This window comes from Pocillopora verrucosa, chromosome 12, assembly GCF_036669915.1.
Source record: "Pocillopora verrucosa isolate sample1 chromosome 12, ASM3666991v2, whole genome shotgun sequence".
NCBI classification, from domain to species: domain Eukaryota; kingdom Metazoa; phylum Cnidaria; class Anthozoa; order Scleractinia; family Pocilloporidae; genus Pocillopora; species Pocillopora verrucosa.
The window spans coordinates 1457557-1512341 of record NC_089323.1 but is presented as its reverse complement, the minus strand read 5'-3'; the positions used below and the strand labels follow the sequence as shown (position 1 = coordinate 1512341).

The 54785-nt window shown below is 37.8% G+C and overlaps 5 protein-coding genes and 1 pseudogene across 5 annotated transcripts; 5 read left to right on the top strand and 1 right to left on the bottom strand.

Annotated features, from left to right (window-relative positions):
* Window positions 1-809: 809 nt before the first annotated feature.
* On the bottom strand, window positions 810-21384 carry LOC131772077 (tetratricopeptide repeat protein 28-like; annotated as a pseudogene).
* A 2611-nt stretch (window positions 21385-23995) lies between these two features.
* LOC136277363 (melanocyte-stimulating hormone receptor-like) lies at window positions 23996-24922 on the top strand. Its single transcript, XM_066159393.1, has one exon. It carries the CDS (start codon window positions 23996-23998, stop codon window positions 24920-24922), a length of 927 nt encoding a protein of 308 aa, XP_066015490.1.
* Window positions 24923-29050: 4128 nt separating this feature from the next.
* On the top strand, window positions 29051-30411 carry LOC131783067 (melanocyte-stimulating hormone receptor-like). Its single transcript, XM_059099816.2, has one exon. The coding sequence runs from the start codon at window positions 29265-29267 to the stop codon at window positions 30207-30209; it is 945 nt and encodes a 314-aa protein (XP_058955799.2). The 5' UTR covers window positions 29051-29264; the 3' UTR covers window positions 30210-30411.
* A 7246-nt stretch (window positions 30412-37657) lies between these two features.
* Window positions 37658-38590, top strand: LOC136277241 (melanocortin receptor 4-like). Its single transcript, XM_066158988.1, has one exon. It carries the CDS (start codon window positions 37658-37660, stop codon window positions 38588-38590), a length of 933 nt encoding a protein of 310 aa, XP_066015085.1.
* Window positions 38591-48092: 9502 nt separating this feature from the next.
* On the top strand, window positions 48093-49641 carry LOC136277452 (adrenocorticotropic hormone receptor-like). The gene has a single exon (XM_066159568.1). The coding sequence runs from the start codon at window positions 48277-48279 to the stop codon at window positions 49201-49203; it is 927 nt and encodes a 308-aa protein (XP_066015665.1). The 5' UTR covers window positions 48093-48276; the 3' UTR covers window positions 49204-49641.
* Window positions 49642-52414: 2773 nt separating this feature from the next.
* LOC131786474 (adrenocorticotropic hormone receptor-like) lies at window positions 52415-54074 on the top strand. The gene has a single exon (XM_066159292.1). It carries the CDS (start codon window positions 52563-52565, stop codon window positions 53490-53492), a length of 930 nt encoding a protein of 309 aa, XP_066015389.1. The 5' UTR covers window positions 52415-52562; the 3' UTR covers window positions 53493-54074.
* Window positions 54075-54785: the final 711 nt, after the last annotated feature.

Genomic DNA, 54785 nt, shown 5'->3' with positions numbered 1-54785 from the left:
GAAGAAGCCTTAATTTGGACATTGAAGGACTCGTTTCCAACAAAATGCTACTGTGATGAGAGGACCGAGGAGAGCAAACACTGGCAAGTGAGACTTAAAATTGAGACCCCCAGTGGACTGGGAATGAGTCGAAAGGAAAACTAAGATTTTACTAGACATGATGCTAAGAGGACATCATCCTAAAGTGAACAAAATGAACATAATAACAACTTCTCTGGGGAAGTAAGGAGGTATATGAGTTGTAAGAGACCTGACGTTGTGCGAGGGTTGAGACGAATGAAAACTGAAACAGACAAGGAGATAGTCGCGTCTAATGAAGCGCGTAGAAGAATAAAGTTGAGGGCGATGAAAGAAGTGCGCGTAAAAATGGGAATAAAGGAAAAGTACGATGAAAAAAAGGGAAGGAACAAAAGGAAGGAGAAAAAAGAGATGCACAAATGTGAAAAGGTGCAAAAAGGTAAAAAGGGCGCACACAGGTAACAGTATGAACACGTCCGTCGGCATTCAAAATCGTGTGACAATATGGAGAACGGTAGACAGTGAAAGAGACACAATCGAAGAGTCGACGAGCGTTTGTTAAGTGGGTGGGGGCTTGAAACATGGAATGTCAGTACACTGTCAGCTGCAAAGATTATCAACTTGGCGCGCGCGGGTCAAAACAAGCATTGAAGTCCCCGTAGGATCTGTTCTCCCTGCATCTCACGCGAATCCTTAGAATATGGAGACAGACAATGAAAACAAACGCAGTTTTTGTATTTTATGCACTCTATTTCTCTTACACAAAAAAGTTAAAAAAAGTACATTACAAACTGCATTAAATTGCTCAAGGCATTAAGTAAAGTACGCGCTAAACGGAGACACTACAATGAACCCATTTATTCCCAAGATTGATCATAACTTAAATTCTCCTCGCAAAATTAATGCACCGACAAACATGGTGTCAATAAGAATTAGAGAAAATCTAAACTTGCGGATTATTTTTCACTAGAAACGTCATGTTTCATCGAATTCTCAGAATGAAGCAACAAAGAAACACATTCTTATCAGTTGGGAGAATTTTTCTTCACAACTTGGGAGTTAATGAGTTAATGAATAAAAACTAAGGTAAATGAACAAACAGCCTCAACTTTAAATACAAATAGCATCAAAACAATTCACACCAAATACACTGACATTATAAAAAGAATGTTTAGTCCAAATTGTCCCAGCTTGTTTTTAAAATCCTACGTTACATCATATTCAACCATGTGCAAGGTTAACTATTACATTTTATACCAGCATATACCAATGGTAGTTATGAAAATCTGTCAAAAATTAACATTGATTTGACAAAAATTTCTTTTAAAACAGCTGTGATACAGTATACCTTAAACTTTTGACCACATAACGGGTTCTAATTACACAGCGTGCTCTGAATACCTAAGTATAAATTCTTAAATCTAAGAAAGATATCATCAGACATCTCCAAATTATACTAAGGTAAATTTAAAGCCATGAAAAAAATTTGAACAGCAAACTTAAAAAAAATGCAAGTTTTATCCTCAAGCCCTGAACCTTTTTAACTACGGCCTAGATTTACATTTATTCATGAACATTTCCACCAAAATAATTTCCATTGAGGACTAAATGGCTTACTTCAAGTGTTTCCCTAATTTATCGGCGTAAATATTTTCCTAATGAAAACAACAAATTCCATGTCACCTACATTAAAAGTCACAGCAATGGAAACTTTAGTTAAAGTAAACTCTGCTTCGCTATTTCCTTGTTTAGATTACATGGACAATTTGTCTCTGTCGTCGTTCTCTAAAACAAACTGATGAGTGTTTGATAAAACGGACTAAACTTGATCAAACTCGTTTGATTGAAAGCAGGCTGTTGTAGCCAGCTCTTTGACTTGTTGTAGGCCCTTTTCCTGAGAAATTTCAATTTTTGTTTCAACAGTTGTAAGAGTCACATTAGGAAAGTCAAGCGGGCGGAAAACAATTGTAGGCCGGCCCCACGGGACTAGAAGCTGGCCACACCCCTGAGAGTAGGTCTAATGTCTCTAACATATGGTCAGTAAATTCAACAACATCATCTCTGATGATTACTTCTTCAAATTAAGCTTAGAATGGCAATCTTGGCACTGATGGAATTAGATTGCATTAAAATGGATTGAAAAAAAATTGAAAATGATAATCAATTTTTTTGTAAAGATAATTGCAAATTGCAACAAAGTAATTTATGACGTAGAAAAACCATTAAGATCAATTCACATATGGCTGCGAAGTTTGCAAATCACATTTTTGAAATTAAAATTTCGCCACCTTTTGCAAATGACAAACTGTTTCTTTGCTTATCAAAAGCTTAGAGTATCAACGTAATTAAAACCCGGTACACAAGCTCCTGGTTGTGTACAAGAAAAAAACCTTTAAATTATTTTACACATAACTGATTGCAATAAAAGAATAGATCTGAGTGTCATTTTGGCGAAACAAAAACCTCGTAGTCGTCTTCAACAACTTCAGGCATTAACAGCAGAAGCCTTGTTGCATCTTGTTCTCTTCGCAAGCATCTAAATTTGTAAAGGTAAAAAAATAGCAATTCCACTGAACAAAATATACTGAAATAGTCTGTTTTATTTCTTCACCAAAGTAAAGTCACACATCTCAAGTTCCATTTAACAAAAAAGTGAAAAGTAATGAAAAATAGCTAAAAAGCGCCAAAATGGAGAAGCATTTAAACCTTCCAAGTTCCTGCGTAATTCATTTTGAGATGAAATAAAAAAGTTTTCATTTATGTGATTTCATATTCAAATTTTCTCTTTCCTTTGCCTTGAAGTCAAGAGTGACGTCATCTCCAATCAGCAAAAAGGGCGCCCAGTGTTTGATGTCGCAGAACTTGTCTGATTCTCTGAGGCTTTTCATGGCCAGGTTCAGTGACTCGCTTGCTGGTTAACCGCCTGCAAGTTGTTGATAAAAGTATTTCATGAACTCAAGAGTAGCCTCGTCATCAATCGCCCATAGGGACACCACAATAGACCGAGCACCAGCCCCCATAAAAGCGCGCGCAATGCCAACCACACCTTCAGCCTTGATCTCGCCCCGGCCGCTGTGGCAGCAACTAAGCACAACAAGTTTGGCCCGAAGTTGAGCATTCAACACATCTCCAATTGTTAAAATGTAATCCTCCTCCGTTGGCACAGTAGATATTCGGTGTGGGTCAGGTGTAAGAGCAATTTCGCCAGTTTCCATACATCCGTGTGCCGCAAAGTGAACTAGGGAAACGGAACTGAGTCTTCTCAACACCTCACGTTTCGTGGCCTGACTGCCAGTGATTGGCGTGATATTCAGAATTTTTCCGATCATTTCTACTTCTTTTTTAGCATACTCAAGCTGCTCGAAGACTTTCTTTCCCTCGCTGTTAGTAACCTCGGATACCCACGGATCTCCTACAAGTAACGCACCACTGCTTTTGTGATAATCATCTGGGCAATCGGCAATGAGCCTAAGACTTGCTAACGATGGAGCAACTCGGATTGTGAACGATTCACACAGGTATTTAGAATTACCATCCTTCAATGCAGCGTAAGGAGCGATCCACAGGGGTCCATCAGGAATAATGAGTAGCTCATCCCCTTCAATCAAGTTTGCCACCGGCTTCATAACGATATCATACAAAGTGCTCAAGCATCCGTCTTGTTGGATGTGAGGTTGAGGCTTGGCTTCTTTGGTTTTCTCATCCACTTTCGAACGACCCTCCCTCAAAGCATCTAAAGATCGATTCTCGCATCTCACATTAGAACGAACACCAAGTTGTGTATAGACACCGAGCATGAAAGCCTCAAAGGACAGGCTAGATCCACTATTCTCTGAAACAAAACCTTTGAGTTTACTTTGTCTTAACTGAACTTGTTTTCCTTCGGACACAACCCAAAGATTGACGTTAGCTTTGTCCACTGCCTGAAAGACAGTGTTTGATGGAACGTTTTTAAAACTGCGCAATCTTCATCTTCTCCCTTGTGGTGACTTGTTCCACAACAAAAACTGGATTCCATGAGGTCGGTCAGAGCTTGAGCTCGTCCTTTCTCAGCAACAAATAAGGCTTCATCTACATTACCTTGTTCTACGAGAACTCTCCACAAACCCGTATACGCCACTTGATGCTGATTTCGAAAATTAACTTTCCACTCATCTTTAGATATTAGAAGTACTCTCAAGGAATTGAATAAGTTTATGCTAGCTTGGTAATGTTCAACGGCTTTTGGCAGTCCACCTTGCAACTCAAAAACCCATCCTAATGAATAGTAGGCCGTTGCCTCCATGGATTTGTCTCCTACTTCTTTAGCTACTATAAGATGTAAGTTGTGGTACTCTATGGCTTTTTTTAAATCACCCAGACTGTCATAAGCATTGCCAAGATTGCCATAAGCAACACCCTCCCCATGCTTGTCTCCTACTTCTTTAGCTATTTGAAGATGTAGGTTGAGGTACTCTATGGCTTTTTTTAAATCACCCAGACTGTCATAAGCATTGCCAAGATTGCCATAAGCAACACCCTCCCCATGCTTGTCTCCTACTTCTTTAGCTATTTTAAGATGTAGGTTGTGGTACTCTATGGCTTTGTTTAAATCACCCAGACGGTGATAAGCATTGCCAAGATTGCCATAAGCGTTACCCTCCCTATGCTTGTCTCCTACTTCTTTAGCTATTTTAAGATGTAGGTTGTGGTACTCTATGGCTTTTTTGAAATCACCCAGACTAAAAAAAGCATTGCCAAGATTGCCATAAGCGTTACCCTCCCCATGCTTGTCTCCTACTTCTTTAGCTATTTTAAGATGTAGGTTGTGGTACTCTATGGCTTTTTTGAAATAACCCAGAATGTGATAAGCATTGCCAAGATTGCCATAAGCAACACCCTCCCCATGCTTGTCTCCTACTTCTTTAGCTTTTTTAAGATGTAGGTTGTGGTACTCTATGGCTTTTTTGAAATCACCCAGATGGTCATAAGCATTGCCAAGATTGCCATAAGCGTTACCCTCCCCATGCTTGTCTCCTACTTCTTTAGCTATTTTAAGATGCAGGTTGTGGTACTCTATGGCTTTTTTGAAATAACCCAGAATGTGATAAGCATTGCCAAGATTGCCATAAGCAACACCCTCCCCATGCTTGTCTCCTACTTCTTTAGCTTTTTTAAGATGTAGGTTGTGGTACTCTATGGCTTTTTTGAAATCACCCAGACGGTGATAAGCATTGCCAAGATTGCCATAAGCAACACCCTCCCCATGCTTGTCTCCTACTTCTTTTGCTATTTTAAGATGTTGGTTGAGGTACTGTATGGCTTTTTTGAAACCGCCCAGACGGTTATTAGCATTGCCAAGATTGCCATAAGCGTTACCCTCCCCATGCTTGTCTCCTACTTCTTTAGCTATTTTAAGATGTAGGTTGTGGTACTCTATGGCGTTTTTGAAATAACCCAGAATGTGATAAGCATTGCCAAGATTGCCATAAGCAACACCCTCCCCATGCTTGTCTCCTACCTCTTTAGCTATTTTAAGATGTAGGTTGAGGTACTCTATGGCTTTTTTTAAATCACCCAGACGGTGATAAGCATTGCCAAGATTGCCATAAGCAACACCCTCCCCATACTTGTCTCCTACTTCTTTAGCTATTTTAAGATGTAGGTTGAGGTACTGTATGGCTTTTTTGAAATCACCCAGACGGTTATTAGCATTGCCAAGATTGCCATAAGCGTTACCCTCCCCATGCTTGTCTCCTACTTCTTTAGCTATTTTAAGATGAAGGTTGTAGTACTCTATGGCTTTTTTGAAATCACCCAGACTAGAATAAGCATTGCCAAGATTGCCATAAGTGCTACCCTCCCCATGCTTGTCTCCTACTTCTTTAGCTATTTTAAGATGTAGGTTGTAGTACTCTCTGGCTTTTTTGAAATCACTCAGACGGTGATAAGCATTGCCAAGATTGCCATAAGCGTTACCCTCCCCATACTTGTCTCCTACTTCTTTAGCTATTTTAAGATGTAGGTTGTGGTACTCTATGGCTTTTTTTAAATCACCCAGACTAAAATAAGCATTGCCAAGATTGCCATAAGCAACACCCTCCCCATGCTTGTCTCCTACTTCTTTAGCTATTTTAAGATGTAGGTTGTTGTACTCTATGGCGTTTTTGAAATCACCCAGACGGTGACAAGCATTGCCAAGATTGCCATAAGCCTTGCGCTCTCCATGCTTGTCTCCTACTTCTTTAGCTATTTTAAGATGTAGGTTGTTGTACTCTATTGCTTTTTCTCCCCGATTATAGAGATCTATGACTTTCTTGACATCACCTGAACTTGCACTACCGTGCTCATGACTAATAGGATCTTTTTCCTCCATGGATTTATCTCTCACTTCACTTACAGACTGAAGTCTTAATGACAAGAAGATCCTATTGTTTTTGTCAATCTTTTTTATGTTAAGGGTTAAAAATGTGGAAAAAACAAAAAAGATTATGTTTCTGATCATATTGATATGTAATAGTCCATTTTAACATTTGCGTGCTTGGTTCCCAAACCTCTGAACAAGAGCGATGATTAAGGGTGACCTTGCTATGATAAAAACATTGCTGCCTTTTAAATGCAAGCTACTTTGTTATTATCGTTTCTTGATACTGGTCTCTATCACAACAAGGTCACCTTCAGCCTCACTCCAAATCAAAGGCTTGGCAACTAAGTACACAACTATAAAATGGCCCATTAGGAGGGCTTTGCATGAAAGGTAGAGGATTTATCAACATTCAGTCTTAAAGTCAGTTATGAAGTAGATCTACGCTTCAAAAAATGTTTTTGCAGCCTCAAAATTTAACGTGCAATATCTAGATTTAATCCCTAGTTTCCAAAAACTGAGCAGCACTATCTCAATTTTAAATTAATATAGCTTTAACATCGGACAAATGTTTTACAGCAGTGGAAGAAATGAGTCTATAACACAAATACATGTCTTTAAAATTGTTATTTGTCCATAGGAAAGCACAACGAAAGTTTCCGAGTCTCTAAGTAGTGGCAAAAGGTCGAAGGCAAGAAAATCTGCATAAGTAATGTAAACATTACCGAGCTTTTTGTTTTGGCTTATTTTAGAGAGATCATCTACTCAAGTACTATGTATAAACTGGATAAAATTTAGTCTTCTAACCCTTTAACTCCCGTGAGTGACCAAAAGAGAATTTCTCCTTACAATAGCAATACAATATCAATCAGATAAGTGTTGAGAGTAAAAAAAAATATACCAATTTAAAAATAGTTAGTTGATGCAATACTGAATTCTCTGTACTGACATTACAAGAATTGTATGGTTGACTGTAAGGATAATTACAAATTTGGTCTGGGAAATTAAAGGGTTATTTAAACTAATGTACCAGTTATTGGCATGGATAGTAGAACTAAGTCCAATTGGCTAAAAGGAGCAATTTCATTAATAAGTCCTGAGGTAATAACTTCTCCTATGTTTTTAATCACACACACTTAAAGTATATGAGCTGACAAGTTCCCATCATAATTAATACCCTTCTTTGTATTTTCTCCCTTGAAAGTATATGAGCTGGAAACTTTTTTCCATTATACCCACGGTTAGAAATGAAAGATTCCTTCAAAAGATACAGCTAGTCCCTTATCACACCAAGTGATTGCTTCTTCAAATCTCTTCAATTCAATACAAGCAGCGGCTCCTGTAGGCAACAACACAAAGAAGCATACTATTACTGTGGCTCAATTCTGAGAAAAGAACCTGAAACCATTGAAATCATCACAGACCAGAAGAAAAAAAAAAAGGCAAAACAAAACAATACAAAAAACTAAACGGAAAAGAATAAACAGGCCCTAGTAGGTTTCAGTTAGATTTATTTAGCTTTACAGACAACTGAAACTTCTAAGAACACTTAAATTAGGATCAACACAAAAACACTAAAATTTAGGTAAGTCCTGATCCTTCTTTTTAAAACAGCTAGATAGTGACTTAAGAGCGCGTCCACGAGAGCACCGGGTAGTCGCGCTACATGCCATCTCACCGATTTCAATGAAACTTTGTCAGTTTAAAGGGTCTACCCCAAAACTAAAAAAAAACAGACTGGTTTCTGTTTTGGTTTTTTTCCGGGTGGAGATAGACCACCCCCCGGTTTTTCTTTGTTTTCACCAAGGAAATCGCTTCAAATAGGTAAAATGTATGAAGCTTTCACTGCGATGGTATTTAACCGATTACTTTGAGGATTTGCACACATATTTTTACATCCTTAGTTAATGGCCGCCGCGAGTATCAGTCAGTTTGATTGACGGCTTGTTAATCAACAGAGGCAAACATACGACTTTGGTTTTAGACTTTTCGATTCATCTAAATATTTTACAACTTTGAGGTCAAATATTTCCCGTTGCCAGAAAGCTATAACACTTATCTTAATTACCCTTTATAACCCATCATTTCATCTCTGAAAATCATCAAAAAAATCTTTGGGCACTACCCTATTTTTGTCTTGGATGCCTTTTAAAATCTGTGACTGTGACAACTTTCTCTCAACTTCACCTGTCACGCAATTCTTGCTCTAGGCGGTCACTTGACGAAATAAACCTACATTTTTTAGCTCTTTATACAAGATGATTGGTCAAGAAAGGTGAAAAATGTGAAAAACTTTCGAGATTTTTTGTAGGAATGGAAAATTTCACGTTTAGAGAGATGCATGTTGACGGAAGATCAATGGGAAAATCGTAGCGTTTCTTTTTTCAGTCGTTTATTACTTTGAAGATTTGCTAAAATCAGGACATAGGGCTCTTGTACAGAACAAAACATCCATTAGCCTATACTTTGATCGTCTATTATCATTATCGCACAGTTTTCAATAAGGAAACTGTAACAGGAGAGGAGATTTTAAAGTTACATTTCGCCTGCTTGTTGACGTACAAGTTCCCGAGTGTAACAACTTCGGCTTTTCCATACCGCGAATGAAAATGTTTTTTTCCACTTTCCACCATCAAGAAATTCTACGTATAGGAATAGTATTTGTAGGGTCACTGCGTGACCTTTTATGAGAAGTAAAAATTGTTAATCTTTTTTTTTCAAGAAGACAATTCCAGAAAGTTCCTAATCCTTCTGTTATCTTATTTTCCTGTTTTTCGACTGCAAATATCATCTGCATTTGCTATTATTTTCGCTGATTGTCATGGCCTTTCCTGCGTGCACGTGCGAGCTAGTTCATATACAGGACTCTTTCGAGTTTCTTTGGCTGGTGTCAGGCTTATGTGTGTAGGTCTGGTTCAAAATATACCTGCACGCTGCAACACGGGTTCCTATGTTTTCTCCTTTTTCTTTATTGGTATTTTCATTCTCTTGCTTGCATTATCACACATTTATGTTTTTTTTAAGCACGTTCCCTCAGTGTGCGTTTCCTCACACTCGCCACGTTTATTCTTTGGAAAATTTTTTTTTACTGGAGGGCGATGTCGCTTAGCTTGGCGTGTCTTGACTCTGGCCGACGAGAATTATCGAGGTGAACTCCATGAAATTCTAGTCAAATGTTTTAAAAACTTTGTCTACCCTTGATTTGCACGCAGAAAAAAAAAGGCAAATCCCGAACGGTATTTCAAAACACTTTATTCATTAGTCAATTTATGAACTGTTTCATAGCAGCCCGAGGAAAAAGAAAAATTGAAACAACCGGCGTATCGGTCAAATGAATTCCAATTTTTTCAACAAGGAGTTGGTAAGTTCATTTTTCCTGGTAAATTTAAGTGGAGGTCATTTTTTTGTGACAGCCGATCAAGTATAGACATCTCTGAAACGTCTCTGAAACTCTTTTTAAAAAGAGCGTACACTTTCGGTAATATTTTCCTCCTTCTAGCAAGAGCGCAACAGACATTGTTAATCCTATGTAGTGTAGGTGTATCAGTTGTATAACGTCTTCATAGTGATGCCATGTAAGAAATCGAGAGTCTAAAAAGCCCTCAATTCAATCTAACACTCGAATTGATAAAGTCAAGATGGTGCAGTTGTCTTGTTCATTTGCAACTAACTGTACAACAAAATGTTACTTTTCTCGCGCTTGCCAGGGACGGCAACAGCTCATACCTCTAAATTCGTGGGTATACAGCTTAAAAAAGAAAAAAACATTTGAGAGACGTCGATGTATCCCAAACATGCGTTTCGTCCGAGATGGAGCTTATTCTAGCGCGTATTGGCTTATTTGGAGATTACGAAGGCAGCGATTTCACGATGTACCTCAAATTTTGTGCACAATTTGGTGTGAGACTCAGACCTTCGGGTTCGTAAATTCCAGTTTCCTCCTCATAAAAATCGGAGACATAAAGTGAGAGAGAGATGAATCTGCAGATGGCAGAAGAAATCAAAGCTGGTGGCGAGTCTTTCTGGTGGCGGCAAGGTGACTGTAAACCTAAATAGAACGCGTACTGTAGCTGCTATCTTAGAGTCGACAATGAATAAGGAAGAAGGGCAAGAAGAGCGCTTATCTGAACATCAGTTTTCCTAACTGGTGATTTGTGACTGAGATGAACTTTATATCATATTATTGCTAGGGATATGCAGGTACTGTAGAGGCGCTCACATAGATAGAGGTGGGCGATCCTTCCTCTGACTAAAGAACTGCGACAAGTTTATAGCGCAGACCAACTGGCACAGTTTGAAGCACCTCAGGGTCTCACTAGGCTCATCACATTAGAAACCTTCAGCAAACTAGTCGTAGAAGCGGGTGGTTATCAGCAACGTGCACAGATTTCTGAACGCAGGTCATCGCGAGAACTATACCCAATCCGTCATAGACGGAACAAGAAAGCGAGATACTCTTGCTAAAAGAAGGATGTATCAAGACGTTTCAGTCATTGGCTGCCATCCAAATGTACCCTGACAAAGACAAACACAGGGAAGCCGACAAAAAAATTCCGCCTAGAATAAGATCAAGAGGAAATGGACTAAGACCGGCTTGCCATTCCATAGGGGACAGCTACGTTCGAGGACGGAGCTCAGGTAAAAATTCTGACGAACAATCCCTAACTAGCCAAGAGGACTTTGGATGGGCTCTTTGGAAAACACAAAAAACAGCCACCTTTTCTCAGAAAGCAGGGAATTATCTCCTAGACGTGTGCTGGGCAAGGGAGGAAACTAGTAAGGCAACCGCCTCTAATGTGATTTCCCAAATATCGAGAGAGTTTAAGAGACGACACCAGCCAGAAATGTTGTCAAAGACTGACCGGTTGATACAGCAGCAAATCGCTCGATACTTCAGCCGGTTATCTGCCGTAACAAAAATTGGTTTATTGATAAGGTACCCCTCTGTAAATATGAATAAGGACGGAGAGGCCGATGCCAATGATCTAGCTTCCGAATTCGAAACTGACCGAACAAGGCAGAAGATAAGGAGGGACCTTGCAAAATTTAGACGAAGACTGCAGGAGAGGGTACAGCTGCTATTAAGCTAAAAAAAAAAAGACGTTCGAATCTCACTTTTCTTTCATATTTATTGTCTTTGCTCACGAAAACAACTGGCTATGTCTTGGGATTTCATCAAGGGAAACTTGCAGGAAGGCTACTCGTCAAATTACTGCTGGCTCATTCTTACTTAAAAATTTTACAAGTCGCAATTAAACGCCGGCAACACTCGATCTAGAGAGATGTAGATTTATATGTAGTGATAGAATGCTTGAAAAAATATGCAGATATTTTACGATCGAAACAGGTAAATAATCATAGAGATCTGCAGATTATTCTGAAATTGTTATCTAGCAGATAGCATGAACAACGCGCTTATATAATTCCTACGGAGAGTCTTTGGGTCACACAACAGATGTTAGCATAGCGGAGTTCTGTATGTAAATGTCCGATGGCGGTAAGTGACAACGTCAACACTATTTTAATTTTATTTTCGGGATAGAAGCACAGTTTTTAGTCCGATAGAACAATTTATATTTGCTCTCGAGCGAGAGCGCAGAATTTCTCGTCTGTAAAAGCCAAAGTTGTAGCACACTGGAACATGTAATAATATCAGCCAACACGCAGCACTTTAAAATCTCCTAAAATGAGCAGTGATGATGATAAACAATCAAATTATAGACTAATGAATGTTTTGTGCAGTACAAAAGCCATATCTGCTGATTTTAGCAAATCTTCAAAGTAATAAACGACCGAAGAAAGAAACGCTGCGATTTTCCCATTGATTTTTCGTCTACATGTATCTCGAAAGTTTTTCACAATTTTCACCTTTCTTGACCAATCCTCTTGTATAAAAAGAGCTAAAAAATGTAGGTTTATTTTGTCATAGAGCAAGAATTGCGTGACAGGTGAAGTTGAGAGAAACTTGTCACAGTCTCAGATTTTAAAAGGCATCCAAGACAAAAATACGGTAGTGCCCAAAGATTTTTTTGATGATTTTCAGAGATGAAATGATGGGTTATAAAGGGGAATTAAGATTAGTGTTGTAGCTTTCTGGCAACGGGAGATATTTGACCTCAAAGTTGTAAAATATTTAGATGAATCGAAGAGTCTAAAAACCAAAGTCGTATGTTTGCCTCTGTTGATTGACAAGCCGTCAATCAAACTGACTGATACTCGCGGCGGCCATTAACTAAGGATGTAAAAATATGTGTGCAAATCCTCAAAGTAATCGGTTAAATACCATCGCAGTGAAAGCTTCATACATTTTACCTATTTGAAGCGATTTCCTTGGTGAAAACCAAGAAAAACCGGGGGGGGGTGGTCTATCTCCCACCGGAAAAAAAACCAAAACAGAAACCAGTTTGTCGTTTTGAGTTTTGTGGTGGACCCTTTAAACTGGCAAAGTTTCATTGAAATCGGTGAGATGGCATGTAGCACGACCGCCCGGTGCTCTCGTGGACACGCTCTTAACATATCCGACACCTCTGACTCATTTGGCTTAAGGAACTAAAATATTCATGCTGAAATTTTGCTTTGCATTCCGCATTGAGTTCCTCACCCCGTTCAAAATAATATTCTCATCATGATTAATGGAAAGTAATGGCGTAGCAGTCAAGAGCTGGATTCAAATGTACATCAGGGTGGTCTCGACCTCTTAATTAAAGTCCATTGAGACAAGATTGAACTCTATTTAACCTCATTTAACCTTAGAGTGTTGAGTTCTTTTTCTATTATTATTATTATAGTATATCTAACCTCTCACAATTGCCTTGAAGAAAGTTGGATTTAACTCAATGGCTGCTTCTGCATCACTTAGTGAATCCTGGTGATTTCCTGTTATTGAAATAAATATCTCTGATTAGCCATACATGTTGCAAACCAACTACCATTACCATAATTTTGAGAAAAACTTGCGATGCTCGTTGATATCTGGGGTAAGAGATTACTTCTTTGTATATTTGAGAGGCCAAGATAAATTGTAAATTTTTCCGGGCATGCATTCAAAATTATTATCTTTTTCAGAAAACTACTACTGACAACTCAATAGCTTCAAAATAGAAAAAAATGCATATTAAAGCTCTCATCATCTTACCAAGTTTAGAATGTGCAATAGCCCTGTTGTTGTGCAGTTTGGCCTTCAGTTCTTTCTCGTTGCAGTTCATTTTAATTCCTTTGGTGTAAAAATGAATAGCATTGATGAAATCTCCTTTCTTGAAGGCCTCATCACCCTCATTTCTATAAACATCAGCTGTGGCTGCAAAGAAAAAATAAAATAATTCGAAAAAAAATTTAAAAATAGGTGTCAAAGTCTGTGGTCGTAGTTAGTAATTATTAGTGTATAATCAGAGCTCCAAGATCTGGAGATTTAAAATCTGCAGATTTTCAATAGTTATGATGATGCCAATGATGTAGGTGACAACATGGGTAAGAATAACAATGAGAATTAAGCATCACTCAACTTGAGGCAAACCCCTGGGCATTTAAATTTTTGGAGATAGGTTTCCTAAAATTCCTATTCCCTGGGCAAAATTAATAAAATATTCAAATGCCCCACACAATTTTATGAAAAAGGCAAAATAATTAGCAATTTGACTTTCAACTAGTTGATCAAGCTTTAAAAACTAATTGACCAAGCTTTAAAACCTAGATCTTGAAGCCTTATTTCTTCTGAGCCATTTGTTAGTGAAAGTACAGTATCTATCTTAAACACCTCCATATTCAATGATAATTAACACTTGTACTCTACTGGAAATTAAATGTGACAGTTTTTATTCAAATTCCCTAACGCCAGTCAGGCAGGGTTAAACCCCCCCTCCCCCACCCTCTTTGGCTTGGATGAAGATCAAATACCTGTGGGTTGCTCGAGGAGAAGGGAGGGAATGTTGAAGGTTTCAAAGTGATTGTGTTTCATTAAAATAGAAAGATGATGGTGATGATGATGATGGTACCTATGATGCAAACTTACACAATGGATGTTATATGATGATCAAATAAAGTCTTAACTTATTATAACTTTGTTTTGAACTGTTAGAAAAGAAAATAGCAAAAGTTTCTGTGTCATAGATCTTCCCAATGAACAGCATATTGTAATCATAGAAGAGAGTCATGATTGGCCAAATATCCTTTAAGGTGGTCATACACTGTATATATCCTTTTCCACATCTGCTTGCATTCTTGAAACTGATCCTGATCGAATAGAAATTGTCCTAACAATTACTGAAGCCGAAGTTGAACCTAGCTCACCTCGTAAAGTGTCCTCGTCAAAATCTGGTGCATTTTCTTTGTCAGGTAAGTCTTCATTTTCACATGGAACTTTAATTGAACTTCTTCTTGTAGCCATAGCAACTGTAAGAAGACTGATGCTTTGTACAAAGTTGTTCTTTTAAGTCATCCTAGTCTGAAAAAAAGGTGATTGAAAATGGTTATAAACATCAGCTCAACATATTACCCAGTTGCAAAATAAATATTTTTTCCCTTCTGAGAATGGGAGGGGTACATAGACACAAAATCAGAGGCCAATTAAGAGCTAATGTCAACATGCATCAGACAAACGGCGGCAAGTCGCCCGAATTCGTTTTCTCTCCTACTTTCATATTTTGTAGCCCAATATGTCCTAATAATTGTGGTGTAGTTTTTTTGTGAAAATACATTTTAGTTTTTGAGAAATGATTTTTTTCGTTGGACCGCTCAAATATGCAAATTTTCACTCTGAATATTGCCCGAGTTGTGTCACCTCATGTAACGAATTTACTTGACCTCCGGTATTTCTGTCGGCATAATCCTTTGTTTTATCAACTAAACTTAATCCCCTGACGTTATTGAGGATGGCAAAGAAATATTTATTTTTTGGTAACTATTTTTGTCCGACATACTTTTTCTATGTTGAAAAGTAGCATCAAAACAAAGACAGTTTTAACAACGACCGATATGACAAAATCTACTGAGCTTCTAGCTTTTAAAAGAAAAAAGGATGGTTATAAAGTTACTGTAAAAATTTTCTTGTGCAATTGTGTTGTTCTATTGTGAGACGAACTCAAAGTCCGGCAAAATTTACTTGCTAGCGACTATGAAATATACATGGTGTGCCTACATGTCGCCACCTTTTATTGACATATCGAGGCATAAATCACTACAATTTGTAAAAAAATATAACGCAACACTCTTACCTAGTTTATTTATGATTTTATAAGACCAATAACTGTTTCGGTCATTATATTACGCTTGGGTATTACTTTTTGCCGGGAGCTCAGCTTTTGCGTTGTGTTTTTCCCCTATCCCAGTTATATTAGAAGCTAGTCACGCAATAATTGATACCAACACAAATGAATATTTACCCTGTATGAAGATTTTTGTTTATGTTGAATTGACAATATTACAGTATGTTACTTTTGTGGTCACTAATCGTTGTTTCAGTGGCAGCGTAGCAGTTCAAAGCGGGTTGTTGCTTCAACGCGATGAAATTTATAGTGTTCTGGCAGGGAAAAAAGCATGATGCTCTGGGAATAAAAACTCTTTGGGGCCTTTTACATGATATCGGGATGAGTTTTGTTCAAGAACGAGTTCATCCCGGTTGTCGCATGATACCAGAGTAAAATTATTCGAAACGAGTCATTTGTGAATGAGTTTATTGAGGTTTTCATTCCAGAACGAAACACTTGTTCTGGACGACCTTTTGTACCTGTGTAAAGTAAACGCGGTACGACACTCATATCTGTATGAATCCTCTTTAGGAGCGAGGGAAGCATAGAAAAAGGACGTAAATACTTGTTTTTACTACTCGTTTTTATAATTTAAATTATCTTGCATGTAAACGCGGCATGAAATTCATTTCATTCCGGAATGAAACCCATTTTGGAATAATGTAAAAGATACCTTATTAACGGACCATTAGATTTTTGATGCGGGGAAGGGGGAGGGAGGGGGGTCTTTTGCCAATTGCACGATTTGTCTTCTTCCATTGAGCCCGTGCTCGATTTTTTCGGGGGTTATTGCCCAACACCCCAACACTCCCCCCCCCCTCCCCGCCCGCATCAAAAATCTAATGGTCCTTCCCTAAGATGCTATCAGGTCCTACAACTTTTCCTGTGATGAAAGAATTTGGATATATAAGTTTTACTCGCGTTGTTGTTGATGTTTTTTTTTTACATTACCGAGCGAATTTCAAGTGATAATTTCAGGAAGTAAGAAGCAACAACAAAAGGATTCTTATCAAAGCGAGGTGCCATTTTCAGTCATACCTGGTCGGACACCTTGAAAACAAAGTATGACACGCAAGCAGTTTACTGCAAATTTGACATGAAAATAATTCTGATGCCTCTTTGAAAAGCGAAAAAGGCTTGAACAGTAGACATCGCGAGATCTTTGGCTATGTTATAAAAGAATACTTTATGCACTAGAAGTGCACATATCGAGTTCCGGATGCACTTGAAAAGTCTGTTTAACAAATGCAGACGTACAGTTATTTTAATCCCTACCAAATTATGTCAAGACGAACAAAACGAAAAAAAGTACAGTCGTCCTGCCTCAAAGCAGGACAGATTTTGTCAGCATAAAAATCTGACAGATCAGAACCCAAAGTTTTTATAGGTAAATAACCACTTTACGTAAATTTTACGAGGTGAGACTGACAGCTCGTAGTTGGCAAATCGCATCTTTTGCTTTTAGGTGCTGACAGGGTTGGTGGGGGAGGTGGGGGAGGAGGAGATCAGAAATGGGTGAGGATGCTTGTCGTACCTTTCAGGGGTCAAAATCAGTGATCTGGTACCTTTTATGGTGTCTCCAACTTTAGTGGACTGCCAGTGACCTAGCTGGTACCTTTTAAGATGTTTTTCGCTCAATAAAGTACCTGACATAAGCATTTAATGAGCACTAGGACGATTTTAATGATCTGACTTGAGCCTCTAGAGCACATCGATAAAGAAGTTCTTATTTTTATGGATTTTCAATTTTTTTTAGTTTAAATTGGTACTTTATAGGGGTAGATATCTGTTGTTGCCACTCCCACACGGATAAGACTCAGGTACCTTTTATAATTTTATAGGGGTCGTTTTCAAAATTCCGGCGCGCATCCTCGCCCTCTTATCCCCGGGGGTGCTGATACGTGCAGCACACTTGAAATTTAGCAAAGGCAAATTTTGATGTGATTTTCGGTGAATAGAAAAAAATTTTTTCAGCGTCTTGTAGCTACTGCGGAAGGGCCCTTTACCACTGTGTGCTTAATTACGCGTCCCGCCAGATTGCGGAAAGCCTACAAAGTGCTCAGACATTAGTATAGAAAACTCCGTCTTTGTCTGGATTTTTGAAAATTTCAAGATTTACAAAAGACAGGCCTAATTGACTGCGATAAATTGGGCAAAATATCATCATCTGTATGTTGCAAGTTCGTATAATTCGTAACAGAAGCAATTGAAATTATTTAAACCAGAGGCTGTAGTAGGTAGTTAGGTAAAGTCTGTATTTAAGCAGTGGCCCATCCAGGCCCTGAGCTTATAATCCTGGATTCCTCACATGAAGCGACTTGGTATTACTACTCCTCCCTAGACATGATGACAGTCCACCCCATGGTTACTCCCCCTCCCCCCTCCCTCTTCCCTCCTGTCATTTCATCAGGTTCCCCTGACTAATTTCTGGTACCCATTTATACTCCTGGTTGGAGAGGGGTACTATGAGAGTAAATCATTTTGCACAAAAACAAGACACATGACCTGGCCAGGTTACCAATACAGATCTCTTGACCCTGACTCCACCTCACTAATCATAAGGCCACCATGTCTCCATAAGAGGGGAGAGTTTATGGTAAATCCTTTCTCATAAGAAACAACTTTTGCAAAACCAAAATAAAATTCTCTTAGCTGATTTTTAAATAGGGATTACTGGTCAAAACTTACAAAATGTGTAAGTTTTTATTCAATTTTCTCCAGTTGAACCGACATCCATATTTGTGCAGCTGGCTGTTAGTTCAACTGTACACTTATGACAGGAAGAACAATGAAATATATACACTAACACATGCTGATGTATGTTGATATGGATTTCAATTTGGTACAGGTGCTGATGTTTGTGGTTTACCAGTATATGTATATTAAACTAATTGTTTTTGCAATCATTTCATGTTTACTCTGTTTTTTGCACAGAATTGATTTGTCTTTGATGCTAACTTTAACTATCCTGATAATCCAGACTAGTTGTTTATCAAATATCATAAAATCCTTGCTGGCTGTCTTCACGTACAAAAAATTTCAAGAAATGTAGAGGCACAAGGAAATCAATTGTTCTGGAATTCAAAATAGCCTTAGATACATGTACAGTGTAGATCACATTTTCGAAAGCCAGCACTAACTTCTTACTAACCATTTGAGCACGAGTCTTTACTAGGGAATATTGGCCCAAGGTTACGGCAGTATAGAAATGTCATAGTGCCAATATTTCTCAGTACAGCTCACGAAAGCAAGGTGATACTCATGCATTAATGTCACTTGCACTAAACTAGTTTATTGGGAATTTTCTGGCTTCCAAGTAAAAACATAGGCATGCGTAGCATGCAAGATTTATTTTTTTTGACCGGATGGGATGAGATGGGACACTTTGTGTACCTAATGTTTTTATTTTTGTAACAGAAAAAGAGCATAACTTTATAAAAGATCGAAAATATTGCATTACTTCACCTTAAGAGAAAGAGAGAAAAAAGGTAATTTAGCTTAACTCACACAGGTATCTTTTGGTCTATTTTCTCTATTGTCTAAATAGTTCTAAGCAAAAATAAAATGGATCGGTGCCACGCTTACTGTTTTCTCCTTCGCAGCAGTTGTTTGGTCTCGTCACACAACGCCATCTATTCCCCGACGGAGAGAGAGCGCGTAGCGTGATGAGACCAAATAATAGTTGCGAAAGAGACCACGCTTACTGCCGTTCCTCTACCAGAGAGAAAATCAAAATTATTCGTCTACAGTTAGATGCCTGAAAATATAATTCCATGTCATTCTACTACGAAAATCAAACTGAAACTCTGTTGTATCTCCAATAGACTCTAATCAAAGATATATTGCGATCTCGACCAATGAAGATACATTTCAGAAGAGAAAAGGATAATATTTGAGAGAGGGCTCTTTGATTGGTTGTTGCCTATCCGGCCTTTGCCCAATCTGTGTGAAATACTTTATAAAATGCAGGTTGTTTACAAGGAATAAACATGCGATTGGATTAAGTTCAAGGTAGTTAAAAGCCGAGTTTATTCGTAGAAAAAGTCAAAACGCGGGAGAATTGCGTTAAATGTTCACTATCGGTAGCAGTTAGTCTGAATTTTTTCCAGTGGGGTTGGATATTGCGATTAGAATACGTGATTAAATGCAGATTGTTTACAAGGAAAAGACACGTGATGGATTGAAGTTTAATTTGGCAAAATGGAATTTAATCGGCGAAATAAAATTTGTAATCAGCAGACTAGGTCAGGGAAGCAAAATAAAAAGAAATATACGTATTCCAAAAATCTGCACACCCCCTCCCCTACTGCCTCCTTCTACTTGCTTTTCTGGTGGTAATTTCGTTTCTAAGTATTAATTCACTCTATTTGAGACAACAAGGTAGTTTTCCATTACCAGAAATCCTAGATATCGATCATACTTGACCTCTCCAGGCCTTGGCCAAGAAACAATTATAAAGAAATGTGTGGGATAAAAAGAAAATGTTCAAAATCTCCAAGGATCTTTCATTTTCTTGTCAAGATCCTCAGGGGTCTTTTATTTTATTTCCAAGATCTTTAATTTTCTTGCCAAGATCTTTACGGATCTTCAAAATTTTCCTGCCAAGATCGTTCAGGATCAATATCTTTCTGTCATTTCAAACTAAACTAATAGATAAATATTCGCCACCCAGAATGCCTTTAATGAAAATCACCAACGGGTAGCACCCATGATTTTATGTGGAACGAGCAAATGCAATTAGGCAATCTCATTTCAAATTTCGTTAAATTTCCGACTCGAGTTATGACGAACAAGAACGAGGAGCATGTGGTTCACTCGTTAATTTATGTAGGACAAAAAAAAAAGAGCAAAGAAGACGATCATTTATTCCAAAATCTATGTGTGAGCTGGATTTCAGCTTATTTTCATTTTCTACAGGTGTGCTGATAATTATTCAGTTACGCTATGTTCTTAATATAACCTACATTTTTTCAAAAGAAGTCAAATGATGTGTTAAAGAATTCGTATTTTGATTTGTCGCCTTAAATTTTTCTCTGACTGAAAATATCTGCCAAGTTTTGTATCATTTAATAAGCAAGGAACGTTTTACATCTTCCCCTTGAAACGTGTGTTTGTGACAACTGCTTCCTCTTTCAATTTCTATAATGCGAACAGGATGTAACACGTAGACGGTAGTTTATAATCAAAATAAAAAGGAAAAAGGCTTCAGATTATCTCGTAACACTCAGTTTTCTCGGTTCTCACTAAATATTCTTCTAAAAAAATCTAGTAAGCAGGGACACAGCACTTTAGATCGATAACATTTTCATAACTTGCTCTTGTCTGCGATCATATGGCATAGTGTGTTGTTGCCGGCTCACTTTGCTGAAAGACCTATATGAAACCAAGACCCCACGCCTCATACCGGATTGCCTATATTTTACATTTAATAAGTTTTTCTTTGTTAATACAAACTGGCAATGTTATTGATGGAACACTGCGAGTGGGTGAGACAAAAATCCACTTGGTCTAATTAATTATTTCAGAGCTTACCTTAAAACGACGTTTCGTCAGCGATGGAGCGTTGAATTCGTCCTTAAGAACCTGTTAAATTTGTAAAATTTTGCAAGACCGAAGTTATTTGGATGAGTTCTTCAGAAGGTGACTTATAACACGAACGGTGTCGAGAGGGTACTCTTTTCCTAGTGGTCTCACGACGTAGGAATATTTGATTTTTTTCCTCTGAAATTTAGCTCGGGATAACCTAGAAGCAATGCTTCGAGCTGGGAATGGCGAGCGTTAGAAATTTCTCGCTGCCACCGAAATGATGCAAATGACTCACTTTTTGTTTCACGACCGTAATGATGTTTTTACCATTGCGTGACATTCTCAGGAAAACCAAAAGTTGATGACGCATTGTGAACGTTCCCGAGGAAATGAGTCATAAATAGTGAATAATACACGGGCGCGCGTAGATGCAAATTTGGTTGATGGAATACAATTCAAGTGCGTGAAAAATTGCCTAATGTTCACGTAGTGCAATGATTGGGTATATTCTAATGGACTTTGGACGTTGTTTTTATGGTACGTGATGGAACGTGAGTTGTTAGGCGTGTTCGTTGCGCGTAAAGGAGCCGTAAAAACACGTTTGACTTAAAAATAATACAAAAAATGAAATGCGAAACTTTCATGTCCCGATAAATCTCGACCTTAATCAACGAGGCTCTTGCGAAGACCACAAACCACCACGCTTATCAAATGAGCCCAAGATTTCTGGTTAATGTTATTCTTTGTACACAGCCCCCTGATCCATGACATCATCTATAAGAACATAGGTATACGTAGCATGGGTAGGTTGAGATGGGACACTTTGTGTACCTAATGTTTTCATTTTTGTAACAGAAAAAGAGCATGACCTTCAAACGGAGGAAAATATCGCGTTACTTCACCTTGTCTGAACTCACACCACAGGCAGCTCAAACTCCAGCTGCGAGATGATCATCTTGCGAAATAAGATTCATGGTGATTTTTGCGGATTTTTTCGGATTTTCTTTATCTGGCGGTGGCATATCTGAAAATTTTTATGAGTTGTGCCGTATTTTGACTTTACCCACAGACTCGTCAAATTCAAACAAGGAGTGAAAGTACTAGGCAATACTACAAACCACTGAATAGTCTAGTAGGTTATTTATGATCCAACTGCTTTTTATTCGCCATGTCTTTCTGCTCATTTCTCATAAGGCGGGAAAAGCAAAATGGATAGAGAAGCGCAGCGTGCGTAGCCGACCGGTTAAACAGGTTTTTTTACAGTATAAAATAACCAACTGTATACATGTGTTATATACATACATTCGCATTATTTGAACTCTACCTTGTGGAGTTGGATTTAAAAAACCAAATTATCTCGTTGTACCCCTCATCGACGCGGCACCACAATTTCCTTACAAACTAAACCCAGTTATTCATAAGTTGTTGATTACAATGCCTGCAGCTGGTGCGAGGCCAAAGGCAACCAAAATATACTTAATAGACTTGGAGAAGAAATCTCCCAAAAACTCAGCATACTTCGTATACACATACTCTAATATTACTAAAATACTTCTCGAGCGCTTCACATGACTCTCACTTCCATACGATCTGATTAGTTATACTTTATTTTTATTATTTTTACATTTTTTTATTATTTTACGTTTTTCCAGTCTATCGAGTTCATGTTCCATTCAAAGCCGTTTTCTTCTTGAACAGGTCCATAGGTTCCAACGGTCGATCAGCTGAAAAAGGATTCTTTTTCGACTTGTGAAAAAATGGTATCACAGATGTCTCTCTATTTGCCTCTTACTGCTATTTCATACAAGAGGCTCGTAACAGGTTCCGGAAAAAAGAAATCAACTCTTTGGCACAACAGACAATTTGCTTACGCACTTTGAATGAGCAAACGCTGATGAGGAAGTCTTTATGTGTTTATGGAAGGAAGTTTCACTCATCGTCGCTCGACGTGTGCTGTTTAAACGAAATATTATGCCCCATCTTTTGGAGGTGGATTACATCGAAGATTTCCTTTTTTATCAGCAGTGCATATGTGAAATGAAATTGACTGCAAACGGTTCTTACAGAGTCCCCTTGTTGTCATGAGCTTTTGAACGACAGTGGTGTCGAGAAACTAAATCATTTTTGCCCCTGATTTTATGTTAGAAGTCCACAGTCAGCATTCAAGTTGTCTCCAACTGATTGACGTTTCGCCTTCCCATTCAAATTTGGTTTCCAGAAGCTGATCATAATTTAAACAACACTTACTCATTTATGCGGCTATCAACGTCACTCTTCCTTAGTAAGGCTGGTTTTTGAAAAAAAAAGCACAATACTTTATTTTGATTTTACCTCTTAGCGCAAAGTCATTCAAAGATTGAACCTGACAAGTTGAATATACATGTGGTGTACTTGTAACGCTTAACACTGTTAGGCGACAAACATCCTGCCTCTCCTATTTAACAAAGATAATTTGAAGGAAAAGTCGCTGTAAAAAAAACTATTTCATCTTTGGAGGGAACTTCTAGAGTTTATCGATGGAATAACGTGACAGAATTACCCGTTACAAAGAAGTTTACAAAGAGTTATATTTAATGTGACTCTTGTGAAGAAATTGACAGCTCTTGCTCGTCTGAGTAACGAAGGATTGTCCATCGCGCCATAAAATATTAACATTCGTGGATGTTTTGTTCTTATCGCGTTTTGATAAATCATAGCTGAGGCAAAAGTGAGGCTTTAAGAAAAATGGTTCACCATTTTTTTGGACACAAATGACTGTATTTCCAAACATTTCAAACGACTACACGCGACTGAAAAAGTTTTCATATGGTTATAAAGTTTAAGTGATCAACGCTGCGCAGGTGCTCTCAGTGCGGCAGCAAATTCAATGGGAGATGAAACGCAAGTGAACACATTTGAAGAACTTGTATGTTCCTCATCTTTGGCTGGAGAATTTGAACAATACTCATTCTGTCTGTCAGCAATCATCATTTTCTTTTCCCTGACAGCATTTCTTGGGAATTCTCTGATCTTCGTTGCACTTCACAAGGTGTCTTCCCTCCATCCGCCGTCCAAACTCTTGTACCGTTGTCTGGCAACAAGTGATCTGTTAGTTGGTCTTGTAAGCCAGCCTCTCACTGCTACTCTTTGGATGTCGGTTGTTTTCGAAGAGTGGAGACTTTGTCGATTCGCATGGGTAGCAGCCTCCATTTCAGGGTATGGATTATCTCTTATGTCTTTGTTGACAATGGCAGCCATGAGCGTGGACAGACTTCTCGCCCTGTTTTTGGGGCTGAGATACAAACAAATTGTAACTTTGAAGCGCACATATATCATTGTCGCTACTGTTTGTATTATAACCTTTGTCGCTACTCTATGCAACGTGTTAGATTCTCGTATAGCGCCTTGGTTTGGTCGAATTGTCATCTCATGTTGCCTATTAATCTCGATTGCTTCATATGCTAAGATTTTCTGTGCTCTTCGCCGTCATCACGCTCAGATACAAAGTCATGTTCAACAACAGCCGAGCCAACCAAATGCATTGAACATGGCGCGATACAGAAAGGCAGTGTGCAGTGCACTGTGGGTGCAGTTGGTGTTACTTGCTTGTTATGTGCCAGTGATTTTAGTGGGAATTGTGATGGCTCATATAAAAGGAAATTCATCACATTTAGTCGTCGCTCTTGGAATAGCGAGTACCCTGGTTTATTTTAACTCGACTTTAAATCCGTTTCTTTACTGCTGGAAGATTAGTGAAGTAAGAAGAGCAGTTAAGAAGACAATCAGACAAGCGCTTTGCTGTCCACGAGGTTAGATCTTCCATTATACTCTTTTTTAGTTGTTTCAAGCGAGTAAGTAACGTGACGATGCTATTAGATAACGCCACCTGCCGGATAAATCATTGAATAGGAAGAAGTAAGAAGCTTAATGAAGTTGCTGTACAAAGCTTTTTAGATATTCTCACCATAGATCAACATGGCTCATTTTGCGCATGATAAAGCAAAATCATGGAATCTACACGTTAACGATATCGTACGAATTTGAGAATGGTATTCATCTTAATTGAGGGAGGCGTTTGACTACAGTCGGCTTGATACAAAAAAAATTCCTTATCTTATTAACAACCAATGATTTCAATCGCGGCTTCTGTGGATAAACTTTATTTCCAAGTGTACGCACAGCTAAAGGACAGAGAGTCGTATCACTAACGGCAATACTTGTAAGTTTCATGCGACGGCAGTTATTTTGAATACAACAACCTATGATTTGATCGACATAAAAAATGCCGTCCACGCAAAGTAGGGCAAAAAACGGGACCCTAGTTTGATTTTACTTACTCGTTTTACTATCTTAGTGATAAGAAAGTACATGTATAGGATAAAATTGATTCCGAAAGGGTAGTGAAGGAGTGACTTTTAAGTTCTTCTCTTACGAGTGGTGAAATAATTTCAAATTTTTAACCTCACTGCATGAAATAAAGCGCATGACTTTGACACGATATTGCCGCACGAACCGTTCAAAGTAAGTCTTGTTAAAGACAAGAAATCGTAATTTTGAGCGAAAAAGTCCAAAATAAATGGTATGTTTCATCAAAAATTTAAGGCCGGTTATTTACACAAGGTCTAACCCAAACCATGGTTTTACGCGAGCAGTGAAAAGCAGGTGTTCTTTATAAGAGGGTAGATTAATCATTATAAATGTCCTTCCTTTATTAGATCTCGACCTTCTAGATACTATTCGCAAAAATATATACCAAGATAAAAGGTTCAGCTAAATTGAAGATGGCTTAGAACGCAGTTTTGTCAAACAACGACTGAACTTTGTTTAAAGAACTGGGTCTAAGTGTCAATAGATAAAATCCCAGTGAAATATATTAACTTTCGAGATTCTGTGGTCTCCTGTAGTCTTTCCTGAAGCTAGTAAAAATTTCCATTTTTCTGTTTGATGGCAAAATATTTCGTAGAAGTGGAGAAGACTTATATTTATAGCATTTATTCCAAGATAAAGTCGAAATGGTGCCGATGGACTCACTAACTTCTAAGAAGCTCATCGATAACATTGCTTGAACAATGAAAACCCGGAAAGGATTAAAGGCTAAGCTTTTTTGTGCAAATAAAGAGATCATCTAGATTACAGGCGATGAGAAAGGATTGTTATTATTTTGAGGGTGTTTATCATTACCCAACATTAGATTATCATAACCATTTCACAAAGAAAGCTGCAGAAATAGCAAAGGACAATTTTACAGGCATCTCCTGATGGCGATCGAACTGAGAAACATATCACCAAGGTAGAACTAAATATTGACCCGAGATTTCGTTTTTATCAAAAATCTTGACGTGTGAAATATGAATCAAGGATTTCTAACCAAATAACAATTTGCGGTGCATGGCATTGTTGAAAACGTTTTACTTTACTAAAACCAAACCTTATCGTTGTTTCTCGTAAAGTTCTCTTTTAAGGATCAATCGTTTGTGAAAGACAAACTTTGCAAAATTATCAGAAGATCCATGTAAATCATGTAAATGGTTCACCATTTTTTTTTTTGGACATAAATGACAATATTCCCGAGCGTTTCAAACGTGTAAACGCGATTGAAAAAGTTTTCATATAATTATTCATATGATTATTCAGTTTCAGTGATCAACGCAGTTTAAGTGATTTCTAGGCTGGGCAGTTGCTCTCAAGACGCAACATTTCATGTTACAATCACACGTAACCTGAAGGAAAGACCAAAACGACTACAGAATGATGGCGGAAACAAATCTAGCCAAAGGTGAAGCACAGACAAACGAATTTAAATATCTTCGGTGCTCCCCTTCTTTGGCAGGTGGATTACAACCACAGTCAATCTATTTCTCAGCAGTTTACATTCTCCTCTCCATCACAACATTTCTTGGGAATTCTCTTATCCTTGTTGCCCTTCAAAAGGAATCTTCCCTTCACCCGCCGTCCAAACTCTTGTGTCATTGTCTGGCAACAACTGACCTATTGGTTGGTATTTTTAGCCAGCCTATGATGGCTACTAATTTTTTTGTCCTTGGCTAACGAAAACTGGAGTCTTTGTCGATACGCAAGCAATGCCACCTTCACAACAAGCTACACATTTTGCGGAGTGTCTTTATTGACGATGACGGCCATAAGCGTGGACAGGCTTCTCGCCCTGTTGTTGGGGTTGAGATACAGACAAACTGTAACTTTGAAACGCACATATATCATGGTAGCTGCCTTTTGGGTTTTATCAAGTTTAACTGGTTTGTGCTGTATTTTAAATTACCGTATAGCCTTATGGCTCGGTCATATAAGCATATCATTATTTCTGCTAATCTCAATCACCTCGTACACAAAGATTTTTCGTACTCTCAGTCATCATCAGGCTGAAGTACAACATCATGTCCAACAATAGCTGAGCCAACCAAATGCATTGAACATGGTGAAATACAGAAAAGCAGTGTACAGTGCACTGCGGGTGCAGTTTGCATTAGTTGTTTGTTATATACCATATTTTATAATAGAAACTTTGATCAGCCAAAGCAACACAGATTCATTGCACTTAGTTGTCTTCTGGCGGTTGACGATAGGCTTAGTTCAATTTAATTCTACTTTAAATCCATTTCTTTACTGCTGGTAGACTAGAGAAGTGAGACAAGCTGTGAAACTGACAATAAGACAAGCTCTTTGCTGTCCGTGGAGCTAGATCCTTTTCGGGTTTCACTCCTATCTATACTTAATTGCTTCATGATGCTTCTGGATACTGAACGTTTGTCGGATCTTTTAATGCAAAGGAATATATGAGAAACTGGAAAAACCTCCTGCCTCGCTTTTCATGGAAGATAATTTGCGGGAAAATTTTCCCACGAGAGGCAGTGTTTCTATCCTTCATGGTCCTGTAACATAAAACGTGTGTATCTATAAAATGAACTTTTAGAGTTTATCGACGGAATAACATATCAGTGAGAGAATTACTCGTTACAAAGAAATTGACAAAGAGTTATATTTAATGCAACTGTGGGAGGAAATTGGCTTCTCTTGTGACAGAATTGAGTATTGGAATTGTAAATGATTTAATTTTGGAGGAATGTGGGCTTCAATCTTGAAGCGAAATGTTTCCTATATCATAAATCATTTCTTGAACAAGCTTGTTCGGTCAAGATGTTTGGTTAATAACAATAATGTTGCAAGATGTTGCGTTGAAATATTGCGTGCGTGTGGCCGGGCCTTAAGAAATAAGGGTCTGAGTGATCGTGACCGGCCAGGTGTCGTTGATAGGAAATATCTGTCGTTTCAAATACAGGTAACTAGCGGGGAAAAGAAAACGACCGTATATTGAACTGCATGGCGACAACTAATTATATAGGAGGTGTAACACAAAGGAACACCAGGTTTGGAAAGTGGCTTTTCAACCTTTCTGGCTGATGAGTTGCCGGCATCAATCAGCCATTTCCTTCTCTGCGGTGTACTTTCTCCTCCCATGACAGCATCTCTTGGCAATTCTCTTGTCCTTGTTATAAACAGTTTTCAACTTGAATTTGTTTTGTCATTAGAAAAATATCCACATTGCTTATGAATGTTTGAAAATGTCATTGATAATAACAAACATTGTGTAAGGGGGTGTATGGATTTAAATAAACACTTTCCTTTTCTTAATTAATTCTTTCCAAAACTTCCAATTTTCCGAGATTAAACGTAAGACTCCATCTTCTCCACTCAGCTAAAGGTGAATTTCTACCCGAGAAGACGACGTTTAAAATAATTGTGAAATACTGCTAGTATCAAAGATGTCTGTCTATACGTTTGACTCTTAAAGCTCATTTGTTCCTATTTTGGTCACGTTTCCTAATGATCTTTCATCGATAGAGAGCTAATCAATTGTCCATATCATCTGTATAAAATTTTGCATCAAACCATTAAAATGTAAATGAATTCTAATATTAAAAAGAAGCTTAAATCTGAGGGGTTCCAGAAAATAGCAATCAACTCTTTGGCACAACAGACAATTTGTTTACGCACTTTGAACAAGCAAACGCTGATGAGGAAGTCTCTATGTGTTTATTGAAGGAAGGTTCAGTCATCGTTGCACAGCTTGGGCTGTTTAAACGAAATATTTCTCATTGCCAGTTGCCTCAGTACAAGAAAAAGGAAACGATTACAGAACAATGTCGACAACAAAGTTCACTAGGAGTGGAACACAGACGAAAACATTTGTAGAACTGTTATGCACCCCATCTTTTGGAGGTGGATTACATGAAATATTTACTTTTTTCTCAGCAGTGCAAATTCTCCTCTCCATCACAGCATTCCTTACAAATTCTCTCATCATTGTTGCCCTTCACAAGGAGTCTTCCCTCCACCGACCGTCCAAACTCTTGTACCGTTCTCTGGCAACAACTGACCTGTTGGTTGGTCTTGTTGCCCTACCTCTCTATGCTACTTATTGGATGTCCTTAGTTCAGGAACACTGGAGCCTTTGTCGATACGCATTTGACGCAGCCTATATCACGGGCTCTGCATTGTTTTTAACGTCTTTGATGATGATGACGGCCATAAGCGTAGACAGACTTCTCGCCCTGTTGTTGGGTCTAAGGTACAAACAAATCGTAACTTTGAAGCGCACATATATCATTGTAGCTACCATCTGGATTTTATCTCTTGTCTCTTCTTTATGCGCTTTACTTGATGATCGTATAACTTTTTTGTACCGTCTCATAACTATACCTCTTTGCTTGGTTATGTCACTCGCATCATATACAAAGATTTTTCGCACTCTCAGATATCATCAGGTTCAGGCAGAAGATCCCGTTCAACAACAGCCGAGCCAACTAAATTTACTGAACATAGCTCAATACAGAAAAGCAGTGTATGGTGCACTGTGGGTGAAGTTAGCATTAGTTGTTTGTTTTGCACCATTCTTTATCGTGGTAACCGTGATTGCACACAGTAAAACACATTCATCGCATTTGGTCATCCTAAGGGGAATAACCGTTGTCTTGGTTTACTTTAACTCGACGTTAAACCCGTTTCTTTACTGCTGGAAGATAAGTGAAGTAAGACAAGCGGTAAAGCAGGCAATCAGACAAGCACTTTGCTGTCCAAGGAGTTAGACCATCTCGAGTTTTACCCGATCGTACTGGTACTTTCAGTTCAAAACTGACTGATAGGGAACGCTCGTCAATCAGCTACACCATGATATATATCTTTGCTCGAGGTCTCTCGATTGTATTTTTCGCACCTTAACAACTAAAGGGAAGGCAACCGAAAAACTAACCATAAATTTATAGAAATAGTTTTAGTGCTACCTCACATTATCATGATTAGATCAATTCATAATCTAAGAAAAGATATGCACGCGCAGGATCATACTTACGTTTGTTATTATAAGAAAGTGTAAGGAACAAAATTGAAGCAAGAACGGGTTAGTATAAAGTTCTCTTTCAGGTTCACCGTTTTGCTGAAATTATTTGCTAAAGGGAAAAAGGAATATTGAATGAAAAAAAAGTATATCGACTTTTAAAAATATCACATAGAAAGGGTTGCTTTATTTCCAGTTTGTTCATGGTGTATTTTTCAGTTGTCTCCAAGTGGTGATTGATTCTATGTTTACCATTTCCGAGCGATTAACTGTCCTAAACTTTCCTCTATATTTCTTTCAAGTCGTTTCACAAAGTTTTATGGAATTCAGGATTGACCAAATTTCATTATCGGGCCTAGAAATAGCAGTATATCTAAATATACTGCTTAGTTCTTTACTTAAAAAAAAGTCGCAATCGAGTTCCTTTATTGTTTTGAAAACACGGCAAATAGCGGAAGTGAAGAAGGAAAGGTTAAATTCCTAACTATTCAAAATTGAATGCGTAACACAGTTGAAAGAGGGATTTCGGAGAAAGCTTAAATATTGGTATTATTTTATAGTGAGATATCTCAACCTATTTTTAACGCAGACACCTTGTTCCGGCGATGAAGGCAAATTACAGAACTTTTCTTCTACCTTTGCCAGCACGGCCAAGCTTACGACTTCATCACGCCGCTAAGCAAAGTGTAAAAGTAAGTACGAAAGTGCAAAATAGCACAACATGGGTCAAGTCTAAAACAACAAGTCTAGAGCCGTAGAAACTCTGAAATTTATCAAGAAACTGAGAAAAACTACGCATCATTTAGATTCTCATTGTTTACAAAGGCAAATTATCTATCTATAAGCGCATGCGTAATCATTTGACCGCTGTGTTGCCCATTTCTTACTGTCTACTAGTCAAGCTGCAGTCGCTATTCGGAATAATTAAATTGCAGATAAACGGGAAACACTAGTCCGTCGGCGCGATACAGAGAGGCCGTGTACAGTGCACTGCGGGTGCAGTTAGCATTAGTTGTTTGTTGCGCACCAATTTATAGTAAAACATATCAATCACACTTAGTCGTTAAATGGAGAACATCAGTTGTCTTACTTCACTTTAACTTGAAGTTATATCCATTCTTAACTGTTGGAAAATTGGGGAAGTAAGACAAACAGTAAAACAGACAATCAGAGAAGCACTTTGCTGTCCATAGCGTTACCACCTCCTCGGTCTAGTCTTTTAAGACTTTCATTAAGTCTCGATTGTTATTAGGGAGCGCTCGTCAAAAATGTCATTGATTAAGCAGAAGAAATAAGAAGTTCAGTAGAATTGTTGTACGTCGAGCTTTTGTCAGTAGTCTTTTCAAAGAGTAAACGCAAGTGAGGGAGTTTTGAAGTAAATGTTGCTGATGAAGGTAGAATTGAACAACTGTGCGACGAGTTTTAATAATTCCTTAGCATAAGTCCATTGATTTTCGACCACCACTTATAAATTGTTTTCTTCACTTCAGTATTAAGATGATACCGTTGTGATGAAAGGAAAATTTTGACAATTGCCATTTTCATGAGAGATTTCTTGATACAAAAACACTTTTATTATCTCACTAACCAGACGTAGGAAGTAAGAAAACTAGATCATAGGGTCTCTAGGCTAACTTTTCCTCGCTATTGTTTAGTACTGTCTTTAATACAGGGAGAATATTTCAATTTAATAATGGGCACTCAAACAGTTATATGGCCGATGTCTATTTGTTTGTCAACGAAATTACCTTCTAGTGCTAATTTGTATTAAAACTGACATTCTTTGAGATTAAAAACTTGTCGCAGCCCACCCAAACGCTTTAGTAGTTTCATCAGCTGCAGTCGCCATTCGGAGAAATTGATAAGTTGTTGGTTTGTCTATCAGCAATTTTCCCGTCCAAAAATAAAACAATGGATCTAAAGCTGATATATAAATATATATATAAACCCATTTTCCAAAAGGTTGCTATTTGAAAAATATTTTAAATAGTCTGTATATATATATATTTGTTTTTTCTTTTCTCATCACATAGTGTCTCTTTTTGATGAGAAAAGAGAAGACATATTTATTTAATATAAATTTTCAAATTTGAAAGGTTTTTAAAAACAGGTATTTACATATATGTATAACGTCGAAAGAAACGTAGTCATGTAAACGAGGCATAATACAAGTCCGAATCTGTCGTGGCAAGCAGGTGTCTCCTTAACAAGTTATTCGTTCCTCAGTGTGTGATAAAAAGCACGTGGCAGTTTTAGAGAGTTTGAAATATGGGTCAGGGTTGGTAAAGACGAAGCCTCTCCTGGAACAATTGTAAATTTTGTATCGATTGTTGATAAGCTTTGAGCGCCCATCCCTTCATTTTCCATCTCGATTAATAAATTACCCTGTTTACCTCATTATTAGGAACTAATTGTCATCACCAAAGAAGAGTCGTTAATTGCCTAAGAGAATCGCACGAACAGAAATTGAATAACTTTCCTAATACAGTTGCAGAAAATGGCTTGCTTGTGTGATAACTTGATCTTGTTACTATTTTGTTTTTAGTTCTAGTCGGAAACAAAATGGAGAGAAAAAAAGCTATTATATACACAGTTATTTTCAAATATTTTGAAACAAGTTTGTATGTGTGGCCGCGCATTAATTTTGAACAGTTGTGTGGTCTACGTAGTACATTCGGTGATTGTGACGAATTCAATTTTTCTCCTAATACAATTGACATCGCCAGCTTGAGCTTTTGCATTTTTAGCTTTCCGTAGCTGATAATGATTCAAGTCTTCACTTTACGCGAAAGATATGGACCCTTGATTAGCATCCTATTATAATGGAATTTGATTCTGGTAAAGAGCGGCTCTTTGTCGCTCCGTAAAAACACTGAAATATCAGATGTTTCTCTATTTTTCTTTAATTGAAATTTCATAACAGAGGCAACCAAAGGTTTCCGGGAAAAAAAAAATTTTTTTGACCCAACATAAAATTACCTGATGCATTGTAAATTAGTAAGTCTTTATGTGATTGTTACTTAGGAAGTTAGGCTTTAGTAATCCTTACTGCCATTTTCGTTTCAAGAACAGAAACCTACAAGAAAAGGAAACGCCGAAGACAGAATTATGTCGACAACAAATTTCAGTAGCGGTAGACGTCGCACGAAATCATTTGAAGAACTGCTATGTTCTCCCTCTTTAGTGGGTGGGTTTCAACAACAACTATCAATTTGTTTCTTAGCGGTTAACATTCTCCTCTCCATTACAGCATTTGCTGGAAATTCTCCTATACTTGTTGCCCTTCACAAGAAATCTTCCCTACATCCGCCGTCCGAACTCCTGTATCGTTGTCTGGCAACCACTGATCTGTTGGTTGGTCTTATTGTTCAGCCTCTCAATGCTACATATTAGATGTCCGTGGTTCAAGAACAGTGGAGTCTTTGTCGATACGCAAGGGGTGCAGGCTACATCACAAACTATGTATTGATTTTAATGTCTTTGATGACGATGCCGGCCATAAGCGTGGACAGACTTCTCGCCCTGTTGTTGGGACTGAGATACAAACAAATTGTAACTTTGAAGCGCACGTATACCATTGTAGCTAACTTTTGGGTTTCCACCCTTTTTGCCTTTTTAAGTGTAATTTTTATCTCCTTATAATCTTTTTGTACACCTGCCTAGTTATATCAGTTTGCCTGGTAATATCATTTGCATCGTACACAAAGATTTTTTGCACTCTCAGATATCATCAAGCACAAGTACGAGATACTCTTAGTCGTCATATGTAAAGTAGCAGTTATTTTGCTCTACTTTAACTCCAGGTTAAACCCGTTCCTGTACTGCTGGAAGATGAGTGAAGTGAGACAAGCAATGAAGCAGACAATTAAAGAAACACTTTGCTGAGTCAGGTCTTCCTCGAGTTCTTCAGACTTTTCAAGCAGACTTATTAAGTCACGAATATATTTGAAGAGCAGCCGTTAGATAAGTTATTGGATAAAAACAAACAAGTGGCTCAATAGAATAGTTGCGCAGGCTATTGCCGATAGTCTTTTAATCTCTGAGAACAAATTAGGTGACCCTAGCTACCCTGTCTAAAGCCGATGCTGGGTGTTACGAGAAAACTATTTCAACTAGTCTTCCTATGATTAAAAGAAAGCGTCCGATGTTGATGTTGACGCCATATTGCCAAAAGAGACGGTCCGGTTTTAGTCTTGAATTTGTTTTGTCTTCAGAAAAATATCCGTAAAGCTTATGTCAAGAAGTTTTCGCTACTTGTATATTTAACTGAAGGTTACGAAAGTATATGAAATAAAATTGACGATATCTTTTTGTTACAGAATTTTTTTACAGATCGATCGATGTTCTGAAATCATATTGGCAACCGCGAAAAACAAGTTTCGCATCATTTGTATAGAGGTCAACATATGTTCAGTTTGTCCCTGGTGTATCTTTAGGTTGTCTCTGAGTTTTACGGATTTTATATCCTCCATTTCCGAGCGATTAACTGCTGCCCCTAAGTTCCACAATTTTTTTTTTACTAAGTCGTTTTCAAAGCTTTTGTATAAGCTCAGAATTTGTTTCAATACCATACCATCTAATTATCTCCCTAAAAAAGACATGGTTATTTCACCCATAAAAGAAGTGATAAATTAGATCTTTTAAGACCTAGGAGTCCCATATCGTATTGTAAAACAAAAAATATAACCCATGTCTTTGTGTTTGCCGAGGGAATTCATTTTCAGTGCTGATTTGAAATTAAACTGAAACTTTATTAACTGAAATCAACAGCTAGTTGCGACAAACATCTTCTTGTTTAATTATCAAGGTACTGAATTACCATAGAGGATCAGAGAGTAATTATGTTGCAAAAACGAAATTTTTTCTAACTTTAAACGAGGCGGCGCGTCTATGGTGGCTAACTAAATTTTCCTAATCTTTGACCGGGCAGTTTTAACAATTGCTTCGCGCGTCAGTGAGCGGTCATTAATATACGATACACACAGGAAGTTTGGAGAGCTTGAAAGATACGCGGGAGTTACTTAACACGCAACTAAGAGTGACCATAGGTTCATAAATAATAAATGCTGTTTATGTAAGTTTAACAAGGAGTAGTTTTCAACTAGACTTCGTCTCGGGAATTATTCAACAATAATATTATTCACTTCATCTTCGCCAAATAATCGTTAAATGTTTTTATCGAGTTTTGATAGTTTTTAAGTATCCATTCCTTCATTTTCCTTCTCGATCGATAGATTATCATGTTCACTTTAGCACAGTCATATAACTCTGGTTATCGGAGGAGAACTGCTAATCGCTCTGGGGAATTCCGACATGAAGAATTCAGTCACTGCTGTATACATGAAAGCGTTGGCAGAGAAACATTTAGGCGAACTTTATCATATAATTTTCCGGGAAAATCACTTTGAAATTTTTGGCGAAAGGAGGAGAACAAATAGAGAATGTAAAAGAAACAGCAAAAAATTGTTCAAAAAATGTAATTTCTTGCTTTTCTTCTGTTTTATTTCTCGTTTTGTCCGAGACGAAACGGAGGTAAAAGGCCACAAAATTTGACTAATTAAGTTTGCATCTGTGGCCATGGCTTAACCTTATTTTCGCAAATGATATGGACATTTGATTGACACCCAACATCGATGAAACTAGCCTTCAAATTCAGAATTTACTACGGTACAGAGATAATGTTTGCACTTAATTACCGGCCCAAAATAATGACAGTATATTTAGATATACCGCTTAAACCGCTTATGCTGTCATTCAAATTAACACTGACAAAAGAGAGTTTCCCTATCATGTCGTCAATCGAAAATTTTACCGATGTCTGTGCGCTTGCCAAAGGAATTAACTTTTAATGCTAATTTGAAGTTAAATTAAACTTAAACTACTGGAATAAACAGCTGCTTGCGAAAAATATACGCTTGTTTAGTTTTTAAGCTGTCGTCGCCACAGTGAATTATCAAAGAGGATTAGAAGGAAGCTTCCTGAGAAACAATTACAATTGCCAATGATGGCATTTTTCAGTGATTAAATCACGTTTTAAGAATGTTTAGTAACTATATCTGCACTTGTAAGAAAAATTGTAAATCGAAAATGAAAATATAAATTTTAAACATGAAAATTGGCATCAAACGAAAAATAAATGAATATTTTGGTACCCGATGGAACTCTGGGATTAAAATGATACCGAGCGCGTAGGGCCATCATGGCTGATGGAAAACAATAGTTTCTCCGCCTCCTCTATTTTCAGTTAGCGCCCATTTTTCTTATCTTGTTGACCAAAGCGATGAAGAAAGGAAATTACATCATGGGACGAAATAGGCAAAATAAGCAAAACAGTTTTTGTTAAAAAAAATCATCATAACTTTCCTGACGAAAGTGAAAAAGCTGGTAGAGAACGAGTTTGAAAAAATCGTTGGAGCGCGGCACAACATCTTGTCACGGTTTTGTTTTTAATATCAGTCCGGTGACGAAAAATGGAAAGAAAAAGCCAGTCATTATAATTGATTCAAACATTTAAAAATACTTTTGCATCTGTGACCAAAATTTTAATTTGTATTGTTTGATGTATTCGCCAATTGTCTCAAATCCAACTCTTCTAAGACGAAGTAAAATCGCCAGCTTGAAATTTTCATTTCTAATTTTTCATGGCTACTAATGATACAAGTCTGAAATTCACACGAATGATATGAACACCAGGTTAACACCCCTATCATTGAAAGTTGATCCAGGTAAAAGAAGATCGTTCGTCATTCTTTTAAAAGAATGATACACAGACGTCTCTCCATTTTCTACTTGTTGCCATTTCATACCTGAGGCACTTCAAAGGTTTAATTATTGGACGCAACTGTCAATTTCCTGAAGTATGAGGTACGTGTATAAATATCATTAACTGAAGTATGAGGTGTCATTGATCGTGGCTGGATGTGGGCTGTTTAGACGATATATTACTCCTTGCAATCTTAGAAAACCTACAAAAAATTTCAGAAGAGTTGGAACACAGACGGAAACAATTGAAGAACTGCTATGCTCTCCCTCTTTAGTGGGCGGGCATCAAGCAGCATCAGTTTCATACATGGGGCATGCCACAGCTGCAAATTTCTGACGCATTTTAAATGATTAAACGCGAGGGAGGTAGTCTTTATGTGTTATTAAAGGAAGGTTTCAGTTGGACGAAATATTTCTCGTCGAAACAGATGCAGAATTATGTCGACAACAAAGTTCAGTAGAGGTGGAACACTGACAAAAACAATTGAAGAACTGGTATGCTCCCCCTCTTTGGTGGGTGGGCTTCAACCAGCATCTTTCGCAACAGTCAACATTCTCCTCTCCATCACAACATTTCTTGGCAATTCTCTTATAATTGTTGCCCTTAACAAGGAATCTGCCCTCCATGCGCCGTCCAAACTTTTGTATCGCTGTCTGGCAACAACTGATCTGTTGGTTGGTCTTGCTGCTCAGCCTCTCTACGTTACCTACTGGATGTCCGTGGTTCACGAACACTGGACTCTTTGTCATTACGCAGTGAGAGCAACCTACATCATAGGCTCAGCATTATGTGGAGTTTCTCTGTTGACGATGGCGGCAATAAGCGTGGACAGACTTCTCGCCCTGTTGTCGGGGCTGAGATACAAAGAGATTGTAACTTTGAAGAGTGTTTATATTATTATAGCTAGCTTTTGGGTTTTATGTCTGGTCGCCTCTTTATGCACCATTTTCGATCAGCGTATAACCGCTTTGTATACTCGCATATTGATACCACTTTCGCTGCTTATTTCACTCGTCTCGTACACAAAGATTTTTCGCACTCTTAGAAATCGTCAGGGAGAAGAACATGATCAACTACAACCGAGCCAACCAAGTGTACTCAACATGGCGCGATACAGAAAAGCAGTGCACAGTGCACTGTGGATACAGTCAGTATTAGTTGTCTGTTATACACCATACCTTGTTGTGGGAATTGTAGTCACTTATACTACAACATATTCATCACACTTCGGCGTCGTATTGGCAATGGCAACTATCTTAGTTCACTTTAACTCGACGTTAAACCCGTTCCTATACTGCTGGAAGATTAGTGAAGTGAGACGAGCAATGAAGCAGACAATCCGACAAGCACTTTGCTGTCCATGGAGTTAGACCATCCTCCAGTTATACATAATAATATAAGTACTTTTAGTGCAAAGCTGACCGATAGAGAACGCTTGCCACTTAAATTTTTCGAAGATTAAACGTAAGACTCCGTCTTCTCTGCTCAGCCAAAGGCGAATTTTTACCTGAGAAGACGGAGTTTAAAATAATTGTGAAATACTAATAGTATCAAAGATGTCTGTCTGTACGTTTGACTCTTAAAGCTCATTTGTTCCTATTTTGGTCACTTTTCCTTATGAACTTTCATCGATAGGGAGCTAATCAAGTGTCCATATCAGCTGTGTGAAATTAGGACTTCAATCATTATCAGCCTCGACAAACTGAAATTACGAAGATCAAGCTGGAAACTTTAAATGATGTAAGAAAAAATTGGATTCGTGACATCTTCTTATGCAACAAACTATTAAAATGTAAATTAATTCAAATATTAAAGAGAAACTTGAATCTGAGGGATTGTTTATCGTATTTTAGTTAAAAAACTGAAATTACAGATGTCTCTATTTTTTCCTTTTAATGCTATTTCATCCGTGAGGCACCCTACGGGTTCCAACGGTCGATCAGCTAAAAAAAAAAGGATTATTTTTCGCCTTGTGGAAAAACGATATCACAGATGTCACTCTGTTTGCCTCTTGCAGCTATTTCATACAAGAGGCTCGTCAGAGGCGCAGGAAAAAAGAAATCAACTTTTTGGCACAGCACACAATTTGCTTACGCACTTTGAATGAGCAAACGCTGATGAGGAAGTCTTTATGTGTTTATTGAAGGAAGTTTCAGTCATCGTCGCTCGGCGTGTTCTGTTTAAACGAATTATTTTTCGTTGCCAGTTGCCTCAGAACAAGAAAAAGGAAACGAATACAGAACAATGTCGACTACAAAGTTCACTGGCGGTAGAACACAGACGAAAACATTTGAAGAACTGTTATGCACCCCATCTTTTGGAGGTGGATTACATGAGATATTTACTTTTTTTCTCAGCAGTGCACATTCTCCTCTCCATCACAGCATTCCTTACGAATTCTCTCATCCTTGTTGCCCTTCAAAAAGAATCTTCCTTGCATCCGCCGTCCAAACTCTTGTACCGTTCTCTGGCAACAACTGATTTGTTGGTTGGTCTTGTTGCCCAGCCTCTCTATGCTACTTATTGGATGTCCTTGGTTCAGGAACACTGGAGCCATTGTCGATATGCATTTGACGCAGCCTACATCACGGGCTCTGCATCGTTTTTAGCGTCTTTGATGACGATGGCGGCCATAGGCATGGACAGACTTCTCGCCCTGTTGTCGGGACGGAGGTACAAACAAATTGTAACTTTGAGGCGCACATATATCATTGTAGCTACCATCTGGATTCGATCTCTTGTCTCTTCTTTTTGCGCTTTTCTTGATATATATATATATATATATATATATATAATATATATATATATATATTAACTGAATTAAAGGGCTATGAATTAACAATCAGCAAATAATTAACACTACTATTACTATAAAGAAAATAAAAATATAATAAATAATTATTTACATATTCACATATTTACTGGCAAATGAAATAAAGGGACCTGAACGCTGGGTCCGACAACAACTCCTATCGGCGTAAACAATATTTCTATTGTTGTCGCTGGCCCGCAAGTTGTAACTATGACCACTAGATGCTGTTCTCGGCTTGAGAAAGTTAATGGGGTGGTCTTTTTGAGTCGTCTTCTGAATATATTAACAGCAGAGCTGAGTTCGTCTATCTTTCAAGCTGCTAAGGCTGGTAGTATTAAGGGCATCTAAGTTACTATGGCATGTATAGATGATATGTAGTGCCCTTTTTTGAATTGACTTCAGCTTATTTGAAAGAAATTCAGGAATATCTTGCCAGAATTGTACGCCATATTCTAGTTTAGGTTTTATTGTTGTCAAATACTCTGTATTAACACCCGGTTTTTTAAGAATCCTCAGGGAATACAGGCGTTTCGAAGCTTTTTTCGATATGTAATAAATATGCTCGTTCCACTTTAAATCATTACTGATTATAATACCGAGTAATTTATAAGTTGTTACGCATTCAACGGTGTTGTTACCTGGGACAATTGGTCTTGTAGTAAACTATCATTTTGCATGAAGTTAATTAACATTTCTTTGCATTTTTCGGGTTTAATTTCATATTGTTCGATAGAAACTTGTGAATATCATTGACAACTACATTTAGTAAGCTAAATACCGTTTCTTGGCAGGATTTCTAATGGTATCATCAACGAATTTAATCCTCAAATGCCATTCACGCAAAAGATTGTTGGTCATTACAGCAAACAAAATCACACCCAGTTTCGTCCCTTGTGGGATACCTCCCCTGGGTGACTTCCAATGAGACAGAGAGTTACCAATCCTTACAGCTTGCGATCTCCAGTCAGGAAGGCACTAATCCAGTTAATAAAGACAGTGTCTATATGGAAAGACGCCAACTCCCTGAGAAGAATTCAATGGTCAATCCGGTCAAAACCCTTAGAAACATCGGCAATTCCCACAATTCCCACCATCAGTTGCTTCGTCAATCGTCTGTAAGATATAAATCAAGACGTCCGTGGTGGAGTGCCCCTCCCTTGCGTACTGGCGTGGATCACGTTTTTCCGAAATTTGTGCCACGAGCCTGCTGCGCGCAAACCCTTCCATGACTTTGGCAAGGGTGCATGTCAGAGAGATAGTTCCCAAACTCATTAATAATTCATGCTGAGAAAACAGAGGAAATTACAACCGTGAAGGAAGTTTGAACATGTGATATTAATTATCCTAAAATTTGGTGAACTTTTCCTTTGATTTTCTCCAAGAATTATTGATGGTCTGAGAAGCTATATCAAACATTCGAGAGGGTGTTTCGTCCGATATCCAAACACCTTGAAGTTGGTTAAGAAAAACTCGGCTGCGCCTCGTTTTTTCAACCACTTCTCGGTGTTTAGATATCGGATGAAACACTCTTCCTCGTGTTTGATATATTACGTCTCAAGTCATTGAATTTCTTGAGGCGGAGAAACCTTGGGCAGGGGGTTGATTATGGATCGCTTCAGCAGATCAGGAACATATCCCTCCCTGAGTGAGCATTTATAAATATCCACAATTAGCGGGGTGAGTTCAAATATTGATGACCGTATAACTTTTTTTGCATCGTATCATAACTATACCACTTTGCTTGATTATTTCTCTCGCATCATATACAAAGATTTTTCCCACTCTCAGATATCATCAGGCTCAGGCTGAAGATCCTGTTCAACATCAGCCGAGCCAGTTAAATGTACTGAACATAGCTCAATACAGAAAAGCAGTGCATAGTGCACTGTGGGTGAAGTTAGCATTAGTTGTTTGTATTGCACCATTCTTTATCGTGGTAACCGCGATGGCACATAGTAAAACACATTCATCGCATTTGGTCATCCTAAGGGGAATAACCGTTGTCTTAATTACTTTAACTCGACGTTAAACCCGTTTCTTTACTGATGGAAGATAAGTGAAGTAAGACAAGCAATGAAGCAGACAATCCGACAAGCACTTTGCTGTCCATGGAGTTAGACCATCTTGACTTTTACCCGATCGTACTGGTACTTTCAGTTCAAAACTGACTGATAGGGAACGCTCGTCAATCAGCTACACCATGATATCTATCTTTGCTCGAGGTCTCTCGATTGTATATTTCGCACCTTAACAACTAAAGGGAAGGCAATGGAAAAACTAACCATAAATTTATGAAAGTATTCTTAAAACTACCTCACATTATCATGAATGAATCAATTCATAATCTAAGAAAAGATATGTGCGCGTATGATCATACTCTCACGTTTGTTATTGTAAGTAAGTGTACGGAACAAAATTGAAGTAAGAACGGTTTATACAAAGTTCTCTTTCAGGTTCACCGTTCCGCTGAAATTATATGCTAAAGGAAAAAAGGAATGTTGAATGAAAAAAAAATATCGACTTTTAAAAATATCAGATAGAAAGGGTCGCTTTATTTCCAGTTTGTTCATGGTGTATTTTTCAGTTGTCTCCAAGTGATTTGATTCTATTTTTACCATTTTCCGAGCGATTAACTGTCCTAAACTTTCCCCTGTATTTCTTTCAAGTCGTTTCATAAAGTTTTATTGAATTCAGAATTGACCAAAATACAGCGAGAGTATTTCCAATTGATTATCGGGCTTAGAAATAGTAGTATATCTAAATATACTGCTTATTTCTTTACTTAAAAAAAGTCGCAGTCGAGTTCCTTTATTGTTTTGAAAACAGTAATATAGCTGATGTCTTCATGTTTGCCAAGGGATATGACTTTAGTGCTAACTTGTACTTGAGGTAAATTTTACTGATTGAGGTAAACAGCTAATAGCTGCCAATTTAAACACGGCGGTCAAACACTGCGCATGCACATGTTTTGAAAGAATACGAAGGATTTTCAAACGCGTGTATTACGTGAAGTGAAGAAGGAAAAGTTAAATTCCTAAATATTCCAAATTGATTGCGTAATGCAGTTGAAAGAGGGTTTTCGGAGAAAGCTTTAAGCTTGGCCTTATTTTATAGTGAGATATCTCATCTTATTTTTAACGGAGACGCTTTGTTCCGGCGATAAAGGTAAATTACAGAACTTTTCCTTTACCCTCGCCAGCACGGCCAAGCTAACAAATTAAATTCATCACACCGCCAAGCAAAGTTTTAAAGAAAGTACAAGACTGTAAACTAGCACAACATGGGTTAAGTCTAGAACAACAATGCGTATAAGTCTAGGCCTTAGAAAACTTTGAACTTTTCCAAGAAACTGCGAAAAACTACATATCACTTAGACTTTCTCTGCGCTCGATCTGCGCGCACGTTTTATGTTACTTAAGGTAGCTCATGTGGCTTAGTATTTTAGATTCTGCAGTGCAGAATGTTTTGTTCTTTGTCAAATCCAAAGTGAAGATATGCACTTTCTTTGAAAGGAATTTTAACAAAATTTACCGTGGAAAGCGAATATTAAATAGGTGGGCGTTTATGCTGCGTGACACATGTTCTTTTAGCCCCCTCCCTTTGGATGACTGGCTACGCAGACTAACGTACACTTACCAAATGAAGGTTTTCAAACGTGCGTGCAACATTTCCGACGTTAACCTCTTCCAGGTTAATAACCTCGGTTATTATGGACGTACTGTACAACTAACAGCATTGAGCTTAATTGAAACAATTAGGGCCCTTCCGCAGTATGCAAGTCTCTGTAAAATTTGAAAAAAAATTAGTACAAAACTATTTTAACAAATGCAGACGTACAGTTATTTTAATCCCTACCAAATTATGTCAAGACGAACAAAACTTCAAAAGTACGGTCGTCCTGCCTCCTAACAGGACAGATTTTGTCAACAGGAACCCATTAATGAGTTCCTGTGTCAACCATAAAAATCTGACAGATAAGTGCCTAAAGGTTTTTATAATTGATTAACCAGTTCACGTGAATTTTACGAGGTGAAATTGACAGCTCGTAGTTGGCAAATCACATTTTTTTGTTTTTTAGGTGCTGACCTGGGGGTGGGGGGAGAAGGGTTAGGCGATGAGAAATGGGTGAGGATGCTTGTCGTACCTTTTAGGGGTCAAAATCAGCGATCTGGTACCTTTTACGGTGTCTGAAACTTAAGTGGACTACCAGAGACGTAGTTGGTACCTTTTAGGGTGTTTTTTCGCTCAAAAAAAAAATCCTGAAATATGCATTACTAGGAAGATTTTTGTCTTATGTACAGGGTCCCCCGGGGGATGCTGATACGTGCAGCATGCTTCAAATTTAGCAAGGACAAATTTGATGTGATTTTTGGTGAAGAGAAACAAGTTTTGTCAGCGTCTAATAGCAAGTACGGGAGGGCCCTTTACTACTGTATGCATAATTACGCGTCCCGCCAGACGGCGGGAAGCCAACAAAGTGTTCAGACATTAGTATAGAAAACTCCGCCTCTGTCTGGATTTTTGGTAGCCTACTGACCAATTCCCAGTCGAGACTTAAGTCTGACGGGAGGCGTAATTTTGCACCCGGTGGTAAGTAGCGTACTTACCGGAGCCAGGTTGTAAGAATTTTCCAGATACCTGGAGTATTATCCGTGAAACACGCTTGCCAATTCCCCTATCGCCTTTTGGAATCGACTTGACCCTGCCTTCACCATGGCCGAACACTTCTTTTGGCACTCTACATCTGCTATTGGAACCACGACTCCACCCAACACCGAGATTTGATCTATGAGTGGGGCAAATTGTCAAATCATCGATATCTTTCGGCGTCTTGAAGAAGTAACATTCACGGTAAAATTTGCATATTTGAGCGGTCGAGCTAAAAAAATTATTTCTCGAAAAAGAAAATATATTCTCACAAAAAATCTACACCACAATTATTAGGACATATTGGGCTACAAAGTATGAAAGTATGAGTGAAAACAATTCGGGTGACTTGCCGCTTTTTGTCTAATGTTTGTTGACATTAGCTCTTAAATTTTTCCGAGATTTAACGTAAGACTCCATCTCCTCCGCTCAGCTAAAGGCGAATTTCTACCTGAGAAGACGGAGTTTAAAATAATTGCGAAATACCAATAGTATCAAAGATGTCTATCTTTACGTTTGACTCTTAAATTAAGGTAATTTGTTGCTATTTTTGGTCACTTTTCCTTATGAACTTTCGTCGATAGGGAGCTTATCAAGTGTCCATATCATCTGTGTGAAATTAGGACTTCAATCATTATCAGCCTTGACAAACTGAAATTACGAAGATCAAGCGGGCAACTTTGAATGATGTAAAAAAAAATTGGACTCGTGATTGGACTAAAATTGGACTAAATATGCTGATTATTTCATTACTTAGAAAAAGTCACACTCAAGTTCCTTTATTGTTTTGAAAACAGCAATATAGCTGATATCTTCATGTTTGCCATGGGATTTGACTTTAGTGCTAATTAGTGCTCGAATTAAATTTTACTGATTGGAGTAGACAGCTAGTAGCGGCCAATTCAAACACAGCGGTCAAACACTGCGCATGCACGTGTTTTGAAAAGAATACGGGGGATTTTCAACTGCGTGTACTGCGTAAAGTGGAGAAGGAGAGGTTAAGTTCCTAACTATTCCAAATTGAATGCGTAATACAGTTGAGAGAGGGATTTCGGAGAAAACTTAAATCTTGGTCTAAATCAAATTACAGAACCTTTCTTCTACCCTCGCTACACAGTCTACTATCATAACATAGACCTGTTATCGTCACCAATATCTTATGTGGCACTGGTTCTTCCTTTTTTCACACATTTCCCTCGGTGATGACGGAAACTCCACCATAAATGCAATAAGGAATAACCACCGCCAGCACGTCCAGGCTTACGATTTCATCGCGCCGCTAGGCAAAGTTTAAAAAAAAAGTACGAGAGTGTAAACTAGAACCACATGGGTTAAGTATAGAGCAACAAAGTGTATAAGTCTAGGCCTTAGAAACTTTGAACTTTCCTAAGAAACGGCAAAAAACTACGCATCATTTGGATTCGCAATGTCTAGAATAGCAAATTATCCATCTAAAAGCGCACGCGTAATCATTTGACCGCTGTGTTGCTTATTTATAACTGTTTTCCAGTCAAGCTGCAGTCGCTATTCGGAATAATTAAAGAAGAGATAAATGGGAAGGAGAATTGCCGAGAAAAGAACTTTACACAAGAATCAAATAAGTTGTTGCATTTTTTTTGACAATGAAGGCACTCGTGTGGTTTGCTTCTCAGCTATTTCCCCATCGATGAATAAAATAATGGTTTAAAAGTTAAAATGAATAATGTAGAGTCGAAAGAAAAGTAAATATGTTACGAAATGAATAATTTAGTATTTGATGAAGTTTCGTACTCAAAACGAGGCCGAGGGTGTCATGGCTGGATGATGTCTCCTCAGTTTCCTGTGTGCTTCATATCTTAATTAATTAACCCTTTAACTCCCATGAGTGACCAAAACAGAATTTCTCCTTACAATATCAATACAAAATCAAACAGATAAGTAGTGAGAGTAAAGAAAAATATCAATTTGGGGATAATTAGTTGATCCAATAATATATTCTCTTGACTAACATTATAAGAATTGTATGACTGATAGTAAGGAGAAATAACAATTTGATCTGGGAGTTAAAGGGGTTAACACACACTATTTACTAGTTAAGATGCAGTCGCTATTCGGTTGACGCGATACAGAGAGGCTGTGTAGAGTGCACTGCGGGTGCAGTTAGCGTTAGTTGTTTGTTGCGCACCAATCTATAGTAAAACATATCAATCAGACTCAGTCGTTGTATGGAGAGTATCAGTTGTTTCATTTTACTTTAACTTGAAGTTATATCCGTATTTTGTTGTTAGAAAATTTGGGGAGTAAGACATGCAGTAAAACAGACAATCAGAGAAGTACTTTGCCGTCCTTAGCGTTACCTCCTCCTCGGTTTGGTCTTGTAAGACTTTCATTAAGTCACGATAATTGTTGAAGAGCGCTCGTCAAAAATATCATTGCTTAAGCGGAGGAAATTAGAAGTTCAATGGAATCGTTGTACATCGATCTTTTGTCAATAGTCTTTTCAAAGAGTAAACGCTAGTGAGGGTGTTCTAAAGTAAATGTTGCTGATGAAGGTAGAATTGAACAACTGTGCGGCGAATTTTGATAATTCCTTAGCATACGTCCATTGATTTTCGACCACCACTTATAAATTGTTTTCTTCACTTCAGTATTAAGATGTAACTGTTGTGATGAAAGGGAAATTTTGACATTTGCCCCAGAGCATCGCAAAATTACCTGCCTTTTACACGAGAGCTTTTTTGGTACAAAAACACTTTTATTATCTCAATAACCAGACGTAGGAAGAAAGAAAATGAGATCAAAGGGTCACATAGGCTAACTTTTCCTCGTTATTGTTTAGTACTGTCTTCAATAAAGGAAGAATATTTCAATTGGACACTCAGATGACATCTTATCTTGATGTACTGCTTATTTCATCATTTAAAAAGATGACAAAAAAAGTTTTCCTATCGTATTGTCAAACAGTAATACAACCGATGTCTATTTGTTTGTCAACGAAATTACCTTTTGGTGCTAATTTGTACTAAAACTGAAATTCTTTGAGATTAAAAACCTGTCGCAGCCCACACAAACGCCTTTAGTAGTTTGATCGGCTGCAGAAATTGAAAATTTCTGGATAAAACTCTTACTCTGTATTAAAGAATTGGATGAGTTATTGGTTTGTCTATCAGCAGTCTTCCCGTCCAGAATTAAAACAATGAATCTAAAGTTGATATATGAATATATATAAACCTATTTTCGAAAATGTTTTGCTATTTAAATAAAACATTGTCAAGAGTCTGTATAAATGAATATATTTTTTCTTTTCTCATCACAAAGTGTCTCTTTTTGATGGAATTTGATACTGATAAAGAGCGACTCTTTGCCGCATTGTAAAAACACTGAAATAACAGATGTTTCTATATTTGCCTTTAGTTGCTATTTCATAACTGAGGAACCCAAAGGTTCCCGAGGAAAAAAATATTTTTTTGACCCAACAGAAAATTTCCTGATGCATTTTAAATAAGTAAGTCTTTATGCGACTGTTAAGTAGAAAGTTAGGCTTAAGGAGTCATTGCTGCCATTTTTCGTTGCAAGAACAGAGACCCACAAGAAAAGGGAAAAGCCGACGACAGAATTATGTTGATATCAAATTTCAGTAGCGGCAGAAGTCACACGAAATCATATGAAGAACTGATATGCTCTCCCTCTTTGATGGGTGGGCATCAACAACTATCAATTTTTTTCTTAGCAGTTGACATTCTCCTCTCCATCACAGCATTTGCAGGAAATTTTCTTATCCTTGTGGCCCTTCACAAGGAATCTTCCCTGCATCCGCCCTCCAAACTCCTATATCGTTGTCTGGCAACAACTGATCTGTTGGTTGGTCTTGTTGCCCAGCCTCTCCGTGCTCTATATTGGATGTCCGTGGTTCAAGAACGTTGGAGCCTTTGTCGATACGCAAGAGACGCAGCCATCATCACAGGCTATGTATTGTCTTTAGTGTCTTTGATGACGATGACGGCCATCAGCGTGGACAGACTTCTCGCCCTGTTGTTGGGACTGAGATACAAGCAAATCGTAACTTTGAAGCGCACGTATATTATTGTAACTACCTTTTGGGTTTTTACCCTTGTCGCCTCTTTAAGTGGATTTCTTCATCATCCTATAACCTTTTTGTACTTCTACCAAGTTATATCATTTTGCCTGGTAATATCAGTCGCATCGTACGCAAAGATTTTTTGCACTCTCAGATATCACCAAGCACAAGTACGAGATCAACAACAGCTGAGCCAAACAAATGCACTGAACATGGCGCGATTCAGAAAGGCAGTATACAGTGCACTGTGGTTGCAGTTAGCATTAGTTTTTTGTTATGCACCAATAAACACAATGACAATTGTGACCGCTCATACTAAAAAATACTCATTGCTCTTAGTCGTCACATTGAGTGTAGCAACTACTTTACTTTTCTTTAACTCGACGTTAAACCCGTTTCTTTATTGCTGGAAGATTAGTGAAGTGAGGCAAGCCGTGAAGCAGACAATCAGACAAGCACTTTGTTGACTTAGGTTTTCCTCGAGTTCTTCAGACTTTTAAAGCAGACTTATTAAGTCACGATTATTATTGGAGAGAAGTCGTCAGATAAGTTATTGGATCTAAACAAATAAGTGGCTCAATAGAATAGTTGCCCAGGCTGTTGTCGATAGTCTTTGTATCTCTGAGAACAATTTAATGACAGATTAGGTAACCTTAGCTATGTGTTTTCAAAAATAAGGTTTTTTGCCGCTATGCTAAAATACAAGATGTTGTAATCGAAGAAAAGATATGCAAAAAATTTACTTTCATGTTTTCTCCTCTTAGCAATATGATGGCATCAGATAAAACTTCAAAGAGTAGTTTAAGAGATGTCTTTGAGGCCGATGTTGTGTATTACGAGAAAGCTATTACTATTAGTTTTCCTATAATTAAAAGAAAGCGCTTGACGTTGATGTTGACGCCATATTGCCAAAAGAGATGGTCCAGCTTTAGTCTTGAATTTGTTTTGCCATTAGAAAAATATCCCTAAAGCTTATGTGAAGAAGTTTTTGTTACTTGTATATTCAACTGAAGGTTACGAAATTATATGAAATAAAATTGACCATCTCTGTTTGTTACACAATTTTTTTACAGATCGATCGATGTTCTGAAATTATATTGGCCACGGCGAAAAACAAGTTTCGCATCATTTGTATAGAGGTCACCATATGCCCAGTTTGTCGCTGGTGTATCTTTAGGTTGCCTCTGAGTTTTACGGATTTTATTTCCTCCATTTTTGAGCGATTAACTGCTGTCCCTAAGTTCCACAATTTTTTTTTTATTGAGTCGTTTTCAAAGCTCTTTCATCAGCTCAGACTTTGCTTCAATATCATACCATCTAATTACCGCCCTAAGACTTAGGAGTCCCATATCATATTGTAAAACAAAAAATATGGCCCATGTCTTTGTGTTTGCCAAGGGAATTCACACTCGGCGCTAATTTGAAATTAAACTGAAATGTTATTTACGGAAATCAACAGTTGCTTGCAACAAAGGAACATGTTCTCGTTTAATTAATTTCCATTCTTCCTTCGCTGTGCTGAATTATTAAAGAGGACCAGAAAGAAAATTCCCTGGGGAAGAACTCGTGTTAAAGGAGGGAATGACGCATCTATTAGCGATTAAATCTTTCGTCTGGTTTTTCAGGGAGCTGGTCTTTGTCTGCAGTTCACATATATGATTTTCAAATATTCACAGTCATATATTCATCACTTCACGGGCTAATATCGAACTCACAGCTTGTAAGCTCAGTTGGTAGAGCACTGCATCGATATTGCAAAGGTCATTGGTTCAAATCCCGTATAGGCCTAAATTCTTTTTAGGCCCTTTTTTCGCTACTGCTCAAGAAGTGTTCATTACTGTGAAGATTGTTTTCATATTCACGTTTCTTGTTTTGTCGGAGACGAAACGGAGATAAAAGAGCCACAAAATGTTATTAATTACCCAGTTATATTCAAATATCCTAGATTAAGTTTGCATCTGTGGCCTTACATTAATTTTGAATCGCTATATGCACTTAAATTGCAGGACTGTCTGTCATGGATTTGACACCCTAAGCTTAAACCTTCTTTATTTTCAGTTTGCTGAGGCTGATAATGATTTAGGGCTCAACCTTACACAAATGATATGGACATTTGATTGACACCCTATCAATGAAACTAGGTCGCAATAAACATCGGCCTTCGATGGTTCCAGGTTCCCATTATTAGCACTGCCTGACTACGTTCCTTCGCCCACGAGTCGTGTTGCTTAAGGCCTCAAACGTATTGACGGGCGAAGTACCTCATATTGAAACCTTAATAGTGAGTGCCTTATGGCAGGCTAAGTAAAGCGGGATTGTTTGTTGCAACAGAAAAAAATAATCTTAGAGATGTCTCTAAATATTTGCCTCTTATTCCTATTTCACACGTGATGTACATGACAAGTTGGACACAAAAAAGGCCTTTTTTGACACAACAGACGATCTTCTAAAGTATTTCAAACGAGTAAAGATTAATGAGGAAGTTTTTAGAAAATTCATATAGGAAATAGGGTTTCAGTGATCGTCGTTGTACAATTGCTGTTTTAACGAAATATGTTTCTCATTGCAATCATAAAAGAAAGAAGAAATTAATACAGAATAAAGTCGACCAAGCTTTTTGAAATTTATAATCTACCACCATACAGGGATTATTTCTCCAATTAATCATCATCCAAAATAATTACATTACATCTAAATAGGCTGCTTATTCTGTCTCTCACAAACTGACACAAGAGAGTTTCGTTATTATATCGTCAAACAAAAATTGTGTTTGTTAAGGGAATTAACTTTTAACGCTAATTTGAATTTAAATTAAACTTATTCTACTGCGGGTATTTACATATATGTAGAACGTCAAAAGAAACATAATCCGGCACATAAACGAGGCCTAATACAAGTCCGAATCTGTCGTAGTAAGCAGGTGTCTTCTTAACAACTTATTCATTCCTCAGTGTGCGATATTAAGCACGAGGCAATGTTAGAGAGTTTGAAATATATGTCAGAGTTGGTTAAGACGAAGCCTCTCCTTGAACAATTGTAAACTTTTCATCAACCGTTGATAAGCTTTGACGACCCATCCCTTCATTTTCCATCTCGATTAATAAATTATTCTGTTTACTTCATAATTGGAAACTAACTGTCATCACCAAAGGAGAATCGTTAATTGCTCAAGAGAATCGCAGGAACAAAAATTGAATAACTTTCCTTTTACAGTTGTAGAAAATGTTTTGCCAAAGGGATAACTTGATCCTGTTACTGTTTTATTGTTAATTCTAGTCGCATACGAAACGGAGAGAAAAAAACCTACAAAGCGCAGGTGGATACACAGTTAATTTCAAATATTTTGAAACGAGTTTGCATAGTTGAATAGTTGTGTTTTCTACGTAGTACATTGGGTGATTGTCACGAATTCAAGTTTTCTCCTAGTACAATTGACATCACCAGAGTGAGCTTTTACATTTTTAGCTTTCCGTAGCTGATAATGATTCAAGTCTCAACTTCACACGAAAGGAATGGACCCTCGATTTGCATCCCATTATAATGAAATTTAATTCTGATAAAGAGCGACTCTTGCCGCTCTGCAAAAACACTGAAATAACAGATGTTTCTATAATTGCCTTTTATTGCTATTTCATAACAGAGGCACCCAAAGGTTCCCGGGAAAAAAATATTTTTTTGATCCAATCGAAAATTTCCTGATGCATTTTAAATGAGTAAGTCAGGATGCGATTGTTAGTTAGGAAGTAAAGCTACAGTAATCCTTGCTGTCATTTTTCGTTGCAAGAACAGAAACCTATAAGAAAAGGGAAACGCCGAAGACAGAATTATGTCGACAACAAATTTCAGTAGCGGTAGAAGTCACACGAAATTATTTGAAGAACTGCTATGCTCTCCCTCTTTGCTGGGTGAGCATCAACAACAACTATCAATTTGCTTCTTAGCGGTTGACATTCTCCTCTCCATTACAGCATTTGCTGGAAATTCTCTTATCCTTGTGGCACTTCATAAGGAATCTTCCCTGCATCCGCCGTCCAAACTCCTGTATTGTTGTCTGGCAACAACTGATCTGTTAGTTGGTCTTGTTTCCCCGCCTCTCAGTGTTCTATATTGGATGTCCATGGTTCAAGAACACTGGAACCTTTGTCGATACGTATGGGACGCAGCCTACATCACAGGCTATGTATTGTTTTTAGTGTCTTTGATGACGATGACGGCCATAAGCTTGGACAGACTTCTCGCCCTGTTGTTGGGACTGCGATACAAGCAAATTGTAACTTTGAAGCGCACGTATATTATTGTAACTACCTTTTGGGTTTTTAACCTTGTCGCCTCTTTAAGTGAATTTTTTTATCAGGGTATAATCGTTATGTACAGCTCCCTAGTTGCACCATTTTGCCTGGTAATATCATTCGCATCGTACACAAAGATTTTTTACACTCTCAGATATCACCAAGCACAACAATCAGATCAACAACAGCCGAGCCAAACAAATGCACTGAACACGGCGCGATTCAGAAAGGCAGTATACAGTGCACTGTGGGTGCAGTTAGCATTAGTTGTTTGTTATGCACCAATATGTACAGTGAATATTGTGCTCGCTCATACCAAAAAATATTCATTTCTCCTAGTCGTCAGCTGGAAAGTAGCATCTATTTTACTTTGCTTCAACTCGACGTTAAACCCGTTCCTTTACTGCTGGAAGATTAGTGAAGTGAGAGAGGCAGTGAGGCAGACAATTAAAGAAGCACTTTGCTGAGTTAGGTTTTCCTCGAGTTGTTCCTCAGACTTTGAAAGCAGAATCCCTAAGTCACGATAATTATTTGAGAGAAGTCGTTAAGTACGTTTTTGGATAAAAGTAAATAAGTGGCTCAATAGAATAGTTGCGCAGGCTGTTGTCGAAAGTCTTTATATCTCTGAGAAAAATTTAGAGACAGACTAGGTAACCCTAGCTATGTGTTTTCAAAAATATGGTTTCTTGCCGCTGTGCTAAAATACAAGATGTCATAATCGAAGAAAAGATATGCAAACATTTTACTTTCATGTTTTCTCCTCTTAGCAATATGAAGGCATCAGATAAAACTTCGAAGAGTAGTTTAAGAGATGTGTTTGAGGCCGATGTTGTGTGTTTCGAGAAAACTATTTCGACTTATTATTCCTGTAATTAAAAGAAAGCGCTTGACTTTGATGTTGACGCCATATTGCCAAAAGAGACAGTCCAGTTTAAGTCTAGAATTTGTTTGTTTTGTGATCAGAAAATTATCCGTAAAGCTTATGTGAAGAAGTTTCTGTTACTTGTATATTTAACTGAAAGTTACGAAAGTATATGAAATAAAATTGATCATCTCTGTTTGTTATGGAATTTTTTTACAGATCGATCGATGTGCTGAAGTTATATTGGCAACGGCGAAAAACAAGTTTCGTATCATTGTATAGAGGTCACCATATGTTCAGTTTGTTGCTGGTGTATCTTTAGGTTGTCTCCGAGTTTTACCGATTTTATTTCCCCCATTTCCGAGTGATTAACTGCTGTCCCAAAGTTCCTCAAATGTTTTTTTTTATTCGTTTTCAAAGCTTTAGTATGAGCTCAGAATTTGCTTTAATACCATACCATCTAATTATCGGCCTAAAAACGACATGTTTATTTCACCCATTAAAGAAGTGATAAAATAGATCTTTTAAGACTTAGGAGTCTCATATCGTATTGTAAAACAAAAAAATATAGCCCATGTCTTTGTGTTTGTCAAGGAAATTCCCTTTCAATGCTAATTTGAAATTAAACTGAAACGTTATCTAGTAAAATCAACAGCTGGTTGCGACAAACATCTTTTTGTTTGATTAGTTTTAAAGCTACCGTCGCTGTACTGAAAAGAAAATTCCCTGGGAAAAAACTCTTTCTAAAGGAAGGATTGACGCATCTCTTAGCGATTAATTAAGTCATTCATCTAGTTTTTCTGTCAACTAATCCTCCGTCGGTAAATGAAATGACTGATTTGAAGCCGATCTAAATGTTGAATCTATAAAGAGTAATTATTCTGCAAAAACAAATTTA

Excerpts from the sequence above, each read along its gene's own strand:
- LOC136277363 (XM_066159393.1), top strand. The coding sequence starts at position 23,996 with ATGGGAGATGAAACGCAAGTGAACACATTTGAAGAACTTGTATGTTCC.
- LOC131783067 (XM_059099816.2), top strand. The coding sequence starts at position 29,265 with ATGTCGACAACAAAGTTCACTAGGAGTGGAACACAGACGAAAACATTT.
- LOC136277241 (XM_066158988.1), top strand. The coding sequence starts at position 37,658 with ATGTCGACAACAAAGTTCAGTAGAGGTGGAACACTGACAAAAACAATT.
- LOC136277452 (XM_066159568.1), top strand. The coding sequence starts at position 48,277 with ATGTTGATATCAAATTTCAGTAGCGGCAGAAGTCACACGAAATCATAT.
- LOC131786474 (XM_066159292.1), top strand. The coding sequence starts at position 52,563 with ATGTCGACAACAAATTTCAGTAGCGGTAGAAGTCACACGAAATTATTT.